Source organism: Plectropomus leopardus, chromosome 9, assembly GCF_026936395.1.
Source record: "Plectropomus leopardus strain MGB_pleo_1.0 chromosome 9, ASM2693639v1, whole genome shotgun sequence".
Taxonomy (NCBI): Eukaryota; Metazoa; Chordata; class Actinopteri; order Perciformes; family Serranidae; genus Plectropomus; species Plectropomus leopardus.
The window spans coordinates 31,546,909-31,603,892 of record NC_142184.1 but is presented as its reverse complement, the minus strand read 5'-3'; the positions used below and the strand labels follow the sequence as shown (position 1 = coordinate 31,603,892).

At 38.3% G+C, this 56,984-nt stretch overlaps 1 protein-coding gene and 1 non-coding gene across 2 annotated transcripts; one reads left to right on the top strand and one right to left on the bottom strand.

Moving 5' to 3' along the window:
* The first annotated feature begins 7,885 nt into the window (after positions 1-7,885).
* Positions 7,886-49,838, top strand: calcrl2 (calcitonin receptor-like 2). The gene is made up of 13 exons (XM_088082502.1): positions 7,886-8,041; positions 32,829-32,886; positions 33,464-33,635; positions 35,686-35,793; positions 36,029-36,141; positions 37,794-37,885; positions 39,398-39,527; positions 39,746-39,899; positions 42,422-42,482; positions 43,640-43,706; positions 44,428-44,646; positions 45,542-45,583; positions 45,792-49,838. The coding sequence occupies exons 1-13, from the start codon at positions 7,992-7,994 to the stop codon at positions 46,071-46,073; spliced, it is 1,548 nt and encodes a 515-aa protein (XP_087938628.1). The 5' UTR covers positions 7,886-7,991; the 3' UTR covers positions 46,074-49,838.
* A 493-nt stretch (positions 49,839-50,331) lies between these two features.
* trnaq-uug (transfer RNA glutamine (anticodon UUG)) lies at positions 50,332-50,403 on the bottom strand. The gene has a single exon. It is a non-coding gene; the product is annotated as a tRNA-Gln (tRNA).
* Between the last annotated feature and the right edge of the window lie 6,581 nt (positions 50,404-56,984).

The window sequence follows — 56,984 nt, the reverse complement described above, 5'->3', positions numbered from 1 at the left end:
CTGAAGGCTAGACTGCAGCTAATAGGAGACCATCCTCCTATATATGAGTTTGAACGATTTAGATTCATGGCAAACTAAGCTAAACTGAAAAATGATAAACAGACAGCTTTCTTCAAGCTTGTTTGTAACAATTAGCTGCTGAGCTAGTGCGCTGTGCTTGTGTCTGTGGACAGGCAGAGCAGATTAAAATATCGCATTCACATTTATGCAGATTCAACAGGTGTATCGGTGAAGTTTTGGCTTTTTACTTGCTAAAGATTTATTGCACTTATTTACGGTAACTGCAAGTGTAAAGTTCGTTCACATTAACTCAAGTATCTTGCTGCTCTGCCCAGCATGTGTGTAATGTTGTCCCCATACTGATGGTAACACACACACACACACACACACACACACACACACACACAGAGCGGGACAGAGATGCATGTCTGGGGGCAATATGCGTTAAAAAAAAAATCAGCAGAGATATTCACTCTAAAATAAACAGACCTAAAATTAAGGATGCAGTCAAAGATGTCACATCTTGTTTGAAAAATGCATCACACTCACAGAAAGTGGGGCAAAGGCGATGAGAAAATGTCCACTGACAAATCTTTACAGCAGAGGTGCCCAACCTTTTTTGACCCAAGATCTACTTTTCAAGTAGCCAACCTCCCGAGATCTACCAGTCCAGCGTCAACATCGCAAACTCACACACATCGTTTCCAGCCTGCAGTAACTAATCTCACAACACTTTTTCTTGTTGTCACACAACCACTAGACATCACATCACAAACTCTCAAACACACACACACAGACAAATTCCCTTCACACAGTTGCCAGTTTGCATAGTGTGCTGTAGCACAAACCCGCTCTCTCTGCTCCTCTCTCTCTCTCTCTCTCTCTCTCTCACACACACACACACGCCAATCTGCATGATGAGCAATAGCCATAACTGACCTTAATATGAACCAAACAGAAAAATAAACCAGGTACAAAACAGGTATATCTCTGCGTTTGAAAAAAGGAAATCACTTCCTACCTTAATGGGAGACCTGGCACTGGGAGGAGGAGGCTAGCTTCTCGTAGTCAGGACTGTAGGAGCTGGTTGCAAGGCGTAGGCAGGCTGCAAGGTGGTCATCAGTCATTGTTGATCTGTACTTGGACTTGATGATTTTCATGTGCGAGAAAGCAGACTCGCAAAAATAAGTTGATCCAAAAAGAGCTGTCAGGTTCAAGGCACATCTTCTAAGATTGGGATACTTCTCCACCACCAGTAGTTTCCAGAACACCACATGCTCTCCAGGTTGAGCGGATGTTGATCTGGCTTTGATCTCAATGTCATTTTGCAATGTCAAAATCTCATCCTCAAGAGCGGAGCTTTCCAAGTCGAAAAGTGATTTGACTTTGGTGGCAGATTCCAGATTCCCTTTCTTTGCCAACGCCACCGTTGCATTGCAGATCAGACAAACAGGCTTTGAATGAGAATAAACATTCACTAGCAAGGACCACACATCAATCGGAATTAATTTTAACAATTTATTGACGTGAATGTAGATTTGGTATAAACATTGATGTTGGATTATTGGAATGGATGGTTGAGTGCGGTGTGGGGAAGCTTCGGTGGGAATCCGCCGTGGCTCCCGGGCACGACAGATCCCCTAGGACCCTACGGACAGAAGGAGGAAAAGGAAAGAGATTGAGGGAGGGAGGGAGGGGTGCAGAATAACGAGAACGAAAGGGGGAGATCGGGTTAGGAGGGTATTTAAGCCGGAAGAGGCGCGGTTGAGGTGCGGTTGAGGTGCGGTAGAGGTGTGGTCCTGCTCCTGAAACTCTGCTATAAGCTTCACTTCACTAGCAAGGACCACACATCAATCGGAATTAATTTTAACAATTTATTGACGTGAATGTAGATTTGGTATAAACATTGATGTTGGATTATTGGAATGGATGGTTGAGTGCGGTGTGGGGAAGCTTCGGTGGGAATCCGCCGTGGCTCCCGGGCACGACAGATCCCCAAAAGCGTGCATTATATGAGAGAGGAAAAAGCCGATTTGAGATCTCTTAGGTCGGAACGGACGTAACGGTGATAAGCTTGGGAGGACCATCTGCCCATGATCTGAATAAAGTGTTCCGGTATACCGCTGCGGGAAGCCGAGGTGGCAGCTCCGATTCTGAAAGAATGTCTGGAGTAATTCATGGGAGAGATGCCTGACAATGACGGGACCTGACGGAAGTGTTGGTGGAACCAGAAGCCGGTAACCACTTGGCCGGATTCAGATGCAAACAGAGGGTCATCTTGGGATTTGCTTTGTGATGTCCGGAAATGTAAATAATTGGAGAGAATAAGGAAGGCGTTTAGAACTGATTGAATGTAGTAGAAGTAGAAGACGGGAGTGGGTTGGCTAGATTAGTTGGTTTTGGTTCTTTTTAAAAATAACTATGGTGTCGTTAGAGAAAAAAAGGTCTGAGAGGCAGGCGTGCCGACGTGGATCGTATTGAAGGGTCAAAGCAGTGAATTCTGAGCATCTGAGGAAACGGAAGAAGGCGAGCATGAACATTGCCTCTTGAGTTTGGTTGACGTGAGGTATGCTATATCGGTGTGGATACAGCGTGACAGCAGATCCGTGGTTAATGGGAGTCTACGAGGATTTTGGGCTGGTTCTTAGTGTGAGAGGCCTCTGAGTAGTGAGGTGATCTGGGGATGACCATGAGCTGGCCATGACTACCGGTTAGGAGTTTAGAGATGAACGAAATGCTGCTGAGGTAGACTTTGATTGTCTGGGTTTTAATTTCCCAAGACAGAATGGCCGTGGGTGATGAAGCAGGTTAAGGTGATGAGATCAAATGAAGGAAAAGTGATGTTATGCATGTCGTGAAAGTTGTGGAAACAATTCCAAGCCGACCGATATGGAGAGAGAGTTGCATGGGGACAGGCTATTGATGATGGTGTTCTGAGATTCCAGATCAGGGGCATGAAAGCTGGGTTTAGATGTTGAAAGACAAGGTCGAATATGGAGGAACCGGAGTCGGGTGTGCGTCTACATGAGGAGCCAAGCTTCTGAACTTCTTTATTTATGATGTCAAACTACTGCGAGATTGTCTGAGTAGATGAGGACAGATAAGCGACTCCATTCATGGCCCCATAACGTGGTGGCGACGATGACGGGGTAGATCTCAAAGAGAGCAGATAAAGTGACCTGGCAGTCTCCTTCCAACTCTTGGGGCCATTTGCCTACGAACCAACTTTCATCGTAAAAAACCCCCAAAACCGGCAGACGGAGTCGCGTCATCGAAAAAGTTGACGTCCTGAGGATGAGACAGGTGATCGTCATAAAGAAGGAGAATCATTCCAATCACCGAGCAGACGGAGCCAGAACCACAGCTCGGCGCGGCTGGGCGCAACGAGAGAGACGGAGGCCATGAGCGAGGGGACGGAAGAAGCGACAGGCAACGGATGAGAAAGGAAGCGCCCCCCGGGGAACAATGCGGATGCAGGCTTCGAGGGTAAGCAGTAGAGGGCACTGGCAGCCCGGTGCCAAAAGCCCCAAGGAGAGTGAACCGTTGCAGTAGCCGATGTCGTACGTCTGGGGGCCCCCGACATCTCGGCGCCAGATGCCCCAAGGAGAGCGAACTGTTGAAGTCACTGGACGTAGAACTGGGGGCAGCAGCACCCCGGTGCCAGATGCCCCAGCGAGAGTTAAGTGGTACGGTTGCCGGGCGTGCACAGCCGGGGGCGATGGCATCCCAATGCCAGACTCCCCAGCAAAAGCGAACCGCTGCAGACGTCGATGTTAAGCAGTAGAGGGCACCGGCAGCCCGGTGCCAGATGCCTCAAGAAGAGTGAAACGGCGCAGTAGGAGAGGTCATACGGCCGGGGGCACAGCATCTCGGTGCCAGAAGCTCCAACGAGAGCGAACTGTCGAAGTCACTGTGAACATACGACTGGGGGCAGCGGCACCTCGGCGCCAGATGCCCCAGTGAGAGCGAAGTGGTTTGGTTGCCGAGCGTGCGCAGCCGGGGGCAATAGTATCCCAATGCCAGACTCCCCAGCAAAAGCGAACCGCTGCAGGCATCAATGTTAAGCAATGGAGGGCACTGGCAGCCTGGTGCCAGACGGCTGGCAATCGGGAGACCTCGCTGGAGCGTGGTGACGCCGTGCTCCACATGGCGCTCCAGCGCTCGTCGCTCGACATCGGGCCGCCGAGCCGGCAGAGTCGAGACAACGGCGGGAAGCCGCCACCACCTCCGCTGCGATGGAGTAGGAGAACCGCAGCGGCGCAGGGCTGCACGGGGGCGACCACGTCCTCATCTTTCCGCTGAGGGTGGCGGACCAGGAGATGCAGAGGAACCATCGGCCGAGCCGTACATCTGGATGGTGAGCAGAGAGGAGCCGGGTGGAACATGGACCATGGAGGCAACCGAGGGGCCGGCGGCCGGTTGCGCTGCCGAAGTCGGTGTCTCCGGCACGGATGCGGCAGAGAAGTTGTCGGCGTCGGACCCTGAGGACGCCTGCACGGCCAGATGGAGACGGCGAGGGCCATCGTCACGGCTTCGACCGAAGGTTATCATCCGATGGGGACAGAGAGACAGAATCCATAACATGGGCGAGTGAGCGAACCGCAGCCGACTGAGAGCGAAACGCTACGTGGTGTGTCGGTACGCGCTCGTGCAGAATAACGAGAACGAAAGGGGGAGATCGGGTTAGGAGGGTATTTAAGCTGGAAGAGGCGCGGTTGAGGTGCGGTAGAGGTGTGGTCCTGCTCCTGAAACTCTGCTATAAGCTTCACAAAAAATAATCTTACTCCCATTCAGGGTGAAAATGGTAGGTCTTGGCTCGTTTCCCCTCAGCCATGTTAACATTTAGGAGTGTGTAACCGCTCTGCTCGCTAGCTGCTAGCTACTGTTGACAGCTGTCAACTTCCTGTCACGCGTGTCACACGCTACCGTAGGTTAAAGGTGACTTACTTTTTAAAATTTTTTTTTTTTTTTAAATATTTAAAAAAAGAGAAAAAAAACGTGTTTAAGAGACTGATGCATAGGCAATGACTCATGAGAGGCTGCAGTGTACATTTAATACAAAATATAACACACACACACACACCCCCCAAAAAACTTTTTTTTTTTTTTTCATTTTTTCCTACACCCCTCGCGGTCGACTTGGGATCAGATCGGCTGGTTGGGCACTCTTGCTCTACAGCATGCTCAGAATGATTAATGTTTACTACCAAGATATAATTAATCATGGAATGGGCACGCCTGGTGGATCAGTGGATAGAGTGGTGCCCAATATACAGAGGCTGTATCCTCACCACAGGTTCGATTCCGGCCTCTACCCTTAACTGAATGTTACCCACTTTCACATTTAAACTGTCCTGTCCATTAAAGGCAATAAAAGCCCAAAAAAATTTCAAACATTTTTCAAAAATAATTTTAAAATGAATAAATAAATAAATAAATAAATAATCATGAAACGAAATTCTTGAGTTAACTTTCCGATTTACTGGTCAGTATAAATGCAAGAAGCAAGCCAAGTCATTCGATGTCAGTCTTCCATCTTTACTCTGCCCTCAATTTAGCTGGTTTACAAACTAGCTTAACTAAGCATAGTTAACTCTATTGACGCTAAAACTTCCAAACTGAGCAAGACAATTTAACATTTTAATATAATGTTAATTTAAACTCACCTCCTGGTGTTGCTATATAATGCTTCCCCATTCCTCCTAGCAGACAGACAGTCGGTTAACCTATATTGTTCCGCCTCAAGTGTAAGACTATTGTAGGTACACAGAGGGCCTCCGCCGGTAGAAGTAGTCCTTTCTCATTCATCTCAAAGTGCCCTTTTTTTCAGTATGAATTCAAATATGTGACTAATCCTCGGGGTATAAAAATGGTTATGTCCTCGCTTCAAGCTTAAAATCAGTTTAAAGGGGAGTTTATTTCAAACTCAAATATGGCGACAGCATTTCTTTTTTTCTCTAGCTCCAAGCCCTCTTCTCCTGCCCTTTTCCATGTCTGTCCTCTTTCTACAGATAACTTGCAAAGTCATGTTAAATTAACTTGAACATAGTCTCAAATAGACAAGACAATGAATTAATGTTAGTTTAATTTTAGAAAACTATAACAGGCAAGTTCAAATTCCAAAACTTGTCAGAGCTCTTTAAGTTGAAGAGAAACAGTAAGTGGACATAACTAAATGAGTGTGGCATTGTTGTACTAACATTGTTGTAGCAAAATAACTATGGGTTGCTGCTGTACTCCATGATGTAAATCAATTTTTTAAAATCAAAATAGCTATCATTATTGTAATCATAATGATGATGATAATAATAATAATAAAAATGATCACTATTATTATTAAACTTTAAACTTTAAACCATGATAACCAAAGCCTGATGGTATTTACCAGATGGTTTTTAAAACCACAACTAAGCTCAGGTGTCAAAATGTTTAAAAAAAGCTTTTTTTCTATTATTTCAATTGAAGAGTTTGAAAGGTCAAATTAACCCTGAAGAACAGAATACTGAAAGTTACCATTTATTGCCAAAATGAAGGCTTAAAATTTGTCTGAATAACTGGTCATAAAATACTAGCTATACTACTAATGTCAATTGAAGTATGCAATTTAAAGCAATGGAAAATATCTGTAAACATAACTGTAAACTAGTGCTTAAAACCCGCTGAGCCCGGCATAGTCGCCGGTGACTAAAATGTGTTCCACTTTATGTAAAGTGTCCTAACTCTGCGACCGTATGTCGGATCGTCTTACTTTCTTCGGCAGTGTAAAGCTCCCGGCTGTGCCTTTCGTGAGGATGACGGCGATCCAATGCATTGTAACTCTTTTAGAAGCCTCTCTATTCAGCCCTGGGAAGTGAGTGTTTTTATGGGACATTTTTCAAAAAATTTGTGATGATAGATCCGATATTGGGGGTCTTCTGTCCATATTTTAATCATATTTCTGTGATAAAAGTATATTAGCATTGATGCTAAATGCCATATTGGTTTCCCATAGTTCCTTTGGAGAGAGGTCAGAGGTTTGTTTTGGTCTTGCCGTCCAATCCATCCATGGTCCAATCGGAAGATCGACCGACTCTTTGTATCGGCATTAACTGCCACACGTCATCTGAAGCAAACTGCACTGTGATTGGTTTAATCCTACTGTATCTATCACTCTGTGTTATTGGCAGCGACTCTTGCATTAGAATAAACGCCGGTCTCATAACTATTTGTACATTCAAGTGACATAACTGCAGTGTAAATATTTTGATAGCCAAGGCTGTCCTGAAAAAAAAAGATGTATATAACTTCATTGTGCCTTGAGAGACTGAGGTTTTAAGTGCATTATTACACAAAAACAAAAAGTCCAGGCAAACCAAAACTAGGTAAAAATGGCTTAGGGCTCAGAGGGTTAAACTTCACTTTGGTTTTCCTGTGACCCAGAAAATAGTTTTAGTGTTATTTATTTAATTAAGTAACTGTGATGAAAGAATATGCCTTTCACAAAGATTTGCTTCTCAGAAATGTTATTTTAAAAAAAATGTTTTAGTCCCTTGTAGTGGACATTGGGTCAATCTTTTCCCCAAAAAGTACATTACGGTAAATCACATTTACATTACATGACTATATTACATGATTTTAAGAAATGTAGTCTAATATTAATATTAATATTGTGCCTGCCTTTTTACATCATATTTTCTAAATATGAAAAATTAGAAGAAGCAATTCCCATTCCCCCCCACAAAGGACATGGTTTAACATAAATATGAAAAATTTAAATTCACTTAGGGCCACACTTCTAAAATTGTAAAAACCTAAGCTACATATCATCTGGTTAACACTCGCAATGCATTATGTTTCCAAGTGAGTGTTTTATTTTGAAAGTGACAACAGGAAGCTGTTTATTTGCTGTTGATCCTGACTTGACCGCTGCAGCTGAGTGGCTGAGTGGTCGAGGTTGATCGCTGTTGTGAGAAGGGCAGCATGAAAGCCTTCTCTGCTCGGATCATGCAAGCATGGGAATATTTGGAGGAAAAGACAGTTTGACAGCTCACACAAAGAAAAGGTAAACATCGACTCTCTGCTTTTCACTCAACAGACAGGCTGTGAGGTCCTCGGGATAGTCCTGGGGTTACTTATTGCAGCGGTTTTACGAGGCTTCATTTGAATGTGGCCGTGTGAACTGTGTCTGTACAAGTCCAATGTGATTTTGTATACTCATGAAGAAAACTATGGCTATATACTAATAATGTGGAAGGGAAAAAAGCCTGAGGCTACTAATGTAAAACTAAACTTTTATATCACGAGAAAAGTGAAGTGACTTTAAGACCAATATTGGGATTTGTAATGTGTCAGGAAACGATATTCGACCGATTTTGGTTTTTCAGGACCGATACCAATGCCAATTATTAGTAGTTAATGAGACAGATGTGCATTTACATCAAAATGAAAATCTTTGTCAATGTTTTGAAATTAAAAAAATATAGGTTAACACCAATACAAAACTTTGTTTAAATGTGCAAAATGTGTCAATTTGTCTGAGAAGTGTGATCTTTTCTGCATTCAGCTGGATGTAATTGTGAATTTGTCTTATGTTTTATGTTCTTTGTGATACCTGCCTTAGGAGTATGGATAAAATTTAGCTATTGTGCTAATTCTGGCATGTTTACATTGTTGCGCTGATATGTTGCTGATATGTTGATTAATGTGCATTGTTCTAATTCAATAAATTTAAAAAATAATATAAGTAAATACCTTTAGCAAATGTTTAATTAAAACTAAACTTTCAACATCATATACAGCAAGCTCACAGCAACTTTTTTATAAAGTCAAATAAAACTTTAAATAAGAAAAAATAAATAAATAAAAATAGGTCCTGAGGTTTTACAAAGTAAAAGTTCCTCCCATGCTGACACTTTCTTTACACTTTTTAATTGATACATTGAATTGGCAATCATTAAAATAAAATGGCCGATATTGTCCCTAATAGTCAGCCTTGCTGATAATCTGTCGAACCTTACAACAAAGTACAACACACCAGAAGGAGAGCAATTCATTTACAATACAGCAACATAGGCAGGATGTAAGTTTCCATAAGAAGTGTATAGATTATTATAGGACTCTTTTTTATTGTCAAAAACCACATTAAGGTCACTATAAAGTAATCATTTACTGCTACAGACACACTAAAAGTTCTTAAAGTAATACTAAAACAATATAACAGTATTTTTATTGCACAGGGTGGTTAAGTATATCAGTGAGGATGAATGCAGGTTGAGGGAAGGTCACACCCTCAATTGGCTTGCGGCCTTCTTCTACAGTTGCAATTCTAAGTACCATATGAATAGAAATAGAATAGAGTTGAACGGAGTGTCGCTGTGATTATCTCCACTAACATCAAACACAACAGATGGTCCATGAGTCCTTGGTCAACATACCTCGGAGTCTTCTGTGAGTCAACACAGAGTTAAAAGTGAATAGTGTGATGGTGATGATGGGCAATATTGCAGCACTTACAGTGCAATTGTTTTGTATATTTTAGCATTTGTGTGACTTAGGGCACAGTAGTTTAGTCTGTACATAATAAATAGCTTGAAATTGGCTTGATATCTATCCCAAACAAGTCAATGAGCAACCTGGGAAGAAATGAGTGAAAAATTAGCAAGAAATTAGTAAAAATGTTACAAGAAAATTATCTGAAAATAAGCATTTTTTGTTGTTGTTGAAAAAAGTACCAAAATATTTTAGTTATTCTGGAGCATATTTTTCTATATGTAATTATGACAATTTTGAATATAGTTTTCTGCATTTTTTCCTTATTTGTAATAGTTTTCTTAATGTGCTGATTTATTTATTTATTTATTTTGCAATTTGCAGGACATTTCTAAACAAGATGCTCATTGCCTTTTTTCCTGTGGTTTCAAAAGAAATCAAATCAGTCTGCTCAGTTTAAATACTTGTGAAAGGCATCTGAGGGCAGCACAAGAAAAGTGATGTTGATCTAGGTTTTAAAGGCTTAAACAACCAGGCTTGAAATCACCGTCTGAGAATCTTTTCCATTTGACATTAACTTAGCTTCCCAAGCACCATAGAAAAGAGTAAAACAATGTAGGTTACACTGCAGTACAGATAGACAAGGCTACTGGATGGGCTTACTAGTGCTTTGTTATTGTCACTCAGAATTTGCATTTCTCCTGGGTGATTTTCATACACATACATGCACATTAGCAATTACCAGTGGACTCTACAGACTTGCAGGAGCTGCTCTCTTTATAGAAGTCAATTCATGCTGCTTGCTGTGCCTCATCCAAATGGGACCTGTATGCTGTATATACCAGAGGCTGAACCAACTCAGTGTTTTGCAAATCACAAGAAATTTTCATGTCTTTGCACTCAAGTCCTTAGTCGAGACTAACATCCAAAGTTAAGCCAAAAGCTTTGAGTTTAGAGTCCTAAATAAGTCAATCTGCACTCTTGACATAATTTAATGCTATTTAAACAGCAGAAAATATTAAGTTTACAGAAATCAGGAATGCTTTTAAAAATTTTGTATTTATTTGTCTCATCCTGTGATTTTCGATCTTCATATTTTGTATGCTGCAACTTATTTTTTGTTTTGTTTTTTCCTCCAATTTAACTGGTTGCTGTCAGATTGGTTTAAACAAAGTGGATTATCTGGTGAATGAACAGACTGTATAAAATAACGGCTGTAGTTACTATGACATCACCTATTGTGGACTGACGTTTTGTATCCTCAAGTTCGGCATTTCAGCCATTGGCATCTTGGGTTTTTGGAATCAGAAGTGGCCATATTCGAATGAGAGTTTGACACTGGAGGTGCGAGGGGTGGATCTGACTCATAGACTGTGGTGATGACTCGCAGACAACCTGTTCTTGTGGTCCCACTCTTGAATATGTGTAACTTTGGGCCTTAATAAAATGTAAACAGGTAAGTTATAAAAGTTATAATGTTGAAATTAGCTATAGAGACCAAAAAATATTTTTTGTACTAGGCTGTAACATGCTTATTTCTGCTGTAAATTTGGCCATTTTAACATGAAGGTATATGGGGAGTGATTCTGTTTTAGAGCCTGCCTCAAGTGGCCATTAGTGGAGCTGCAGTGTTTGCTACTTCTGCAATGGTTTCATTTGGTTTGTTTTATGGTTGCTGCTTTGACATGAACTGTGGAATTGCTGAGAATAAATAGCATTTTTGTAAGTTGATTCAGGAAATGAAAAGAAATTCATTGATTTGTGGCACACTTTTTTAAATAACATACATTTTGATTTTTTGGGGGGGGGGTACATACCTCTGGCATATACTGTATGCAACCTATTCCTTCCCTGTCACTCTCTGTAATAGAATGACACTCACTAATATTATTTTATTGCCGCCCTCCTCGTACTCGCCTGCAAAATTTGCATTGCAGCTCGTCTTTCACCAGCAGAGGCTATTTCCATATTCGCTTTGTGTGCTTCGATCTAAAATTGGCTCCATTTCAGTGGAGTGTCTTCAGGAATACCCTTTAGCTCCTCTGCCAAATGTTGCCAAGCTGTAATCCTCACACCCACGACATAGATCTCAGACCAGCTCCTTGTTTGACTTTTCGGTGCTTCAGAATGATTCGCAGACTCTACAGTCTGGCTCTGTATCTGTCTGTGGGAAACTTTCCCCCCACCCGTGCCTCAGTGTGTCTTTGACTGGAACAGCCTGCACTTGGCCAGGCAGCTATCAGTGTATTAATAAGTGCTTTGGCAGCTACTCTGGTCCCAACCCCCAACTCTACAGTCATCCCCCTTTCATAACACAAACAAGCCAACAACCCTCTCCAAGTACCTGAAAAAACGTGCTTATTTTAGGCTCAGGGGGAAGATAACTGACACGACAGGGTTGCATACTAATAGTGGCAGGGGTTGTAGTTAGGGTAATATTGGTAAAAATTTCCCATCATTTAGAAAATGATCTCATCACATGCTTGACTTATTAGTATTAATGACCAACTCCTTCTAATATGTCTAATTTATGCTGGGAAGCCATAAAAATCATACTTGTTGCTCTTTTAAGGGATTCAAGACTGCTTTAGGAATGAGAGACATCTTGCTGATGAAAAATTCAAATTTCAACCTAATATTTTTTACTGATACCCCTTTTACATTAACATGGAACCGGTTCCGTTTGTTCCTGCACCTAATTTTGAACAATTTGGAGTATTTCTTTTCTTTTTTTTTTTTTATTTAGAAAGAGCACTTTCAAATTGCAATGTCATAAACACGTAAGATACTCAGCATAAAACATATGTATACAATGACATTATCAAATAAATAGTCACAGATCATCTGAGTATATCTCAATATTGCTCTTTCAGATGTTTTTGAGCATTTATGTAAACATTAAATGTGAATTATTTACATGAACATGGGAGGCCTTCACATTGGAGAGGTATAGAAACAAAATATCAGTACATCCATATAACAAAATAAAAAGGTTCAGGTTAAAGGTCACAAAAAATTACCTAGGTCAATACAACACTGTTTGCCTGACCTTTTCCAATAATTTAAGAGAAGTCTGGTCTTATAGGTTTAATATACTCAGTCCATTTGCTCCAAATTTTGTAAAATCTATCTTTCTGGACTTGAAGGGAATATGATAGCCGCTCCATTATGTAAATTTCATAAAAAATGTCTATCCATTCATCTATAGTGGGTAAGTGGGGTTTGAGCCAATTTCTTGTAATAACTTTTTTGCTTCCGGCCAGGAGAATTTGAACCAACTTTTTATCGTTATTTCTCCATCCGTCAAATTGAATATCTCCCATATAAACTGTATTCATAATAAAAGGAATATTGACTCCAAATATATTGTTAATGTGTTTGTGGATTTCCTGCCTATAAGGAACAATGACTGGGCAGTTCCAGAAAACATGATAATGATTGGCGTCGTCCATCCCACATTGTCTCCAGCAGCTGGAACCCCCTCCCCCATGTCTCTTTTGTAAAGGTGTAAATTTGGAGTATTTCAACCAAAAAAAAATTGGTTCAGAAGCCGAAAAGTTGGTTCTCAGCTGGAATGAAAAATTAGCAGGTTATCTTTGACCTTATGTATGGACCGTAATGACATCAGCGGGCATGTAATCCTCAATGGAGAAGGCAACAAAGGATCAGTGAAAATTCATCAGACAAAATAGGAGCTTGCAGTGGTCTCATCAGTAGTTGGTTCATGCTTGTCTTTTGGCTGAAACACAAATATCTGCAAGAAAAGAACAAAAGTTTGTAGACAATCAGAGCTATCAACACTTTTGCTACTACGGTTATGTAACGCCAACCACTGACGGCCATGCTCAATCACAAGTGTTCCAATCTAGTTTGCTGGATTGCACCAAGGTTTCAGGAATCCTGACTCGAACTGGTTCAAGAACCAGAGCTGACTTAGTGGGAAAAGGTTGCTTTTGTTCTTGAACTGGTTCCCTTTTCCCCCCCAAAAAAACAAGCATGGACCAACTATTAATGAGACCAATGCACATTCTTTAACAATTTCTTTCTCTCTTTTCAATCTGTGGAATATGACGCACCTACTGATGTTGTCGTGGTTCATACTTCAGGGCGTGGAAAAACTGCTGTTTTTGCTTCAGCTTGAGAATGAACTTTTTTGAGTTCTGATTTAAGTTATATTTGGTTGAAATGCTCTGAACGGTTCAAAATTACATGTGTCAATGGAATAGAACAATGGAAAAGGGGTAAGAGGGTGGATTTCTTTGTAAGCAACATAAATTCGGAGCAAGACAAGGTTTGATAATCCTTGGGTAAACTTGGGAAAGAGTGGATGCTTTGGCGCTGAATGTGGTGTCAGGCTGACCATATCTGAGAACTGTCAGGACGTGCTGACTCCCACATGAATTGATAGGTGGGGGAGCCTCTTGTCTTGGTGCTGATCTTGTTCTCTCTCAGTCAATGGCAGTCAGCTGCCTAGTGGGAGAGCTTTCTTTTAGTTGGATAGAGGAGTTAGGGAGATGTTGTTGTGATCATATCATGGTTTGGCCATCGTGTCATGGGAGCAATGTCTCTATTCTCTGCACTGCCTGTGCTGCTTTTATAGCCCCGGGGACAAAAAATACAGACACCACATGGCAGAGCTCCAAGCTGGAGAGGCTATTTTTGGGGTCCAGCTATGGGAAAATAACCAAGTCAGTAATCACTCTTACATGGACAGCTCGGTTTCTGTAAATCCTGGTGCTGCCGGTGTGCTGACTCTCGTAAGTGATTCACTGAATCGCAATATTAAGAGCCCATTTTCCACAGAACTCAAGGTCCTTGAGTTCTGTGGAAAGTGGGTTAAAACAGAAGATGCATGCTCATTCATAGTGGAAAACTAATACAGTACCCTAGAACTGAAAGAGGAATGTGCAAAAAATGTAACATTATATCATGAGCGGATCAGCTCATGTTCCAGTTATGTAAATCTGTTAAATGTTTAACTGGGAGGCTGCATCCAAAACATTTGCTCTTTGAAGGTGCAGTGCATCCTTTCTTATTCACTCATCCCCTGCCTGCAGGTTTAAGTACCCTGTTTGACCTGTAATTGAACCTCCTTGTGGTCATTGCATAACGGGATCTTGTGTGTTGAATGTTTTTTGACTCTCACTGTGCTACATACTTGGTTAGCACAACATTTTTCATGTGTCTTGCATGTCACAGTAGCTGCCTCTTAGGGCCCAGACACTCCAAATTGACATATCAGAAGTGGTGGCAATGAAGGTTGACTTTTGCATCACTTCATGTCGCCTGTGACTCAGCCAAAGAGTATGCTGCAAAGCCAGCACGTAAGTTCTGTGCCTGCATGAGAGGAAATAACTCTACATACCAGCAGGCAGCAGTAGTCCGTATTTGGCATTCAAAATGGGAAATGGGACAGATTCATGTGCTGGTGGGCCAGGTAGCCCATAATCGGATGGTGATACAAACAACATAATTAAACACTGCATAAAATCCAGATGAATAAAAAATTAAAAATGTGTCAGGCAAGGTCAAGAAGTCAGAGGCTATAACACTATAAACTTCTAACACTGTAAAATTTCAAACCGTTTCTGCTGACGAGCTCAATTGCAAATTAAAAAACTTGATTAATATCACAAGGTTGTTTTTTAATCTAATGCCCTCTTGTCCATGTAATTTTATTTGCTTTACTCACTTAAGTTTCTTTTGTCATGCACTGAGCTGAGCTGCCTTCAGATTGATTTCTCTCTCTAAGGGGCTCTGCCAGCTATGACGCCGATTCAACATGCTGAAACGGCTGAAAAACAGCTGACAAATGGCAGACTAGTGCGATTGGTGTGGGACACGCCACAAAAACTAGACAAATGTTCACAGATGGCCGACACTGACTGATGGCTGACCGTCAGCTTGGTGTTTCAGGGCCCTTAAACATGCATCTGTATTGTCAATAAAAACATTAAATCACTTGCGAACATGTATAACGTCAAACACTAAACACTAAATGTTTTTAAAGGGATGTAGTTAGGCTGACATGAATATGAGCTGACTGTCATCGGTACGAGGAGTTGATGGTGGTATATGTATGTGAGACGGCTGCCAAGCAGCAGATCACTGCGGACTACTGTTGATTTTTTGTGAAACATCTGCAGCATTTTCAGTTGCGTTTGTGCAACCAAATGCGTTTTTCTAAACCTAAACATGATATTTTCTTAACCATGACCAAGTTGTTTTTGCGCTTAAACATAAGCACACATTAACCACAGCATTTTATATCTGTTACATAATAACATAAGCATCGGTATGCAGAAACATACTATGCCTACAAATACCCTGACTCAAATCAGTCTGGCAAGTAATCAAGTCTTTATTTGTCAACAGTAGGGTGGAGCAGTGGTTGGCAATTTATGTTCTCAGACTCCCTCCAAAAATGCTACTACATGATGCATAGTATGGAAAGTACACAGACTTAACAAAAAAGTAAATTAAAAAAATATAATACTGAGATAAACTGGTGTACAGTGGTGATAAACTGAATAATTGTTAACGCAGACAGGATAAAATAATTCCTATACAGTATATGCAGATATGAACAGGCTCTATAGTAGTGGTGAGCTGGAGCGCTCCAGCAGTCTCATGACCTGAGGAATGAAGCTGTCCCATGAGCCTGGTGGTGTGGGAACGGATGCTGTGGTACCATCTGTCAGACCAGTTTGTGAATGGGGGTGTTTAGAGTCTCTGATGATCCTTTGACCTTCCTCCTGTGCCTCTGGGTGGTGAAGTCCTGTGGCAGCAGGTAGCTGATTTTAGTAAAAAGCTCGATGTTGAAGAAAGCCAAACATCTGTCTCAGCATGCTGTAGACCCAATTATTTTTGTAAGGGTTTTTTTGAGCGATAACCACACATAAAAAAGATATTAAACTGAATAATTTAGGGTTTGTGGTTGTTGGTTAGACAAAATAAATGTTTGAAGAAGTCACCTTTGGAATTTGGGATGGACATTTATGTACGTGTTGACATTGTACAGACCAAACACTTAATTGTTCTATTCAGAAAATAATCATCCGTGCAGCCCTAACTCAGATGTTAGATTTTTGATGTAATTCTTTAAATACAAACCTCCTTACCATTTCATATTAAAAGACTACAAGGATGTTAGCCGGGTCCCCTATTAAAGTCCCCTTCATGTCCCTTTGTGTCTGTGCAACAATGGCTTATTTTTAACCTGTTGGGTTGTTTACAATTGTGGAGGGGAGAGAAGAGAGGAAGTGGTTGCAGCATGACAGAGGAAGGTTAAAGCATCCTCCTCAACCTCCGTCCTTCCTCCGCCTCCTATCACATACATACATGCATACACACACACGAGAGGTTTGTGGTTTTCTGGATCCCTGTGTGAATACAGATGAATAGGAATAATGATGAACATCCAGACCAGCACGCTTCTCCCCCTGGATAGCTCTGACAGTTTGAACTATAACAGTGAGCTAGAGCAGCTTATCAGAGGAAACTTAAGAAAGCTGTATGAATTTGTTGTCAATGCTGAATCTTAAATTAAATTATTTGGTCTGTTGTCTGGTTTACACATTTCAATTACACGTAAAATTTACATCCAACTGATTCAAATAATTCTAATATACGCCCCCCCCCCAAAAAAAAATATTTACATTTATATAATAGGCTTATATCAAATACAAGTGATATGAACAGACTGTGAGACTATTTATGTCTCTGAAACTCACAGGATTCACTTTATTCACTTCAATAAAGTTTATGTAATTACTGTCAGCAAATTCTATACATTTAAGAGATGTTGATGTCAAAATATTTGAAATATATAGAATTCATTAACAGCAAATTAAATTGAATATATTCAAAATAAATCCATGAGAGTAATTATATTAAGTTTATTAAAGTAAATTGGGTGAATTCTACGAGCTAAAGTTACATAAACCCTAATTGTGTATAATCTTAATTGTATTTGATTTAATTACATAAATGATACTTTTGGTAAATGTTTGAATTTGAGTCCACTGGATGGAATAATAGACCAAAATAATTTCTTTGAGAAAAAGAGCTACAATCCATTTTTATTTTAGCTATTTTCCTAATCTGAAATGTAAGGTGAAATGAACACTGAGGAACTGGAGTAAAGCTTCTACTCATCAACCAATGACTAATAGTTTGATTTTTAAGGGGAAAAAAAAGCAAAATGATGTGCTATATAAAAAGTCTTTCCTTTTGTTCTGACACTTCATTGACTGAATGAGCTTTAGCACCGCATTTCAAAGCAAGAGGTGGTTAATAAGACTGGAAGATGGCCATAATGTTGCTATTGTAAGCAAAATGAACTGAAACTGACATCCCTGTCCACCACCGACACAGTTGTACATCATTATTTAAAGAGCTTAGTTGATAAAGTAGTGAATAGACAGACATTTTATTAATCTTAATATTGATTAATCACCAGTTCAAGGTGTCGATATTTTCAAATTTAACAACTCTGGTTCTTTCCATATGTGATAATTTGCTGGTTTTATTGAAGGCATCCCCTTGGAAGGAACATCAATAAATTAATTGATAGTGAAAGCACTTGTTAGTTGCCATCCTTGTTTGTGGTACTGGGTCTGCCGATGTTTGTAATCTAAGGTTTAGCCCATTGTTTCTGAGTTTTGTTCAGCTCTGAGGTCATGAGCTGTGTGTTTCTGCTCTCTTGTGTTCTCCCTGGTGTTTTGTTTCTGGTATTTTATCATATCTCCGCCAAACACTCCCATCTGCAGCACAGTGCTCAGTTGTTCTTTTGAGTCTGACTTGCTTCAGTTATCTTAAAAAGTAGATCATGTGATATAAAAATGTTATTTTCTCTTTTGTTGAGGTCAAAAACGACCTTTTGTGTCGGGACTAAATCCCATTTTACGTCATAGCAGCATCTGCAATCCATTTCGCTGGGTGCAATGGCCAGTAAAGCTAAATCTGGTGTAGTAAAAAAGCAATGTTTGGATTTCCCATCATCCCATGTGATGACCCATGACCCCGTGAGAGCAATATGTCTCTCACAGGGAGGTTTAAGATTGTGGATTGCCGGCCATTCTCTAAAACAATTGGGATCAAGAAGATGCACATTAAAAGAGGACAGAAATGTACACTCAGAGTCTTTATATAGAAAATTAACAGTGGGACCCTTTTTCAAACGTATATGAGCGCTGGACTTTTCAGAATGAGTACCCACCTATGTTAGGAAGATTAAATTGTGATGTGACAGTCAGTTGCCAAACTGACAACCATTATATTATGTCTTAATATCGTTTGTTACTTTTGTCATTATACACATATATTTATATATTTGTCTTCTTTCTATTTCATTACTAAGTTTTTGTTTTTGTCTTGATCAGAGTAATGATTTGATTTGTAATACTGTCTTGTATTAGTCCTGTCTTTGTTTTTTTTCTTTTTTCACTTGCTTCTGAGACTTTATTTAATCATTACTGGATTTACCAATTACTTTTGTCTTTTTAAAACTGTTCTTAATTGTCCTATTTGAAAAAAAAATTAATAAACAGATTATGGGAAAAAAACAATTGCTCTGCACCCCCTTAAAACGTTTGAGTTTTTCTATATTGGTGGCTACAAACTGAATATAGATAGCATGAGATATGTTTAGAAGATACAATGGAGTTTTAAAGAAGATATTTCTGTGGTTTAAAACAGGTTTTTGTGTCAACACCTCAGGGTTTAAGGAAACTCATTTAGTCTGTGTAGAAATTCAACAATTTCATATTGTAAGAAATCACTGAAAAAGATGCAGAGATACCATGTGCTGTTAAAATCACTACTCCCTCAAAATGGAAAACTACTGTATATTACTATTCCTTGGATGGTTTCCAAAGGCATTCTGGGAAACGTAGGACGTCACTAATTGATTTAGAGGGGGCCGCAGGTTAGAGGAAGTCGGCGTACAAAATGAAATTACAGCAGTCCATCAGTAGATAACAGCAAGAATGGATAAAACATTACAGAGAGGGAGTGATATTTAAACAGTGAAAGGGAAAAGTTGGTAAAAACAACTTTGTTGTTTTTGTGAGATATCTCCATGCCAGTAAAGCTTTTTCTAAATTATTGATGTTCTACCACTTTATTGTCTTTTGCCATGAGTGGCTAGTCCATGTGCAGCCTTGTGGGCCTCAGAATGAGTCGCTGAGTGCAATTTCCATTTAATCACATCAAACTTAATTTGTTATGGTTACAAACTAATGATCTACTTCCCAGTAAGAACATATTGCACACGGGGAGAAATTGTGGGAGCAACTCTTTCTTTATGTTGAACATCTGGTTTGTTGACACATCCTTAGAAATAGATTTGTTTCAGCAGTAAATTAAAGCTCACGGACAAAGCCCTGCCATAATACCGCTGACATTGACTTGTCCTTTGATTGTAAGGCATGTTATGAATTTTTGGCTCAGGAGATATGGATTTAATTTCCTTAGTTTGGGTTGTCTCCTGTGGAATGCTTTTAAATATAACGTAAGGGAAGTCTTTGTTTTTGTTATCAGGGCCCTCCTTAATGCAATCAAAACTAGCCAAGATGCTCTGAGCCTCCCTCTGTCTTCCAAGACAGACATTTCATTACTTTTTAATGATGTGGATTTCAGAAGGCTGATGACTCATGATAATAATCTGCCAATATCGTGTGACTTTATTTTGTATTATGGTGTATTGTGAGATTTGTGGTGTAATCGTGGCTCGTGTTGTTTCTACAGCTGTTACCAGACAAAACATCATGGTGGAGAAAGAGACCAGGAGCCTTTTAAAGGAATGTGCTGAGCTATTGGGAGATTTATTGAAGCTTTATAAAATAACAGACACCAACAATTACCAGTGACTTAGTTGTAGATCATGAGCGGCGGGGCTGTTTATAGTCGAGCAGACACTGTGTTAACTTGAGAAAGTTACACCTGGAACACAATGCGTGCGTGAGCACACTGCCAGTGTTTGTGCACTCATTTATGATGTCGTGCAAGCTCCTGCATTGTCAACAACACAGTCCTGCAAATATTTCCCAATAAAGTGCCCCGTGTCAGCGACTGATGGGATTCTGTCGACAGAGACGTTGTCAGAGGACTTCTATTTTGAAACTGAAGCAGTACAGCTTTGATTAAAACATATATGTTTGTATTTCCTCATCTCTGTGACAGATTTAGACATTGAAATTGTAAACAAAAGGTGGTATAGAGTCAATATAATTATCAAATTGCCATTTTCATTGTCTTTTTAAATGCTGACAACTGCATGCAGAATAAAATGGCGGGCCATCGTTTCTCTAGATGTGCCACGGCTGACAAGCAACTGAGGTGTGCCTGACAAGCGCTGCTCAGGTCTTTGGCATGTGGGAGATTTTGGTGTTTATGTTCTCATCACTTTCCAAAATTGAGTTAAGCAACAGGACGTGAAATGAAAACCAGAGGGGCTGGGCAGAGTTAGGGTCACACACACAGAGACTGGACGTGAGACAGAGTGACGGAGATAAATGTTGACAGATGACAGTGTCGGAGAGAAAAAACAGAGAAGACGGGCAGACTGAGAGGAAAGACAGTCAAAGAACAGCAGAGAGACAACAGGAGAGAGGAGAAACAGGACAGAGAAGACAGACAGAAGAGACAGAAAGAGGGAATGCTGGATAGATACTAAGTAAGGGTGTGCGCGTTTGTTTGACCTGAGTGAGATTAAACTCCTTATTCCTCGTTTCCCCTTACAGGAGAGAATGTCTGAACACAAAAAAAGCAGTTTATTCAGACAATGAAGACACAGACACTCATATGTCAACGTGGTGTAGAGTTTAAACATTACTCAAACTCACTTTGTATATATACACAGATTAGTACAAATCAACTCGCACAAATATGTGAATAGATTTAGTAATATTAAGTTGACCTCTTTTCGAGTCGTACTTCTATTTTGCTGTGATATCTGTGAGTGTCTGTACTTTAGTTGCTATTGTCTGTGCACTTTTGTTCATTACTTAGTATTTCATGTAGATCTCAATAACCTTGGTTTTTGACTCGAGGCGATGGCCCTGGACAAAATAAGGGACGGAGGAAGTGACAAATGCAGCAACCTTTTAGTTTATATTGTTACCAGAAAACAAAGACAAACCAAACTACTTGGCATCAGTTCACAGATAAATTGTGGGCAGTGTTCGTTGGTGAGAATGGCACACAGTGACCACTGCCAAGGTATTCTAATATGTGAGTGTGTGTGTCCTTGGATTTATAATGCCCTGATGGGAAACAATACATTGCTAGAGGCAACTGTGTACATAACAGAGAGAACAGCATTCATTGGTTGGTTCTTGTTGAATATAATTATAAAGTAGAAATAAAGTAGAAGGCTGCCATAGCATGTATCTGGTTTCTTTCGCTGGAGAAAAAGTAATTTAAAAAGTGGATGGAAGGCTTTGAGAATTATTAATGTGCTGTTGTGCCTTGCTGTCATATAGAGTTCAGATGAGAGATATGACAAATTGCCCAGTGTAGGCAAAATGACATGTGAGGTCTGTTTAAGGCCGGAGATATACTTGCTGTTTAACCTTGTGTTCGTGTGTGTGCCTGGCTGCATTCGGCTGTGTCATGAGGGTTTTTGTATACTTGCCTATGTGCAACAGCTGTTAGTGGAGGATACCTGTAGAGTGCACACGATGGAGCTCAGGCTGTATACTACCGGATGTGTGGGCTGTAAACAACAGACATGGCAAAACTCAAGGAGGTTACTATCATATTAATGCTGACATCAAGGCAGAAAAGGTGTCAGGGGCGACAACATTGGTGGTACATAAGGCCTCTAAATCCATGGGGACAATGGGGAGTACGTGTCTCTCATGCTGCCAATAAAAGACATTGATGATGAAAAGCACCACCACTATTTTCACGTCTGCTGCGGTTCTACACCGCTCCTGCTGTTTATATACATACTGCATCTCGTGTCTGTGTTGCATTTTTTGAGGACGCACACAGCCAAGGCACCAAACCGACGCAGGGGATGCCTAGCAGCCATCATGTGTATGTGTAATTAACAGCAAGTACATATCCGGCCTCAGAGTAGGAATACCCCAGGCACCTTTTTTGATCAATAAGCTCTATTTTGATGCATTTTTATACACTCTTGCACATCATTTACATAAACAGTATGAAAAATATTCCCTGTGTAAATAGAGTCATTTTAATTGACATGTAGAAAATGATTGGAGGGCCACACTATCATGAAATGGGTCAGATCAGGCCATAAGCTGAGTGCTGAGTGTGGTACATTACATTAGCATTGTTTTCTTTGTGTGAGTGTGAGAGAGGAAGCAGGAGAGAGAAAGAGGGAGAGATACAAAGACAAAATCTATAGTGTTTATACTCTTGATTCTTCCTCTAGTAAAGGTTCTAATGTAACACATACCAACCAGGAAGAGACTCAAAACGACCAGAAAAACATGCAAAGGAACTGCAGAGAGATACAATATAACTACAAAAAAGGGCAAAACAACCACAAAGACACACAAAACCACAAAAAGATGCATACGACCATATAGAGACGCAAAATGACAATAAAAAAAAGGCAAAACCACCACAAACTCTATGTGTCTAGACAGGCAGTTGGGTCTTTGGCATAGCCTATATGTGCCCAGGGGCCGATCTTCTTTAGTACTTCTGTCAGTTACAGAGTTAGGCAGAGTTCCCCCTCCACCATGATTAATTATACAGTTCGATTTGGCAGAAACGGTTATGCTCTTCAGGGGAGCTCTGAAAGAATCCAAACTAATCCCCAGCATAAACACTCAAGCTATGTTTTACAGAAATAGCTACACTGGAGCATTAGATCCGAGCAAAGTCAACAACACTGAAACATTTTTTGGGGTGGCAGAGGAAGCCGCAGCACCAAGCAATGTTTTTGGCTCATTTACTTTTTGGCAGAGAGTTAGATTCAATATCATTCTCATGTCTGACCTTTAAATATGAAGCTGCAGCCAGCAGCCGGTTAGCTTAGCTTTGCACACAAAGACTGGAAATAGGAGGAAACAGCTGTTCTGGCTCTGACCAAAGATAACAAAACCACCTAAAAGCACCTCTAGAGCTCACAATGAATATCTTATTTTGTTACATACAACCAATGTGGAAAATAATTTCAGTTTTACACTAGGTTATACATTGGTGTAAAATACTAATAGTACATCCATTTCATCAAGTACCACTACACAGCTGAGGTTTCATTGTTTTTGTATAGAGTGCTGCAGTAATGAGTCCTAAAATCCAGAAATCAGTTGTAGCACTCCTGTTTCCCTCGTCTCAAAAGTCACTGGGTTTTTTGAAAGGGTTACTGGTTAGATGCCTGAAGTAAGGTCTATGGTTAATACAAGCTTAAGATACTTTTGAGATTTGTTCCAAAACGTAAAGTACATACATAAATACTCTACACGTGAATTTTAAAGGCTTTATGTGTCTTAAAACAGATATATGCTAACAGGTGGCTAAATAAACGTCATTGCAACACACATGGCTTACAGCCCATAGACTGCTTATTTGATGGACAACATGACAGCTCCCGAAAACCTCGCTGTAGTGGCAACCTTTAAGTCATGTGATCATGTAGCTAATTTGTAGCCAAATGTTAGCTTCTTACTTGTAGCAATTGTATTTATGCATAAAAGTGGTGTTATTTTGTGGAGATTACTTTGCTGAACAAAACGTGCAAGTGACAAACTTCTGTTTGACACAGTTTATTTTTGGCAAAAATCCATGGAAAAATGTATTAAGAGAGGCAGGATGATGTTAAATTCAATGTTAGCCAGTTAACAGTCATCTCAGCAGCACTCTATAGACTTCACAAAAAAGATGCTAACTAGAAAACATTTGAGGCGCTGTTAGCAGATTTTTTTGTCTTCAGACTGAGGCAAACTGTTTTACATCCATAAGCAACTAACTGTGACCAAAATAAGACAGGGGTAGAGTTTTTTCTAAGTATTTTTGGTGGAGCTAGGCTAGCAGTTCCTCCTGCTTCCAGTCCTGCTGCTAAGCTAACGTTAAGCTAAACAGGTCAGGAGCTACAGCCTTCAACACAGAGAAATGAAACGGCCTGCTGATGTTCTGATGAAATGTAAGAGATTTCTTTTAAACGTATTTGACTTCATGGAAATATTTGGTAAAAATTTACATAGTCCTGTTAATTACAGGAAACATTATCACCAGCTAGCACAGTTAGCATCAGATTTTGCTCTGTGGAGTCACACCTATTTTCTCTGTATTTTGTGCAACTTTCTGTACCTTCCCTACCCATCGAAAAATGTGTCACTGCATACCATTACTGAAAGGTTAGCGACATAAATATTACATTTTTGAACACTGAGAAGTTATTTACTGCAAATGTTTTAATAATTACCTTTGTGTCTAGGGGTGAGGCAAAACAATTTTGCTCTTGTACAACCTTTGCACATTATTCCCTTTGGGTATAGGCCGTTTCACAAAATCACTGATTATGTATATTAAATGATGCTTTAAATGTTCTCTGCAACATCAATTGTTAAAATGTTATGTTTCAGTCAAATCTGGGTTACGTTGCTTTCCCCTTGCTCATCCACAATCATGACTCGTATGTGTCTCTTGTTCTGTGTGAGTAGATAGGAGGAAAAAATCCAAATAAAGACTAAAGAGTGAGAGTTGTTTTGTAATGGTAATAATGGGGATGATGGAGGTTCGCAGTAGTGCTCATCATTTGCCGAATTTCTTAGATACTGCTACTTACTACACATGCAGCACAATTCTGCAGTTAAGCTGAAATGAGCATCTGACATTGTGATTGACAACAAAATGACCACTTTTTGTTGCATTTTCTTTTTTTTCCAATTTTCTTTATCATTATTATTCTCACATATTACATTACACTGCTCGTATTGAATTCTTGTTTTGCAATTATTGTCAAGAAGAAAGGAAAACATCAGCATATCAGAACAAAGCTGTTGCCATATAGTTGTGTAATGTTGAAAGAAACAAAACCTGCGTACTTTTATATTTTTAAGGAAAAAACAAACAAACAAAACTAACTACAGACAAACATAAGAAAGGAACAGTGATGAATCAAAGCGGGATGTATGGGCTTGTAACAGCGGCTACATTCGGTTGTAGGGAGACCAAACACCAATATTATAAGAGTTTTGATATACGTACACATACAGATATGTACGTATAAAACGCATAAGACCTGGCAGTCCATCAAACCAACAGGGGAATGACCAAGAAAATAAGTGGGTGGAGACAAATAATTTAGTTTCTAGAATGTGACTGTAACATTTGTACATAGGAGACCCATTTTGACCATGACCTTGTGAATTTATCCATATGTAATCGAAGTGAGAAAGTAATCTTTTCCATTTTATATATTTCATTAACAATATCAATCCATTCCTCTATTGAGGGGGAGTCAGGTTGCAGCCAGTGACGTGTGATGATTTTCTTGCCAGCAGAAATCAGAGCGCCAAATAGGTATTTGTTGAGATGCCCTGTGAGAAAATTAATTTCTCCCAGAATAAAGGTTTTGAAATGATATGGTATTTTCATATGAAACACGTTTTCTAATATTTTGTGCATCTCTGACCAGAAATTTACAATTACTGGACATTCCCAAAATATATGCCAATGGTTTGCATCCCGGCTCCCACACTTCCTCCAGCATTGTGGATCCTCTCCTGCAAAGTGAGCTTTCTGTTTAGGGGTTACAAAAAATCTGATTAAACATTTCCATGCAAATTCTCTCCATGTATTCGAGTTGGTACATTTCCACTGAAACTCACAACTGTACCATTCCTCCTTGGGAATTTCAAAATTACCTTCCTTCTCCCAGTTATCTTTAATGTAGTCTGTGGAGTAGGTTTTTTTAATCATGAAGCCCTTATATATTCTAGATATAGTACCCTTGATTCGCTCTGATGAATAAGCCCGTAATATCTCTTTCAGTATTGGGTCTTCTGGATCCACTGTATGGTTTCTAATTACTTTATTGAAGTAATTACGTAGTTGTAAATACCTATAAAAATCTTGCTTTTCTAAAGAATGATCTCAAGGTTTGAAAACTTTTAAGTTGTCCCTTATCTATTATTGAGTAAAATGTTGTTATTCCCTTAGTTATCCAGCTTTTAAATCTAGGGTCCAGTTGATTCGGTTTAAAGTCAGGGTCGTAGGCGCACCATCTAATTATTCCCAATTTATCATGTAATTTATATGTGTCTTTAGTTGAGTTCCAGGTTTTAATTTGGAATTTTGTCCATGGATTCTGCAACTTGTTTACAAAGTTTTCCAAATCCTTATTACCCAGTACTGCCCAGAGTGGAGGGTCCTTAATGAGTGATATCTCGATGTCTTTCCACCTGGCATGGTAGTCATGGTTACACAGATTTATCAATGGTCTAACTTGAGCTGAGAAAAAGTAGTCCTTTAAATTTGGTACAGCCATACCTCCTCTCTCTTTCGATAATTGTAATGTTTTAAACCTTACTCTAGGTTTTTTTCCCTGCCATATGAACCTAGAAATAATGTTGTCCCATTCTGAGAATTGTTTTGTGGGTATCTCCACCGGAAGATCCTGAAACAAAAAAAGAAGTCTTGGGAGTATGTTCATTTTTATGGTCTCCACCCTTTGAGTAAAGCTCATATAAGGGTTGGAATTCCATCTTTGTATATCCAATTTTATTCTGGTAAAGAGGGGGTCATAGTTAATCTTTGCTAATGTAGAAATGTCTTTAGGAAACAGTACACCTAGATATTTCATTGCATCCTGATCCCAATTCAGATGATATCTATCCCGAAGTTGTTTAGATGGAGTATAATTTTGTGTTAAGATTTGGGTTTTCTGAATATTTAGTTTGTATCCCGCATATTTACCAAAACTATCCATAAGTTTAAACAATTCAGAAAGTGAATAGGCGGGGTCTTTGAGGTATATTAGTATGTCGTCTGCATACAATGCTATTTTATGTTGTTCCCCATTTATAGTAATACCTTTAATATTGTCAGATTGCCTAATCCATTGGGCGAGCGGTTCTATATAAATTGCGAAAAGGAGTGGTGATAATCCACAACCTTGTCTAGTGCCCCGTTCTAATTTAATAGTTTCTGAGAGGTACCCGGGCAGTTGGATTATTATATAGAGTACCAATTCCCTTAATAAATTCTTTATGAAACCCAAATCTCTCAAGGGTCTTATATAAAAACTTCCAACTCACAGAATTGAAGGCCTTCTCTGCGTCTAGGCTCACCAATAAGGCCTGTAACTTATGTTTTTGTATATGGCTTAAAATGTGTAATGAGCGTCTAATATTATCATGTGTTTGTCTCTGGGAAATGAAGCCTGTTTGGTCTGTGTGGATAAGGTGAGGAAGGACTTCCTCAACTCTCTTAACAAGAATTGATGTATACAGTTTATAGTCTGTGCTCAAGACAGAGATTGGTCTATATGATCCACAATCCAGTCTATCTTTTCCCTCCTTTGGTATAACCGAGATTGTAGCTTCTCTCCAAGTTGGTGGAGTTTTCCCTTCTTTTAAGGCTGTATTAAATATGTCAAGAAGAATTGGTGTTAACTCGGTCCTAAAGGTCTTGTACCATTCAGGAGAAAACCCGTCGGGCCCTGGCGATTTATTTGTTTTTAACCTTGAAATTGCATTGTTCAGCTCTTCCTTTGTTATTTCAGCTTTTAATTTTCTGTTTTCATCTTCTGATAGGGTGGGTAAATTAAGAGATGATAAGAATTGTTCAATCTGTTGTTCGTCTGATAATTGTGGTTGGGAGTATAGTTGTTTATAGTAATTTTGAAACGCCATTTGAATTTCATGTCGCTTATGTAGCAAAGCTTTGGAGAGTGGGTCCCTAATTTTGTAGATTGTGTTATCCGACTGTTGTTTTTGCAATTTCCTTGCCAACAGTTTAGTAAATTTCGGGCCAGATTCGTAATACTTTTGTTTTGTATAAATCGTCTTCTTTTGTATTTCTTGTGAGTATAGAACATTAATTTCATTCCTAATTTCTTTTAATTTTGAGATGAGGTTTGGGTTTGATCCCTTCTTGTGTTTTGTCTCAAGTTCTTTTAATTCTTTATTTAGTTCTGATAATCTTAATTGTCTTTGTTTCTTTTGGTAAGCACAAAAGGATATAACTTTCCCTCTCATAACGGCTTTTAGTGCATCCCATACAATTTCTGGGCCAACTTCCCCATTATTGTTTTCTTCCATATATTGTTTGATTTCTTCTTTAATTTTTGTTTTGAATTGTTCATTATTAAGAACGTTTGAGTTTAACCTCCATATTGTATTTCCAGGATTATTATTAATTTGCAGCATCAATGAGAGAGGTGCGTGATCTGACAAGTCAATATTACCTATCTCACAATGATGTATTCTATGGCGATCTCTTTTGAAGATAAAGAAATAATCAATTCTGGAATAGACAGCGTGTGGATGAGAATAATGTGTGTAATCTCGGCCTGTTGGGTGGAAGTCTCTCCAAAGATCCAACACTCCCAACTCCGACATAAGAATCTTAAGTTTCTTGTGTATGGGGGTTTGGGTAGAATCTTTGGAGCCATCTAGTCTGGGGTTGAGGCATATGTTCCAGTCTCCTCCACATATAAATATACCTATTGCCTCTGTCATTAAGTCAAAGATTTTTCTATAGAAATTGAAATCGCTACCGGGGGGCGCATAGACATTAAGTAGGGTTATTTGGACCCCTTCTATCTTACCTGAGATAAGTAAATATCTTCCCTCGTTGTCCTTTATCTCTGAATTTTTTTCAAATTTAACTCTATGAGAAAGTAGAATAGCTACCCCTCTCTTATGGCCTAATTTGCAAGATGAATGATAAACCTGAGAAAACCCCATTCTTTTCAGCTTTTCATGTTCTACAGGATTAAGGTGTGTTTCCTGTAAGAACACAACATGTGCATTCTCCTTTTTCATTTTAGTCAGTATCTTGCTTCTCTTGATTGGGTTCAAGACTCCATTTATATTAAATGAAACAATTTTAATATCATGATTAGCCATGGTCTTCTACTTGTGTTGCATATGGCCGAATTTTCCCTACACCATGACTAGTTCTTGGACCATCATACATCCCAAAAACTCTCGTGAACTTCGAGAGATGAACATAACACAGTAAGAACAATAACACAAATCTTATCCAAACGTCCTTATATTCCTTAGAGTTTTTTGCTTCCAATGTTGAGGCTCTTTCTGCATGAGCCTCTGAGGGGCTCCTGATGTCTGAGCGTCCATAAAGGGATGTCCAGCTCTTTTTTAAGAGTAGGGCCCTTTGAGATGACTGCATAGCTCTTACAGTCATAACTGAAGAATTTCTGTGTCCCGACCATTTACTTTTGTTTTTTTTTTTTTTTAAGTAGGAATGTTCAAGTTTCAAATTAAATAAGAGAGAGCCTTATAAGGCTTCAGTCATAAAGGGAATTAAAATCAGCCTAATCCTTAGAGTCTTTAGATCTCAAATGAAATAAAATTAGACCAGCCGGTCCATAAACATAATAAAATAAAGTGTAAACCGGGACAGACTTATCTGCAGCTTTTTCTTGGTCAGGTGGTTGATTGTCCCTCACTCTGGAGGAGGATTCCGTCTGAACTCCTGGAGTTTCTCTTTGAACTGCGTCTGGGGGGCTTTTTTCTTTTGAGGTGCACTATCAGGGGTGTTCGTGGCTCCAACCCGAAGGCGCCCTGCCACTTGCCATGTAGATAAGAGTTCAGTCTCTCGTTGATCCGGGTTGTCTGGAGCTGGTATGATGGTGACGGGAAGTCCGCGTGAGGCCATATCCTCCGTCGCCTCGGTTGCGCTCTGATACAGGCGGGTGCCGTCGTTGTAAAAGACCCGTAGTCTCGCTGGGTATGGAGTCTGGAACTTAATCTTCCTTTCTTTTAGTATTTTCTTTGCTTCCGCGTATTCCACACGTCTCTTAAGGATCGCTGATGGATAATCGTGGTCTACGTAAAAGCGGGTGTTGTTGTAAAAAACCTCTCTTTTTTGCCAGGCTCTCCGGATCACCTCTTCGTTTTTGTTGCATTTTCAAACAAATTAAGGAACACCGTACAGCTGACCTCAAGTTGGCCTTGAGGTCAAAGCGCAATGTTTATTGTCTTATAATAAAGCCTTGTTTTGCATCCAAAGAGACACTTTGCACAGCATTTTTAGATACTCTGCCACTGTTTTCTTTTTAGTCCTGACACTGGATTATTTACTTCACTCTTGTTTTGCTCATTACAGAGGAAACACCAAGGGGAACTTGCTGACCTTTTGCCCAAAAATAATAACAAACACATATCTGTTTCTGTGACCCTGAGGGGACAGTGGAGAGCATGGACTTCCTGTCCTGATACAAGAGAAACACAAACACATAGGCTACTGTAATTACATATAAATAAGCATGCTTGTGAGACCACACACGGTTTTGAATTAAATCACATGATTTCTTCATCTCAGGGACTATACTAGATTAGGTCATAAACTTTCACTCTAAAAAAATCAAGTTGTTTTTTTTCATTGTAAAGACAGAATTGCACACAGAATTGTCATACATGTGACCTGTCTACTGTCTACTAGAAATTAAGTTCAAATACAACTAATCTGAGACAGCAAATTATTTTTAAGGGAAATGATGAAAAAATTTTCTGTTAACATAATAAGGAGATGTTTCTGAGTAATGTACCTGGCAAGTTGCAAAAATTGTTAATACTGAACGTATCAGCAACATGTTCACTTAAAACGTATTTCATTGATTTTCCACCATAAAAGTCAATCCTGCAATACATGACATACATGTGGTGACTACTGCATCATTTATTTATTATTACTTTTCTTTTAAATTAACATTTATCTGAGATCAAAAACTTTCCCACACCTTAAGTAGGGTGCTTTTGATGCGGAAACCTAAGACAGGAGTGTAGACATGAACCCGGGATTTTGGTGTCATAGTCCTGCACTCTGTATATCCATCATCCACCCCAACAACCTTCTTGCTTTTTCAGCATGGTACATAAATGTAGTGTTTTATTAATTCAAATAAACACTGGGCCTCATGTAGCCGCATTCTGTTAATTCACTCTTATATATTTTTTAAAAATTTCCTCAAAAGAGTAAAAATAAGAGAAGTGAACTCCAGATGTACCAAACGTTCTCAAACATCTAAATCTGCTCTTACTCTGGTGTGTTCCACTTGATCACAAGTCATCTATTAGCATAGGTAACGGCAAAGACTCAAGGCCGACACTGGAGGGATGCCTCCAAAACGTATAGGGCCTAAATAAATTGAATAAATCAAAAATAATTCAAATAATTAAAAGTTAAAGCATCAAGTCCTCATACATACAGCATATGAGAAGCTGCAACCACAAAATGTTTTTTGCATGAAAAATGACTCACAAGATTAGAGAAATGATTACCAATTAATTTTCTAATTAATCAACTAACTGTTTTAGTTGCACCTTAGTTACATCTCAGTGCTGGTCATCAGAGGGATGCACACGACGCTATAGTAATTGGAATTCACCAAGTGTAGTAGTATTTCGTTATCCCTTAAATTTAATAATTCAGTCATTTTAATTGCTCTAAAACATTATCTAAATTTGATTCAATGATATTCATGTGTTTTTATATGTTCCTCAAAAATAAAATGTATTTTTCATTGTACAGGGCAACAGTTTGTGGACTGTGAAAACAAGATGTTTTTCTCCTGTTTTGTTACGAGTGCTCTTGACCACTCATAGAGAGGAGCAAAAATAAGAAAACATTGTCGCATCCCAAAAATCATCGGGTACTAACAAAATAAGAAGAAATCGTGGATACAAGGAAAAATAAGAGAAAATGTCTTCATATATCATTTCTTGCATGAGGCCCATTGTATTTGAACATAATCCAGGCAGCATTTATCTTGTCACCACAATGTAATCATGATCTCAATTTGCAAACGTAACCTAATTTCGAGGAGACTGGGTTAAATGTAGGTACAGAGTAATCTTGCTCTTTTGGCCCATGGATGTGCAAAAGCTTGGTAATTTTAAACCCAGAGGTTGAACTTTTGTTTTTGACTTAATGCATCACTGAGCAACGTTCATGGGAATGAACGGGGCCCCATCTCCAACACTGTATCCAGTTCTCTTTATACATCTATGCTGTGGTTTCTTAGTCTTGTTTTTTTTACTGTAGCCTGTATTAAAAGTATTTTTTATTGTAAGAACCACAGGTTGTCATAAATAACTTCTCATATGTAGTGATATTTGTTTTCTTGGTGATTGGGTGTAAACATGTCTAAAAACTGCTGTGTCCTTGTTCTTGTCTCGTTCTTTTAGAAACATGTGGTGGACCCTGACGCTCTCACTGGTAGTTGCACTGGTATTGGGCCCTGAGGTGAATGTGATCATGTTTTTAGCCCCTTCCTTTTTTTTTTTAAATGTAAAATTTTTAAATAAATTTTAAAATTTTGACACTACATCTCTCAACACTCCATACTTCTCTTTAAATTTTTAACATTTTTTAAAATGTATATATATTTATCACAGTGTTTATTTAATTTAATTTGATGTTTATTTAAAAGCATATTAATGAACATCAGTTTAAAATATGAATGTAAATATGCTGGAGTTAGTAGGACTGCTAAATTACATCTGTAGTCCCTTGGCAGATAACAGTAGAAAGAAAGAAAAGAAAACATAAAACAACAGTTCACCCCAGTTATCAGTTCATTATCAGTTACATGTGTTTATAAAATCCCATTTGCTCTGACCTTAGTATATCTTGTGCTTTCTTTTCATTTTCCAGTTCAAACTTGCATTGCTAATGGCTCAGTTTTCCTCACTGTGAACTATGGGTAGTATTTCTGAAAGTGAAATGTGAAGTGATATCAGTGATAAAGAAAGCTTAAATCAGTAGGAGACATCTATCATTACAACATCTCTAATATACAGCGTGTGAATTTCCCCCCCAGGTGTCCCAGTGTGAGGATGTGGTGGCAGTCGATGAGGAGGAGGTGGAGGAGGAGCAGCAGGAGAACTTCAGCGACATATCCACCGTACTCGGAAAGACGCGGCACCAGATCCTGGCTGCTCAGTTTGAGTGCTACCTGAAGATAATCCATGATCCGCCATGTACAGAAGAAGGTAAAGAGACTTTAACTGTCGTTGTTTTTATTTGCAGATCAGCTGATGATAGCTGTCTGACTGGAGTGTCTATGTCTTATATGGCATTGGCATTTTCTGTTTCTGGCAGATACATTTAAAGCTAAATTTACACTTACTTGTTTTAAAACACATAATTATTGCTGCATTTTTGCTTAGCGTCCACACTCCTCCAGCATTCTGGAACTCTAAAATGTAGACCGTTTGAAAATGCTGCTCTCACCTCATCATCTGTCAAAACAAACAAACCAAAAAAATCTGTTCTTACTTTTCACTATCTTTGTAGTGCTTCCTGTAACCAAGCAACCAATCACAGAGCAGACAATCTGTTTCCTGTTAACGTCGGCATTCACACGTCCAGTGTTTATAAATGTGATATGCGTTTTCAGATTTGGTAGAATGGATGAAGACATTTTTTTTGTAATGGTGCTGAAACACTTATGATCTGTTGATCTGGCTTTCATCACGTTTTACATCTGTGCTGCAGTACTGAAGTAGTTTTAATGAAATCACTCCCTCTGCAAGTTTTATCACTTGCAGGCAATGCAAATCATTTTAAAATAACCCATTTTCATTGAGCTTAGATCGACTTGCCATTAATTTCATGGACTCCAAGAAAGCTTATTACAGTAATTAATTCCTCTCATTAACGGTGTGTGTCAACCTAATAACTGGATTGCCTTTCAATTTTGTACAGACATTCATGGTCCCCAGATGATGAACCCTAGATGTTAACAAGCTAAACTAAGACGCTGAACAATATATCTGCCAAACATCAGCGTATTTGCTACATGATTTCATCATTTTGCATTTCTGGTTGTTCCACCTACTGTATTAACATTTTCCAGTGTGTGCACACAGGGAAAGAGAGAGAGAGGAAGTGAGTCTGAAAGAAAGGAAACTTGCCCTTTGTCTCTTTCCCAGTATACCTCAGTATTTCACTGCCTTTGAAATGTTATTTTGTGCTCTGTTTCCCAGCATGCCGCAGTACAACCTGGTACCGTCAGGTTTCCGTCTATTGTTGGCAAGCTTCGCGCGGGCCACTGCACTTAGACACAAAGTTTATATACTAAGTGTAATGCACCATTTATGTTGAATAGATAATTTATATGATTCACCTTGCCAGGGAGGTGATTAAAAATTGAAGTTCCCTACCTTTATGATTTTCTGGTGACATGTGAGCCACTGACTGGATAGAGTCAGTACACAGCTCTTATAGTCTGTGTGTACAGTGATAATTCATTCAGCATTTCTGCTAAATTGCTTTACAAATGTGTTGAAAATGTAATTAAACCTATTGTTTCTTACATATATGAGTGATGTTCTTATTGTCGATAGCTAGGGTTCATACAGAGTTTGGCAGAAGAGCCTGTCTGTATGCAGCTCCACATGTGTGGAATCCCCTGCAGACAGGCTTAAAGCTGCACTCACTGATTCTCTACATGCCAGTTTTATGGTGTATCTTAGCTTGTCTTTTAATTTTTCTTATTTTTATGGTTGACTTACAGCATATACAAATGTACTTTACAGTCTGTCCTCGTAGTAACTTCATTTTGTGTTCTTTTTGTGTTTTATATTGTTTGTTTTGAAGTTGCATATATTGATTTTGTATTTTTGTTCTATGTTGTCTGTCTGTGACTAATGTTGCTGCCTGTCTTGGCCAGGACACTCTTGAAAAGGAGTTTTTTTTATCTAGGGCTTTTTGTGGTTAAAAAATGGTTAAATAGAAATGAATGAATAAATGACTAAATAAATACCATTATAATCTTGTACTTTAGTGTTTTGAAAGGTTTACTAAGTCAAGCATTTCTACAACATTTATCACCTGTTTGGGATTGGAAGTGACTTAACGTTATATCTAAGGGCTGCACTAGTAGCAAGCAGTATTACAAAGTGTCTCTCATAAAAAAGTAATACACACACACACGCACACGCACACACGCACACACACACACACACACACACACACACACACTGTCCAGTGTCTGCAAGCTCTGCAGGTTTACTGTCCTGTCCGTACTGCCCTCTGTAGGTACTTACTGTAACCGTACGTGGGATGGCTGGCTGTGCTGGGGCGATTCAGCTCCAGGGACTGTCATGCAGATGTGTCCTGAATACTTTTTCGACTTTGACCCTGCTGGTGAGGACTTAAGATATGCAAAAATAACTGTTTACACTACAAGGTATTTTATTTGTTTTTTTATTCGCCAATTAGGGGATTGTCCTCTGTATTAGCATACAGTGTCTCGCATTAAGAACTAATGGCCTTTAATGTCAAATTGAGCTAGTCATGGTCTATTTGGCACCTGAAGTCACTTAAACCAAACCATAAGCAATCTTTCCATTTGAGTGAATTCTAATGTTTTCTTCAACAGAAAAGGTAACCAAAGTGTGTAATCCTGATGGCCAGTGGTTCCACCATCCAGAGAGCAACAGAGTCTGGACTAACTACACCCAGTGTCAGGCCTACACCAAAGACAGACGTAAGGTAAGACAGAATCAGAATGAGAAATACTTTATTGATCACAGGGGGAAGCTGTGGTTCGTTACAGTTGCTCTGATGTCAGCATAGAGAATTATAGCAAGTAGGAATAAGTACAAGCACAAGTGTATAGAGTATCAACATAAAAATAGAAAATACAGTAATAATAAACAATTAGCACCAGTATGTATGTGCATATTTAAAAGTGGAGTTTGTCTAATATGTTGAGTATGTGATTGTGTAAAAATAGAAATGTAAAGAAATGCAGTAATACACAATAAGCACACCTATGCAAATTAAAAAAATACAATGCAGTGAAACTGCTGTGTATGAGAGGATATCAGAGGTCTAAAAGGATAGTCTAGGTACTACACAGTCAGTGTATTACATACAGTGGATGTTGACTGGCACGCACCCAGTTAGGAGAAACAGGCTGCAGTGCCGACAGAAGCTAAACAATGTACTGCTGTCAGCAACAAAATGTATTTCAGCCACTTCAAAATAGTCCCACCAAAAAAAAAAAAAATCAGTAACAATCTAAGTGTTCACTATTTATCATGTATTTAGGTTAAGTGTAGATGAGTGCATCGTCATTTGAATAATGTTCCTGGACGAGAGACTACTTTTACCACATAGGTTGATTTGCACTAAACCTTATTGAGTGAAGGATGAAATGCAAAGTGCAACCTTGCACTTTTTTTTTGGCACGATGTAGAAATGTAATCTGAACCTACTGCGGGGAACAACACCAGAAATGTTTATGACAGACGTTGATATCCGATAGTCAGAAGTTATTTGTGCATGGACAGCTGAGCATAACAACATGAACTCAGGGCAAACTGCACTCTTGACTCACTGACTTGTGTGTTGTGAACTGAACACTGGAGCCTGTAAACTGCAGCTAACAAGTCAAAGAAATGCCATCCTCACTACATGCTGCACCTTTTTAAATTGTTTATGTGAAAGTGCTTATCTTTTTTACCTCTTTTTTTTAATCTTTTGTACAAGGTAGTTTTTACATATGATCAAATTTTGAATGCAAAATAACTGTTCTCTGATCTTCCCCCTACTTCACATCCTTCGAGTCAAACTAAATATCTCTATAGAGTTATGTCCCTGTGGAGTTATTTAAATGTTAATGTACTGTAAATTGTCTCACTCTCGTTTTTGATCTAGGATTAATAATTTTTAATCCGCCTTATGTCTCCACATACAGTCTATACCGACTTAAAAATGCAAGTCATTTAGGATTTGTTCCACATGGACGACGACAAAGCTCACAGTGCTGCGCACAGATATTTCTGCTGAACAACGTCTCCAATATTGTTCCACGAATCTCATTTATTTGCTGTTACATTTTGCCAGCAGTGGGACTTTTTTGTCTTGAATGCATCTCAATTCATGTCCATTCAGGAAGCATTTTCTTTTCTGAATTTCCCCAAAAGGCTCATATTCTTCCTACAGATCTTTCCATTGCTTTCTCCCATGCTTCAAAGAGGCCCCTGTGCTTTTTATTAATATATTGCAAACTATGAATACACTTTACTGCTTTATTGTGATGATCTCACTCTTGAATTTAACATATATAAGCTTATTTTATATAAGGTAAATGTATTTATATTTATCACACATAATGATTTTAAGTTTTGTCCCTGTAGTTTGCCATCAGTCTCTACTACCTTGCCATGGTGGGTCACGGCCTGTCGATTGTCTCCCTGATTATTTGTCTGATCATCTTCTCCTACTTCAAGTGAGTCATGCCTTTCCTCTCTTACTTACTATTTCAGTGCTAATGTGTGTATGATAGTTTGGAAATATGGTGAAATATATACAGAGACAAGATTTAGAGCTTAATGACAACAGGCATGGTCATGGATGCATTCTTGCAGACTTTTATCACACTCAGTACATTTACATGTACAGTTAATTTGAACTACGGTTAAAGCTCGATTAGGTCATTTAATTGGACTAATGTCTTTGTTCCAGTATACAAGCACTAGAGGAGAAACTACTTATTGACAAATGTATGTCTGACTCTACCACAGCAGGTGGATATGTCCCCCCTTTCAGCTAATTGTGCTGAACCTATGTTATTAATACAGCCTATGATATGGACCACATCACAATCACAGCTGTTTATTTACAACAACTTCTAGATATAAAACCGCCACATCACATATACATAACCAAATGGCGCTACGCAAACTCTGCCTTAATTGATTAGTTTTAAGTCGCCTAAAAAGAGTCAATATCCTTTTAATTTTATGTTATATTTAGAATATTGGCCATAAAACAGCCTTTACGGATGGAGATTTGAAGCCAATATATCAAAAACACCAGACTCCAATGAGAAAAACATTTTACTCCACTGATCGGCAGAGTTGTTGGTGTACCGCTGCCTCCATCAGCTTTTGTGGAAGATAAAGAGGAACAGACATTTACATAAAGTGTACACTTAAAGTGATAGGCCTATTGATTTTTTAGGTGACTAAAGTATGTTTTGCTGCAGCTCCGTCCATAGCAGGACATGACTTAGCTCTGTGTCAGTGTTGTGGGACTGTACTTAATGCATCAAAGGAGGGGGGTGGCTGGGGTGTGACTTTTTTTTTAAATAAACATAATTCATAAAAATAAATCTAAAATACTACCATTTAAAGTTTTATGTCACTCACCTATGCAAAACTTAGTCCCTCCTCAGTGTTTAATGTTTTTAAAAAATACCTGACCTATTTTGCAGCATGCCCCCCTCCCTTAGGCTGTTTCCCAGTGTGCTTTGTGCAGGGACATGGGCATGTTATGATGTTAAAAAAAAAGAAGTTAAATAACATTTAAAAGATTTTTCTAAGCGTTTAGTATTTTTCAGAGCATTTAAACGTTTTGAAGTTATACCCCTATCAGGTACAAACATTTGGACATGATGGATTTAACATGAATTGGTATTATGTACTAACGACATAACCTTAAAATTACAGAATTGGTAACTCAACCATAGCGCTCATTCTGCTGCGGTTATCCATGTTGAGAGCTATATGCAGGCAATCCCAGCCCAAACTCTGAATCATGTTCTGAAAGTCAAAGTATGTAGCTACTTTAAATTTGAAGGGGCTTTGAGGGACTTTTTGGCAAGAATATTGTATATATCAGCTGTCGTGAATATCAGCTGTGGCAATATCAATCCAAACATGTTTGTAAAAGCCTTTAAAATGATAAATAAACCATAACTAATAAATCTTCCCTCTGTGTATCTGTTTCTCTCTTTCAGGAGTCTTAGCTGCCAGAGAATTTCCCTCCACAAGAACATGTTTCTCTCCTTCCTCTTCAACTCTATTGTTACTATAATGTGGCTCTCGCTCACGATGGCCAATAACCAAGCCATAAGCACCAGCAACCCTGTGAGCCACCGAATTTATCTCTCATCTTTATTTCATCCCATTAAACTAATGAATTTCAGTTCAAGCACCTCATTTCCCCTGTTAAAAATGTTCCACACTTAACTAAATGGTGTCCTCATTACGCATTATAGTCCTTATCTTATATTTTCTAATTATTTAATTTATGGAGGAAAATTTTCCCTTTTATTCATCATATTTTGCCATTTCCTGTCTGTCAGGTGAGCTGTAAGATCCTGGTTGTGCTGATTCAGTACACGTCTACTTCCAGCTACTTCTGGATGCTGTGTGAAGGCATCTACCTCCACACGCTCATCATAGTGGCAGTCTTTGTCGGAGAACAGCAGCTCTTCTGGTATTACGTTCTGGGATGGGGTGAGTCAGAAGGATGTGATATTTCACTACCATTTCCAAACCATGTCCTTTAGTGTTTCAGTGCGAGCTTCTTCCATCTTGTGCTTGTATCCATGTCAGATAACAAATGTATATATTTACAGTTAGTTTATGAGCTACAGGTAGCTCATAAGATTCAAACAATGTTGACAGAGGCACATTAAAGTATCATAGTGCATGACAATACGTTATGATATATACGGAACTGCATTAACTCGTTCAGAACCCAACATTTTCCAACAAAAAAGTATTGTAAATGGATTTCTATTCTAAATTCACTCATAGCATATATCAGCATTTTTTAAAAATAGGATACTTCACTATGTGTTTTTTTTTTCATTCCATTCCAATGGACAAAGGCTCTTAACACAAAAATTGCTGAATAGTAAAAATGACAACAGTTTTAACACTTTTTTTTTAACAAAAAATGCAAAATTATTTATTTTTTATAATAATTGATGTTATAAACCACATTACGTGTATTTTTCTTTTAATCATTTTGTCATTATGATTTGATATATCTTCCTGAAAATAGTATGTGAAAAACCTTCAGAGATGGATATTCTGTGAACATAATAAGATGCATTTAAAGCTGATTTTATCATTTAAAAAATCAAATCAGTACAGGACTTCCCCATTTAAATTATATTTCACTATTCATTTTCTGGTGTCACTCAGATCTGCCGTCCATTCCAACATATGGGTTTTGGAAAAAATCCTGAGTAAAAGCTATACATTTTTAATATGATTTTGTGACATGTATAAGCAATATAACATCTCATGTCTATTTTAAAAGATGTTTAAATACAAATGATGTTCTTTAACAATGCACTTTCTCCTGTCCTTGTGCCTTGTTAAATTGGGGAGTGACTCTACTGCAGTCCACTTAAGATGCGGTGGAACACTGATTTGCTTACAGACATCCCATCAAACAAGTCTGTGTATTTGGGTGGAGTCAGATGACACTAGTCATAGATCTAGACTTCCTAGAAAAGTCATGTCAATTGGAATGGACAGGGGGGATCTGAACAGGTTAATAAAATCCATTACATTGCCTTCTGTTGGTGATTAACGAGATGCTTATAATGCACTTGCAGTACGTCATAATACATTATGAGCAACGCTTCAAGAAGAGTTACTGCATTATCCTCGACAGATGCCGTTTTCAAGGTTAACAGCGCTGAACTCTTCCAGATTCAAGTGCCAAAACATTCATTCACACATAAGTGCACCTGACAATATGAGAGCATCAGCAGTTTTCCACCATAATTCAGCACAAGGATGTAACCTTGAAGCCTGCATGTATCTGTACTCAGACGAGTCGGCTGTTCATTTCAGCTCTCATCCAGGCACCCAGCTCTTGTGTATTATTTTTTTAGATTTTAGATTTAGATTTAGATTTTTTCTCAGATTTTTTTTTATATCTGTATGTATAGCATGCATGTAATAAGTATGACGCATGTCCTGTACATGCCACCTTCACTTTGAACTTGCTTCTGTTGCTGTTGGTACAGCACCTGAAAACTGTGTAAGCTTAACTGAAAATATGTCTCGCATGTTGAGTTGCTTCAGGGAATAATTTGACATTTGGGAAATATGCTTATTTGAGACCATCCACTGCCCCAAAAAACACTTCAATAGGTTCCTTGTACGAGCAGCTTATTTCATCTTGTATTTGTGTTTAATCTAGGTTGCTTCCTCTTGTGGCAGAAGTATTTATGACAGGAAAATTGAGGAAGTAGTAAGGGCGAGTTCAGAATTGCATATTTTTTCTTTTTACTTTTAGTAGGTACTATGGCTGCCCTTGCAAAGTACATATTGTTGCGTGCAGTATGTACACAATCGGGACATATTGCTTCCTAATAACACTGCACTCTGAACTTTGACCCTCTTTTTCTTATAGGCTGTCTGTTACCATGGAGATAAAACAAATCACCATTCGCCAAACTCAGCAGAGACGGAGGTTAACAGAGCTCTGCTGTTGTTACTTTACAGTGTTAAACTTTTAAGTTACAACTGCGTACATTCTGGATTCTAACATTTTATATTCATTTAATTAGCCTACATATGAATTTCTCTATAGTTGTTCAACTGGCTCCTTTTCGACTTTGAAGGAGCAGCGACTCTACTCTGAGCTTTCTCCAGATGTCTCAGTGTAACACCTTTTAAAACGCAAATTGTTTTTACACTTGGGCTTTGTATCGAATAAATACTGCTATCTCTGTCGGGCCCTCTTCACATAGAACAGGCCGATTTTCTCATCTAATTTTCAGCAAAAAAAAGAGCATACGAATATTTCCCAAAATGCAAAAATATTTCTTTAAAGTAAATTCAAATCGTGCAACTAACAGGTCTTTTCTTTGTGTAAAACTCTCTTATAACTCATCTATTATGAAAACATTGTATTACTTTTCACATATTATGATTTAATATTATGATGCAGCTGCAGAAGCCTCTGCAGAGATTCAGGATATTTCTGTCTGTTTCTTTCTCCGTCCTCAAAGGTTTTCCCGTTGTCCCTGCCATCACCTATGCTGTGGCTCGCGGGCTCTTCTTTAACGACAAGTAAGATGAAGTGTGTTTGCTGTTCCTCTGTTGTCACGACTGTGGGGATTTCTCCCTCTCTCTCCTTTCTTTCACCTTCTTCTACTCTGTTTGATCACACTGAGAGGATTTGTGAGATATTGATTTGCCTCATTAAGTGGTATTTGTGTGAGCCCTTTGTTTGCTGAGTTCAGCACCATGGGTGATTGATTAAGGCTTTTATTTAAGAGGACCTGTTATGCTAATTTCAGGTCAACAGCCTGCTTCCACTTTGGGTTTCTTCTAGAACGTGTTTACATGCTTAAATATATATATAAAAAAAGCACTTTATTTTCCCCAAACTGTCTGAGAAATGAACAGGTTCAGCAACCAACATTACACATTTTTCCTGATGTTAGCATGTCGCTACATATAGCAGTGTTCTTAAAGCCAGAAAATGACTACCAGAGTATAGCAGTACTTTCTACTCACCAGTAAAAGCTTCTTTACCAAAATCTTCACAACCAGGCATATTAAACCAGGTATACCTGTATGAAATGACATTGAGGAGACATTAACATGGAAAACATGTTTCTCTGATGTTAGCATGTAGCTACATGTAGCAATGTTAACACTTGCAGTCACTGGCCTGGCTCAAATGACCATATTAATGATTCTATCATGAGCTGACATCAGTTTGTCTCAAAAGTAGAAGAACGTCTGAACCAGAGTAGTCAGAATGGTCTGAAGCCTGAGGTTTTTGCTCACAGGGATTACTTTTACAAACATTTACCTCATTATTAGAAACTTTGGCCACATTTAATATGAACAGCTGACACTGTCACTGTGCGTGTGATGATGCGGGACGGCCACCCCGCTCTACCCAGCTTAGTTTTGGTATGGTGCTGGAAAGTTGTAGAAAAGATTTCCACACTCCTACATCTGTGCAGTGTTTTACTTTACTCTTCGCTTTCGGTCTTCATCAGAGCATACATGAATCAACAATCAACAACAGCCAATCCCAGTCTGATCACGGGTATGCAACACACCCGTGCAAGCTCCAAATAAAGTGAAATACTGGAGAGATGAAAGTGTGCGGAAATCTCTCCTACAAGTTTGTCACTGTGCATGTCAAAGCTCACTCTTGGTGGAATAATGTCCACTATTTCAGTTTGTCTTGTACACTGCGTTTATTTCAGGTGTTGGATCAGCTCAAACACACACCTGGTCTACATCATTCATGGGCCCATTCAAGCCGCACTGCTTGTGAGTAATTGATAAAGGTGTATATGTTCATACACATACATATCAGGCTGCTATTAGGCTACTATGAACAGATTTGATCTTGTTTGTTCAAAAATGACCATCAAAACGAAATTTAAAACACTTAGTGACAACAAAAGGAGGAGTGGAGTACTTCGTCCCGAACCTCATAGTGCAAATACGCAGTTGATGCAAATACACTACAATGATCAGTCAGTTTCTAATTTCTAATTTATTAACAGGACTATTTATCAGACACAAAATAACCAAACAGTACTGATATTAAAATGCAACTATGATGTGTTAAACATGTTTCATTATAGTTTGTGGTACTTTTATTTGATTTATTAACGCAAGAGTAGAAAACTGGGGCAACATACTGTACATACAAGTAGATACATACATCACAAAGTTATATGTCATGAATTTGTTGAGGTTTTTTTTGCCTTTAATTAGTTTAACACCAATATTTTTAAGAAACTGAAACAGAACTCATCAAAATGGCATTGTGTTTTCTCCATTTGAATGACACCAGAGTAGCATGAAAGGAGGTTTTTGGAGAGAAGGCTGCATGAGCTTGTTAAAGATGTTGTTATACTGCCACCATCAGGCCAGTCATCGCCATTCTTTAGATAGTCTGCAAAAATACCAGTAATATCATAACAGATTTCTCTCTGTCTTTCTCTTCTCCTCCTGTCATTTTGTTAACCATCAATCCATCCAGGTGAACTTCTTCTTCCTCCTGAACATCGTCCGGGTTCTGATAACCAAATTGAAAGAGACCCACTGTGCTGAGTCCACAGCCTACATGAAGGCGGTGAGAGCCACCCTCATCCTCATCCCTCTGCTGGGAGTCCAGTTCATCCTTTTCCCCTGGAGGCCAGAGGGGCGCATCAGCCGGGCCATCTTTGACTTCTTTGTTAATATCTTCTGCCACTTCCAGGTACAGTCAACAAATAACCACGCAATAAAGTATGAATAAAAGCACTAAATGCTGCTACTCACTACAGAATCTGTCGAATAATGGCCATTCTACACAAACTATGACTGATTTTACATTAATAATGGTAGCTGGTATTAGGCATGAAGACTTTTCATGTTGTTAAATACAAATAAACTCCTTCCATTTTCATTAAGCTTAAGCACACATTCAAAGGTTTCCACTGTGGTAGAGCCACTCTCTCCTCATATATTTGAATAAACAATTTCTGCAGAATAAACTATTAATTCTGCCACTTGCTTTTGGAAATTGGACTTTCACCTGCACTGTGTGTTCACACGTTAAAATTCCTTCAAAATAATGTGGAAAAATGAGTTGCAATAACATGATTTTATGAGGAACTAGCTGTGTTCATAAATATCTAAATTAAGCATGTAACACTTTAAAATTCCTTTTAAATAATGTGGAAAAATTTGATGGACCAACTTAATTTTTAACTAGTAATCAACTAAAAAATGTATATTCATAATTATGATAACAGTACATATCACTTTGAAATTCCTTTTAAAAAATTTGAAAAATGTATTATTTTTTTCTAAAAATGTTGTAATGTACTTACGATATTTATGATCACACATTTTTTGAATTTATTAATTAATCATATTTTTTTTTTCTCCACATTATTTAAAAGGAATTTTAAAGTGTTAATATAAGTAAAATGGGGCTTCTGATAGCCAGTTTCAAAATTATAGCGACAAGAGAAAATGAAAGTATACCTCATTTGGTTCATGTTTTTCAAATAAAAAATAATGATTAATTTACATTTATTATTTAAAGGACAATCTCACTGACATCTGTTCCTGTATCAATATTTAATCAATGTAGTATTCCTTTGCAGGGACTCCTGGTGGCAATTATATTCTGTTTCTGCAATGCCGAGGTACGTTAAAACAAATATTTCATTTATTAAAGATGCTTTTAACAGCTGGGACTCAGTTGTTATGACCCTGATGATGAACTGAAATCCCAGGCTAGCTAAATTTAATTCTGAATTTCTATAATAATTCTATATAATTACATTTATTTGTAAAATAAAAAGAACACAATAATCGGAATTTCCTCACTTGATTATCATTGTTGACGTTCAGGCGCAGACAGCGCTGAAGAGGAAGAAGGCTCAGTGGATGTCTGCCTGGGGTAAAACGGGCTGGGGAGACACACCCATCTCCAACAACTTCAACTACCACAACAACTCGTCCATTACCGAAACCAGCCGCGCCACCATCAGCCTGGAGCACCCTGCTGCTGCACCTTCTGAACGACACGAAGACGCTCACCTTCTGTCCGAGCTGAAGCAGAAAGCCAACGGGAAGCAGAACACATGCAGCAACGGAGAGGTGGACATTCTCAGCAAGTTGGAGAGCACCTGAATCTGACAGGAGAAAGTGCAGAGGTGATGGTTGTTGTGCCAAACACATATGCTCACTGATATGTAAACACAGAGGGACAGAAGACTGAAAAACTGAGAGGTCGCAGATGATTTTTCAAAATAAGGGTCAACTGTTTGGGCAGTATATGCACAATATGTAGCTACAAAATATCTGAAAAGCACTTAAAACACATGTGATGTTCACACACACACTCCCATTTCTGTCAGTAACAGCTCCAGTTTTTGGACTCATATGAACTGATGAGAAAAAAAAATGATTTATATCATGTAGTCATCCTGTTATCTTATTTCTAGTAATGGTTTTTGCATACACGTGCTCTATCGCTGGAAAAAGTTGACTTATGTATTTCAGTTATATAATAATGTAGCCTATTTCTTTTTAAAATGGAGAGAAACCTACCGTTTTCATATCACAAATTCAGAGCTGTATGTTTGTGTGATCCATTGCCTTATGTAGCCTCTGAATCCTTTACCGGTGCACCACTGTGACCTATGAATGTCGTGGCCCGTGGATTGGGCGTGTATGGTGGCTAGGAGATTCAAAGTTTTGAACATTACACCTTCATTTTATAGAACAATTTTGGATTAATTTACCCTAAAAATGTATAACACTGTAGTATTCAAAAAATGTGAGTTTCTGTTCGAACAGGGTGCAACAAAAAACCTGAGCTAAAACCCAAAACTGTGCTGACTGCTTAAAGCTAGCTGGTGAAATAGCCCCAGCTAGCCTAGTTAATGCTAAAAGTGAATTTATGTACAGATTTTTCCCAGCTGTTATCTGTTACTGAAAAATATATATTTTGGTGAGTTTGGTAATCCAGTTTGGTAAGTCAGTTAGGTAAAATTGATGCTAATATGACCCAGCTAAGGTCATGTTTAAAAAATTAAACTAAAACGCTTTCATTGACCAAGCTTAAGTCATGCTAATGCTACCCGGTTTAGCCGAGTAGAAATAGCTGTCTTCCGAGTTTTTGAATCTGGTGGGAATAATGTGATTTGTTGAGGTTCGGTTACTTAAAAATATTATTATTTTGTATAAATGTATGAAATTCAAAATCAATTCATTTATTTTAATTTAAAATTCATTATATTGGTTTCAATAAACATTAATAGTTGGTGGACAGACAGGCTCCTTGTAAAACAGAGATAGGCAACTGCAGATTCACAATAAAGATAATGGCTTTAAAATGAAATACCAGAATTGGCCTGATATGAAAGATCAAAAAGATGACACTTAAATTATGCAGCTTTTATTGGTTGAAATAGGTTAAATTTCCCTTCTTGTCAGGATTGTCTGAGAGAAAAGATCATCTAAGCCTTTTATAGTAAGATGGAATATACAGTTTGTTACACAAGAATAAATATGGCATGTTTTACATGTAATCTAGATTAAAGTAGTGTTATTGCTTAGCCCAGTGAATGTGTACATTTTAAAAAACATTGTATTTTATATTTGCATCTGCTACCAGTGGGCCATCATGATAAGAATAGATGTAACATGTTAATTCCACTACAGGACAGACTTGATGTTTCTGCAACTAGGTGGAAAAACACATATGTGTATGTGCATATATATTGATATAGGCAATCAGCCAGAATAAGTTAGGAAATATCAACACATTCAATATTGTGCATCCCTATAGGCAACATATACTGACTATTTAGTGAAGATTATCCAAAAGCAGTGTTCTATGATAATGACTTAGGGGGTAAAATATGACCTAAAACAGCAAAAAATGGAGGCATTACATTCTTTCTAATTTATCAGAAACAGTGTTTGTCAGCCAACTTGATCATTTTAAACCTTTTTTCTCAACATTAGTGTTTCTATAATACAACAAAGGATTAGGGGAATTAGATGACATTAGATTTTGAGAATTAATTGATTAGAATTAACAGTACAAGAACAAAGTTGTAATATTATGAGAAAAAGAGTTGTAATATAATGACAAAGAAGTTGTAGTTTTATGAGAAAAAAGTTTTAGTACAAAAAAAAAGTTGGACTTTTCAGATAATTAAGTCATATTTCTACAACTTTTTTCTCAGAAAATTATGCCTTTTTTATGTAAAATTACAAATGTATTCTCATAATATTAGGAGTTTATTCTCATCAAATTCCTCAATGTGTCCCTAAAGCTCTTTTGTATTTATAGTATCTGTTATTTGCCTTTGCAGAGCAGCAATGTTGAAAACTGAAGTCGTTTTTCAATTTTGGTTGGTTAAGCAAAGCTAGTTATTAGCAGGAAAATAAGTAAACAGAAGAAGCTATTTAAAAAAATGCACAGTTAAGTATGGTTAAATCTAGTTTTTTTAATAGATGATGGTCACTGTGTAGGTTATGCTTACACAAATTTTCAGTTTATTAAAGCTGAAAGGGCTTCTGACTTTAATGGTTCATATACACAGCTTATGTTGAGCTAAATCTAAAACAGTGGCAATCTGTATGTAACTATGAAATCTCCATAGTATAACATTATGGCTACAAACTTTGAGCCTCATTTAATTATACCTGAATAACTTCCTGGAACTAAATGATGTGCTGAACATTATGGGCTACAACTCACCTAATTTACACAGGGAGCAATGCTTTGAGTGCAGGAAAATTACTGGTGCAGAGATAATTGAGCTGTGGAGTGCTGCAATAATTTCAGTCCAACTGAATCTCAGTCATTCTCTTCACTCACTCCATTAAAATTACACACACTGTTTGAAGGATTTTGCCCAAAAAGAAGCACACACACACACACACACACACACACACACACACACACACACACACACACACACACACACACACACACACACACACACACACAATAGATTTAGAAACACTATGGTGTATGAAATAATTGGATGAAAGGAGAATGTTCACAGGTGTATTTCGGATGAGACAGAGCTACACATTTAGGATTTCTTTTAAAAATGTTTCTGTCTCAAATATAGATTTTGCAGGCAGAACATGACTGTGCCAATTTTTTATATTGTGAGTGTTTCATATTTTTCCATCTCCTATTGACTCCACATAGTCCACATTGTAAAGAGACAATTTCAAAGATATTTCATGTTGTTATTAGTGTTCTTATCGCTTTGTAATGTTCTGTACTTATTGTTGTGGCTTTTAAAATGTCAGTTTTACTGTTTCTTTGGTTTGTTATATTGTTGCAATTTCCTTTTTTGCAAGTTCACTGCCACTTCACAGAGATATAATTTAATCGTTTTTCCATTGCATTTATACCGTGGCTGTAAGTGCACTGACAGCACCAGCACCTTTTCAGTTTCCACTGGAACACTGAGCAAGTCTTATGTTTGAAAGAGAGCTTGTAGCAAATGTGTTCTGGTGTCCTTCCAGGATGCACGCACACACACACACACACACACACACACACACACACACACACACACACACACACACACACAAAACATACTGGGAACACAAATGTTCCAGTGTGGATATTGCAGGCTACACTGATGCATGAGAAATAAAACACAATTGTGGTAAGAAAACAGCTGAGTATGAGAAGGCTCTTGTTCAAGAGTTCTGAAAATATCCTGCACAAGGATGTCACCCTGTACACTTTTGCCAAAGCTGCCCAGTAGAGAAACAGCTGTCTTGGACATATTTGTAAAGAAATTTGAAAAACATTCCAATAAAATATCAAAAGAAATGTTCAATTCAAGCATATTACTGTATATATATTTTTAACACTGCCATTTATGAGTGGGAATAAAGTTGTTTGAACATAAACGTAGTATTCAGCATGAGTGGTGTTTCTTAGTGTAATTATTTTATTCATATAAACTTCTAAAATGTGATGGCTTGATATGGATTACACTAAACGTATATTTAGTAGTTATTAATGAGCTCCACAGTGTCCTTCTGGTAATGGAGATTTTATATTGCCCTAGTAAAGTAAAGGGTCTGAGGGCTGTGGACATGGTGTGGGGGCAGAGGGTGGGGCAATGCCTACAGTAGAAGGGTCTCTTGGGTACTGTGCTGCTTAGTCGTTTATAGTGACAAAATGAAAGCCATTAGCCAACCTTTTAAGACTTCTTTTCCTTCCCCAAGCACTCTGTAGATAGGAGTTGAGCCTAACCATCCCCACCCTGCTTGCTGTGTAGTTAGTGATAAGCTGGTTACAGGTTTGGCTGCAATGTTAATTATCTTTTGCTCAACATAGCATTATAAATAACTGTACTGTGTGTTATTAATATAATGCTCCAAACATTGCAAAAGGATGAGGTCCCACCGAGATTTGAACTCGGATCGCTGGATTCAAAGTCCAGAGTGCTAACCATTACACCATGGGACCAGATGGTACCGTCCGCAGAGCTTCTCACATTATAAACTATGATAACTTTTCAGTAAACCTCATGTTAGCGGTTTTTAGTGGCACATGATATATTACTTACACCATAACTGTTGTTATCCTGGTACCGCTCTTTCGTCGAGCTGGAGTACAACGAATTAGCGGAAAATTTGACAGTGAAATTAGCCAGCTGACGTTGTCTAGTAAGAGGTTAGCCTGATTTAGCTTGTTAGCTAGCGTGCGTAAGGTTAGCCCCGGCGCGGTTGTTTTTTAAGTTAAGCGAAAACCCTCTTGTCTGCCACTCACTGTGACCTCCGAGCAAACTCAAAGCTACCTACGTGTAACGTTAAAATAATGTTTACGTGCACGTTCATATTAATGTAACCACAACTTTTGAGAGAAGTAGAGAGTTTGACAGTATGACAAGATGCTAAACTCCCCCTTAGCTTCTGTTTTGGTAGTAAACGCCGCTAACGTTGAGCAAGGTTACTGCAAATTTACTTGCTCGAAGTTACAGGCAACTATAAAGGTAAGGGAACAATTTCTTTTAAGTAAACATTTGTAACTTGTCTTCAATATAGGATGCAAATGTCACAGTTCTTCGGACTAGTTATTATTTCCGTCTTGAAGTAATGTCTGCCTTACTTGGTGCCAGTAAGGGACTGTCCGGTATTTATGAGAGGGAGTTGTGGTGCTAAATGGGGAAGGCACTTCAGATAATTTTGTTAACACAAGGGGACGGATTCACGTTTTTTGATTTGGCTTGAAAGAAGGACATTCAACTTTCAATAGGTGTATTTAGTATTTATTTTACAGTAATATGTGGGTTTTAAAGGGATCTTTTCTTTAAAAATGCACAAAATCCTCACCATTTATCATGGCCAGAAACTGTGAAATATGGTTATTTATGGTGAAGTGAGGGTTGTGCACCCCTCAAAAATTGTAGCATAGCTCTGTGTAGGATCATGATACAAAAAAAAAGAAATAAGAAAGAATAAAAAGTCATACGCATATAAAGTACAGTCCCCAACCATTTCATAATTTTTATGAATAGCTTAACAAACGCAATACAGGCTTGTAGGTTACTCATATGGAGATTAAAATGTTGTCAGGATTCTTTGTTGTAATGGATGGGGGTTTGACTTATCTTGATACTTATGTATCTTTTGTTGTAGCTAGTGCAGTTAATGTAATTGCCACGTGGGGGCAGTAGAAGATCTTTGTACACCTATCTATCTGTCTATCTATCTATCTATCTATTTGTCTATCTGTCTATCTATCTATCTATTTGTCTATCTGTCTATCTGTCTATCGATCCATCCTGAGGATTCTGTCATTATTTGATGGCAGATACCATAAAACCACTATTGAGGATGTATAATGATTAAGTCTGACGTGATGATGTTTTCTGGCCTGCTGTGATAGATGTATAGATGTGAATTCACTGCATTACTGCTCAGCCTTTCTCTCTCTCTGTTTCTCTGCCTTGCCCTCAGAGCTCCATCCACTGTATAGCTCAGCTGTGAGGTGGTGTGAAGATACATTGACCTGATGTCTCATGCAGAGCTTAGGCTATACTAACAGCTTAACACACACACACACAGCTCTGCCCTCACAATCCCTAACACGTGAGCAGAATACTCCCACTTGACCCATCGCTTCTTTAGTCCCAGTAAAGACCAGCATATACAGTGTACACACACACACACACACACACACACACACACACGACAGAGATGATTAGGCTTTCACATACACACAGATCCACACACACACCACACACAGACATACATATGACCAGATAAAAAGGATTGTTGGTTAATCAATGCGCTTCTGGACTTTGGATGCAGGAATTTGACCGAAATCAATCCCGTTGGGAGTAAAGCTGTCTGATTACACAGAATGTCATCAGCTCAACCTACACCTCATATAACTCACTGGAAGTAGGTCAACCACACAGAAAGATATTAATATTGTATGACTATTCATTTTTAACCCCTTGCAATAGGATTTATAATTTCATTTAACGATCCCAAACAATCAATTCTGCATAAGAACACGTTAAAAGCAAATCATTTTACCTGAGATGAAAAGAAAAAAATCTAATCATTGGGGTTCACTGGAAAATGAAAGACAACAAAAAAATAAAATGAATAACGCTGACTCACTTTAACAACCAAGTCCTTGTTTTCGTGACAGATGGTATGAAGCATCTAAGAGTAAAAGTGTGAATATAGCTAGCACATAGATACTCATAATAAAGAACATGCTGTACAGGCAGTCACACAGAAGCACGCACAGGAGTAGATGTGTTTCGGTTTTCCTCTCCCCCCTGTAATCCCACTCTGTCTAATTTGAGCTAAATCCTGTTTTAGAGATCATCTTAACTTTTGCATAATGACACTGTCAACAAAAGCACCCCAGCAACAGGGAGTGTGGGGTTGGTGTTTAGTACAGTATGAGTAATCTTTGTTTCTTTCATGCATCATTCTGTATATGGCCATGACTTAAGTCAGACTCAAATCGCAATTTTCAGGACTTGAGACTTGCTTGACTACCGTTGATAAAAGACCCAACTTCACTCTGGCTCAGTATTCATGACTTAAGACTTGACTTAGACTTGATACTAATGACTGGAAAAAAAAAAAAATTTGTTTTGCATTTTTCTAGATAGATTTCTAGATTTGTTTTTGAAACATGATTTTGTGATTGCTAGTGCAGTGTGAGCAAAACCTGGCAACCTAGGCTACAAGGACTCTGCAGACCAGCAGAGGCCAACGCACAAGGCAGCTATCCTAGAGGGGTTCTAGTCCAAAATTAATAAAATTATGGTTCAAGGATTATATTGTTGACGCAATAAGAAAAGAACAGCAGTACAACTTCAACCGTCACTACAAATCCCAAGAGACACCAACAGGAATTTGTGTTTTTGCAAACTTATTGGCTTAAAAGCTTGTCACAGTTAGCTTGAAAGCTACATTTGATCATTCCTTTAGTTGTGATATGACTTGAGACTCGCTTGACTTATGGTTGGGACTCGACTTGCTTGATTTTCACTACTAAAACTCAGGACTAGCTTGAGACTTGAAGATAAAGACTTGTTTGTGACTTGCACGTGTTACTCTGTAGATCATCATAACGTATGCAGTGTTCTAGTTTTCATCCATTTTTTCAAATCATTGATCTGTCCTGCATCTCTTGTACGTCTGCTGCTGTGACACTTCAATTTCCCAATGTGGGATCAATAAAGTTGATATTTTGTTATCTTTTCCTTGATCAGATGGTGTGGCGTTTCTGTATCGGCTCAGGGTCACGGCTTCAAAAGCTTTCAGAAGCTGTCCTGGGAGCAGTCCAAACAAACCACTGGTCAGAGGGTCTGTGGGAGTCAGCAGAACTACTCTGGTAAGGATTTTGATTTTGTTGACCTCTAAATCAGTTAACAGGACAAATGTAAGATAAAAAAAACTCTGGTCATCCAAAACAGTTCAAATTAAGCCAGCTTAACATTTTGAAGCTTTATTAAAAAGCAAAAAAACAAAACACATAATTGACATCTGTAAATTTGGCCACCAGATTAATGTCAGTTAGATGATGGCGCATTTCTGTGGTGTTACATAGAACTTCAGATGAAAATGACATCTGAACATATGCAGTTAACATATACAAGTGGGGGAAAAAGTCAAAGTTTAAATGTAGAACATACTCTACATTCAGAGTGTGGAAATACGGCAATGCAACATAAAGACACAAAGAAAATTGAATGTAAAAAATCTTGATCACAACTTTATCAGATATTGCCATACTACCAGCAATACAATACAAACAAAATTGCAATCCAAGGGGGTATATATATATATATATATATGTATGTATTTTATTTCTTTGGTTGAAGACATAACGAGTAAAAACGACAAGCATGCGCATGTTAGGAATATGTATGACAAAGTCATCAAGTGCATGCTTAAAAAACACAAGACAGTCTTTTTAAAGTCCTTTTCAGACTACAGCATTTAGATAATAGAGTCGGCCTGACAAGTATTGCTTGAATCGATTACAGTGAAACGGGAAGCGGAGAAAGCAAACAAAGGAACGGTGATTTTATATTGTAAGATGTGTCAGCCGTAAATGGTTTTCGAGGCTTATGAAAAACATTTGAATCATTTCAGGACATTCTCGTCTTGCTGTAACACAATTAGATTCCTGAGGTCAATTTGAATTTCTATGTAAGGCTCCTTGAGATTTTTCAGCGACTCAGTTGCCTAAATTGTAGCTGATTTCTACCAGTGTTACAATAAACTTAGTGCAAAAAGCTATGCTTAAAGGTCAGCGGTGTGATGTCCCTCCTACTGCTCACTTGGGCCTTTCAGACTATATGTTTTAACCTGCTCTCGCTCCTCTTGCAGCAGACAATCACCTTGCATTCTCTGCAGTCTCTTCTTGGTTTTGCAACTTAAACATCTTCACAGCACATTTGACACAATGCACGGCTTTAATCGCTCACTTTGCTGATCCACTTCCTTGTTCATTTGATTTAGCCCTAGTTTACATTTTTTTTTTTCAATTGCTTTGGATCATTTCTTGAAACAAAAATAACATTCTTAAGACTCCTGGTCCATTTGTCAAAATAGCCTATTCAGCACAACACCATAGATCACCTGCAAAAGGTCATATCTCACCCAAAAAATTCATTGACACTGAATGGCTATTGTACCAGAGTGTTTTTTGTCTAGTTGACTGAACACCATTGTGTATCAAACTGGAATTACAATTTCAACAGTAAAAGTTTTCACATCACATATTGCACACTCACTGCCATGGAAATTGTTCTTTTATTTTCATTCATGTAAAGTTACAACTACATGGTACATGACAGTAAACAGAAAACATTCACAGCACAATATACTGTTATACAAAAATACATCAATACAAAAGCAAGGAAAACAATGTATAGCCTGCAAAGTAAAGATACCTGGCCAGGTTCCTACATGTTCAGAAAGGATTTATTCCACAGTGGTTAAGCTCTGTACTTACATGTTTGGCAACATTTACCAATTTGGCAAATGGCATTCATATTACAGTGATATTTTTCATAATACCTGACAGATTTGACAGTTGAATGGACTGTGATGCGCATGTGATGAAACACACAATGAAATTATGTCAACATGTTTTGAGGATGCAACTATTTGACTGAAAAGCAACATGATCAGTTTTGTTAAGGAAAATCTAGTCACTTGGTAATTGTGCAAACTGTTGACAATTGTACTTACTCTTTGCAAAGATGTGCTAAGGCATTTGCAATTTGTTGGAAGGAAGGAGAAATTCAAATCTGTTGTGAACTGTTTTGGCGGTTTGCACATGTTGTTTTGATAATAATTATTCCCATTGGAGAAATGAGCCAAAGCAATAGAGAAAACTGTAATACATTGTTTGTTGTAAGTAAATCTCTTGTGTGGCCATATTCCCTGAGCCTGTTTGTGACAAATAGTAAAATGTAATAGAGATAGTCACCTTGACATCACCCACTGGTTTGTGGACATCTTTTTTAAAAACTTGAGTTTGGCATTTTGACTGTTGGCTTCTTGGATTTTACGGGCTAAAGTGGGCATATTTGAACAAGTAGGTGCTAGGAACAATTGAGGGATGGAGAGGCCGAGGCTATCTGCAGACAGCCTGTTACTCAAAAAAACATTAAACAGGCGAGTTGGTCACAAAACCTGCAGTTCCTCTAATGGCCACTAGAGGCTGGCTCCAGCGGCCAGACAAGTCTGTAGTCTCATTTAACCACGTGTTAGCAACCACCTTTTAAAGAGCACATAATTGATTTCATTTTTTTTTCTTTTACCGTGTTTGCCATTACATTTATCATGATGCTATAGAAAGGCACAACATCCTTTTTCTAACATTAGTAAAAGTAAGGGTTAAATCTTCATAGAGAATTTGTGCACCTGAAACCTGCCTGTGATCATTTATTTACTCATTTTCTGTTTTTTCCACATTATTTTAAGAAATATATAGAGATATAGATTTATGTCCTCATTTCTTTTGTTTTTCATCAGTTAACAAGACAACAGCAGTTTTACCTTCCATTTAACTTTCAGCTATAACCGACAGAAGCGGCTTGCAGTGGTTTGCGTGTTTGGTTTGAAACGGATTAGACTAACAGGAAGTGGTTCCCGACTTAACCGCTGAGAAGATTTGTTGTTGGTTGAAAGATTTATTTTGTACATGAAAGTGGCAACAGAGAGTAAATTGGAAACATTAGTCTGTTTTATTTACCCCTTCACTCTTTAATCAGCTTACAGTGTTCCCAAAAGTTGGCTCCAATCTCAATTTTTTAATGAAGCTTTTTAGAAAATGTCTGTTTACTCCAGATATTAGCATCAGTGTCATGTACAAGCTATCTTAAGTCTCCTACAGACTGTGAGATTTTAGCTATCTCATAAGATTACTGCAAGCTACTACGTGCTACGTGGATCCTTATAAACCTGGATACAACATCAAGTATTACTGTACAGTGACAGTGCCTACTTAATCGCAGGCTACGAGTATGTCCATTGACGTCAATACGCAAGAACAAAACT

Excerpts from the sequence above, each read along its gene's own strand:
- calcrl2 (XM_088082502.1), top strand. The coding sequence starts at position 7,992 with ATGGGAATATTTGGAGGAAAAGACAGTTTGACAGCTCACACAAAGAAA. Across the intron at positions 32,887-33,463 it reads CACTGGTATTGGGCCCTGAG|GTGTCCCAGTGTGAGGATGT; the intron begins GTGAATGTGATC and ends TTTCCCCCCCAG. Across the intron at positions 39,528-39,745 it reads CCATAAGCACCAGCAACCCT|GTGAGCTGTAAGATCCTGGT; the intron begins GTGAGCCACCGA and ends CCTGTCTGTCAG.